Source organism: Chenopodium album, chromosome 23 (genome assembly GCF_948465745.1).
Source record: "Chenopodium album chromosome 23, dcCheAlbu1.1, whole genome shotgun sequence".
NCBI classification, from domain to species: domain Eukaryota; kingdom Viridiplantae; phylum Streptophyta; class Magnoliopsida; order Caryophyllales; family Amaranthaceae; genus Chenopodium; species Chenopodium album.
In genome coordinates, this window is record NC_137856.1 from 13331317 (window position 1) to 13403405 (window position 72089).

Genomic DNA, 72089 nt, shown 5'->3' on the forward strand with positions numbered 1-72089 from the left:
GTTTTCACAATCTTCATTGCTGAAAAAGCTCTCTCAGTTGTTGCGGTGGATGCAGGGAGAGTTAATACAAGGCGAATTAACCTATCAACAAGAGGATACAATTTATATTTCTCAGTAGTCACCAATCCTCTACACAAATCACCAAGAGTGGACAAGTTCTTCAACTCAAGATGAATAGGAATGTCAAGCTTGTAGTGCTGCAATTCATAACTTAAATGTTCTTTCTCTTGATCTGAGAATTCTCTCTCTTTTTTTGGGAGCAAAATAAGATGTAATAGTCCTCTTTGTTACCATTCTTCAAATCTAAATGAAAGAAAATTACAATAATTCAGTAAATAAGCAAAATCAAATTTCTTGCAATTTTTAATAAAAATTAAAACCTAGAATTTCAACTCTTAAAATTAACATAACCTCAATATATATGATTATAATTGTGCAATTAACATTAAATTCAACATCAGAAATAAGGGGAAAAAAAAGTTCACAATCAATTTACTTGAAATAGCTTGAATAATGTTGAAATCGAACAATTGAAGAGAAGAGGAAGAGTCGCCGCAAGTAGATGAACTGATGAAGGCCTAACTGAAACTTTTGGGTTTTTTTGTTTTACATTAGAAAAGCGATTTCTGTTTTCCACCCTTTGTTTTGTTTTTTTTTTTTAATTATTATTATGTTTAGCTTATACAAGAAGCTACTTGTAGTTGGATATCTCGTATAATGAGATTAGGAAAGGTAGTAGTCAACTTTCTTTATTTTTATTATTTTATTTTATTAATTTTATTAATAGGACAACAAAAGGCCCCACTACATTTCATATACAAGTAGTAGTACACGGTGTCTTTTAGGAAACTTTAGTTTAATTAATTTTTTTTTAAATTGTTGAGGGGGACCGCACATACATATCCTACTATAATATACTGTACTTTCTAATGTGTAGCATTATAGTTGAGGGGGACCAAGGCCCCCTTTGGCCCCCATGATGTTCCGCCATTGCCATTACCCTTGCCAACTCCAGATCCTTGTGTTTTCTTACTTCCTACAGGCCTTAAAATTTGCACAATGAAAGAGCTATTCCCTATATATGTAAACTTTAAACCATCACCAGCACTTATTCCATTGTCTTTAACAGAATCAATCCAGCCACCTTCTAAAACAGTCATCATCCAATCATCCTTGTCCTCTTCATGTGCCATAATAGCTTTTCAGATTCTGAAATGACCATGCACTTGCAGGCTAACACATTGGAAACCATCATATAAGAGGCCCTAGAATTCATTAGGAATGCACTACAAATGAATATGCATCAACTACATTTTTTACAAGCATAACAATAATAACAAATTAATAAATATGTATCTCATACCAGCTTATATTCCTGATGTTCCTCATAACGGATAGTAATCGTAGTTGCAAAATCCGCCATTCAAGTTCCTAAACAGATTACTAAGGTATATGCCTATACTTAGCTTCTAATCACAATTCAATGGCTAATATGTATTTGATAGTAATCAATGCTATATAGAACAAAACAATAGCAGAAACTTGTTCACATTAAATGCTGTTAAATATAACTTTGACAAGAAAAAACTTAAACAAGATTCTGTTTTCGGAAACTGAAACAGAAATCAAATTCGATATTCTTTCCCAATAGTCATACTAGCCATAATGACAAGTCAAATAAGTGCAAAAAAGGCATGATGATCTACACAAATACCACATTAACTTATATTCCTCTTCATACACTATAGTTACCTTCCAATATATCAACCATTTTTATTGAATATCTTTATTCATGACTATAATCCAACATATACACATGCCACAAGACAGCAAACTATGTCATTACTTACTATTAATCTCAAACATGCCATGCAAAACCATATGTGTAATGACCACTGACAATTGCTAGCTAATTTAGGTCAAATTATCTTTCTCAAAACTTTACTAGCTATCCAAACTACAAATTAATCAATCTCTGACAAATTTTTAAACAATGAACACTATCCATTCATGGTCATTAATAACATTCCACACATCATGCTTACATAGAATAAGCACTAATTATACTTCATTTTTAACCACTTTCATTTATTTACAAAAATATCATCCAAATGCTAAAGTAATACACTAAGGAGTAAGAATAATAAATCAAGTCAATACATATAAAACACGCAATATTTAAATTTTGTTACAATAACACAAACTTTCATGATACATCTAAGTAGGGGTGGCAATTCGGGTCAGTGGGTCGGGTTTGGGTCAGATTTCGGGTCGATTTCGAGTTATGCTTATAAACAATCAAAAATAGTGTAAAACTTAATTTTATTACAAAATATGAAATTTTGGTCAAATCGGGTCAAATTCGGGTTATTCGGGTTCGGATCAGGTCGAGTTCGGGTTTCTCTCAGTAACTTCGGGTCGGGTTTGTTCGGGTTATCGGGTCGGGTCAAGGATTGCCAGCCCTACATCTAAGTCAATGATACATATTGAAAACTATGCAATAATAGTTATCTAAATTGTTGACTTAATTAATTGAACACATAATAATATGTAATTAAAAACTATGGATACAAGAGAAAGCAATTTGAAACATATTTCAATATAAAATGACTTATCTTACATATGTATCTCACGAATTCAAGCACAAAATAATAATGGCTAATCCAAATTTATTTATTTAGTGCTTCACTAATAATAGCATCCTAATTTTTTATTAACAAAATAATGCGCACTTTGAATTTGTAACAATAATATGAACCTCCATAAAACAACTAAGGTCCTGTTTAGTTCACCTTATTGTTACTTTTTTGAAAAAATAAGTTCAGATCAGAAAAAATAAGTTTCAGATCAGACCAGAAAAAATAAGTTCAGATCAAATCATCGTTTTATGTGCAGTTTCTTATTGCTAAATTTCTTTAATTTCGTGATGAAAATACATATTAATAAAATACACATTATTACGATTCTAACAAGATCTCACTTGATATATTTTTTCTTTATAGACTATCGTACACTTAAAGTCAAGGTTTAGTCAAATCAGACAATCAGATCAGAGCAGACCAGACCAGATCAAATAAGTTCAGATAAGCAAATATAAAGCGAACTAAACAAGGCCTAAGTCAATAATACAAAATGAAAGATTTGCATTTAATGAATAGTTATCTGAACTATTGACCTAATTATATACATAATAATACATAACAAAAATGATGCCTGCAATACAAACAATTTGAAATATATTTCAATAAAAAAATGACTATATTTTACATGCTCATTCAAATAGTTTAAATTTCATTATACTACAAATTAAACAAGAAAATATTAATATCGAATTCAAATGTTTTTATTTGATCTTTCACTATTGACATCCTAATTTAAATTTACAAAGCGGTGCATGCGCGAGCGAAAAAAACTAGTAAGGTCAAAAAAGTTCAAATAAGTTCAGTACTGACTGATAAGAGTTACACAATACAAATTCAATTTGAATAAGGAGTAATAAGCTTAGATAAATCTATATCTATACTTATTATTTAAAACAAACCACAAATCTATATCTATATCTATATCTATATCTATATCTATATCTATATCTATATCTATCTATACTTAGTATTTAAAAACACAAACCATAATCTATACTAAGCCACATGTCACCATAATCACTCATATGCCATATTTTATCTCTCTTAATCATTTCTTTTTAAATTCCCATTTATAATAAACTAGATGAAGCCCGTGCGATGCACGATTTTTTTTTTTTTTTTTTTTTTTTTTGGTATTTATGAGATAAAATTTATTATATATTTAAATAAAATCCCTAAACTTAAAAATCTCATTCGCCAATTTTGCTTACGTGGCATTTAAATTATTTAATTCTAAAAGAAATTAATAATCTCTTATTTAATTGGCTACTACTAAGATTTATAATCCTACATGGCACGCTGAGAAAATTAGATCCTACGTGGCTCTCTAAAAACTAGGGAAAAAACTCCCCTTTATATATATATATTAGATTAAAGTTAAACTAATTAGTGTTCATTACATTAATAAAATAGTCTTTTCATCTCTTAAACTTAAATATAACTTAAACCAATGTGTCATTTCATTCCCTACAATATCTATGTATATATACCTTATTAAATTTCACAACAACACCGACACTTTTCAAGAAAAATAACTTAAGTAACAACCCGTGCATCGAACATGTCAAAAGGCTAGTTCAAATAAGTAAAAGGTAAGGTAAATCAAACACACCGACTCGGCCCAACATGACCCGACCCGACCCGACCCGACCCATGTCATGCCCGTCGTTTGCTCGCCTCTACCTCTGTTGGTGTACTTTGAATTGAAATGAACGAACAGATAAGGCAAACAAAGGGTCACTCTGCCTCTGTAGTTTCATCTCCACTCTCTTTTGTAGTTTCAACCGCAGAACGCCGGCGCACCTCAACAATCTCACAATTCAAAAATGTTAGCAAATTCATTATCTTCCTTAACTCATTCTTGCCCACATTCTTCTACACTTCCATCTTCACATTCTAAGAACTGCAAGCTTCTACTATCTACTTCTGCTTTGTCTCGCTTTAAAACTTTCAAGTCTTTTCCTTCTTTACACCATCTTCTTCCAAGAAATATCCATGGCAAAAACTTCAATTTTAGAGCTATGTCTGAAACCCATGATTCCCTTCAACCTTACTCTGTTAAAATCCCATTTGGAGATAGACATGTAAGTCTCTAACATTGAATTGTATTTGGGTTTTTTTAATTTTAGTTTTTTCGATTTTAACTTTATTAATTTTAAATTAATTTGGTTTTTAGTGTGTTTATGTGTAATTGGTTTGTGCTGTTTAATTGGGTTTGTGTTGTAAATTATTGGAATTGTTTGTGTGATTAATAAGGAGTGGGAGAGAAGCTTCTATGCAATTGCCGTGAAAATTTTGATTGTTACTTTGAATTCTAATTATTGCCCACATTTGCTTGTTTTATTTTGTGAAAATTAATGGAAGTTATCCACAATTGATTGTTTTAATGATGTTAATATACTCAAATGAGTAGAAAAATCATTTTTATAAACAAATTAATTTTAAGTATTGGATCAATTATTGCTGAGGACATTAGTTCTTAGTTCATGCAGTTGACCCAACCCAATCCTTTTGGTATTAAGTTCAGTCGTGGCATTTCCGTGCTGGATGTTGCTGTTGTTCACCAACGAAATGACCCATGGATCAATTCTTTGGAAAACCATTGCACCTGGCTTGATTGTGCTGTGCATGTCGGCGTACTTATGAGCGAGTATGCTCAGTAAGGATGCAGGTTTCCGAAATAGAACCATTATTATATGTGTCTAAATTACCTAAAGTGGGAATACATAAAATAGAATTCACCAAGGAATTCTACTAGCGTAGTCATTATTGAGGGATTGGCCTAATACGCATGTATTTTCCTTAGCAAATAGCTGGTGCTCTTTCATTATATCCAACATATCCTCAGCATGATAATGTCGTAAAGAAAAAAATAACAGAACATATTCTTGTGAGGGAAGCAATGTTGTAGTTCGTGAGCTACTGCACTGTTGTGGAACATTCATTAACCTAAGTGAGTAAATGGTGTTTCCCTAACTCATAGTGGCTAGCAAGTATACTTTAAAATATAATGGACTGATTAAAAATTAGCTCATTAATATTTCGGGGGGTGGGGGGTGGTGGGGGGGGGGGGGTGTGCTCTTTCTTATTTAAAGGAGCGGATTTGTTGCACATTGCATTAAGGGCCAATCCAATTTATACTCTTTGTTACCAGACTAGTGAAGCCCCGCATATCTAACCACTGTGCCCCACCTTATAAGAACTTCTTTAGAAAAATTGGGCTAATTTTGATGTTGATTAATGTGTTTTGCTATCCTTTTGCGGCCTAAGGCCTAACAAGTTTCTTTGAGTACAATGGTAGATTTCTACTATCCTTAAGTGCAAAACCAGCCTCTTTTGCTTCTATGGGACTATGAGTTATAAATTCGCGCACTATCAAGCAAAATCTTTAAGAAATTCATTCTTACTTGCTGATGTTAACTATAAAGCCACTACAGGCATACAGATAAACTTTTTCAGATTTAATATTTATTTTGGTGTAAGTTGGGCTGTTGTGCATCTTTCAGCTCTTCAGTATGCCTCCTCTTTTTCTAATTGAAATCACCTCGATTGGCCCAATTAAAGCTCTTGACCCTTTGGTTCCATGCAATCATTGAAATGGAACATTTTTAAGTTTGAGTGCAATATATGTGATGCAAATTAAATTCATTAAGCTCTTCTAGTTTTTAGAATTGTATCTCATTTTTTATACAACTTTTTCCATTGCTTGCCCTTTATATATCCCCTGCTATGAGCATATCTGTCTCCTCAGTCCTCAATACTATTAGGTTCAATAATCACATAACTTTGAGTCATATGTCTTCCTGATCACTTCAAAGACTTGGAAATTACTACTTCCTCTATTCTATTTTACTTGACTTGTTTCTTTTATAACGTTTGCCAATGCAAAACTTTAACGATCAATAACTTAATTTCTCCATAAGTAAAAATTATAAAAGTTACTCCCTCCGTCCCAAATTACTCGCAACGTTTTGACTTTTTGCACTATTCACACATCTCACTTTGACCATCTTTTTTAGCTATTATATAAAAGTCAATGTAATCATGTAAGATATTGTTGACTCTGTTTTAATGTATAGTTTCTTAATATAAACTTTTTATACCTTTTATAAATATATAATAAAAGATATCGACGGTCAAAGATATGTATCGACAAGCGTGTCCGATCAAAATGTTGCAAGTAAACTGGGACAGAGGGAGTATATATTATGATAGTACTTATTGAGACGAATCCAAAAAGATCATACATGAATATATTTTTCCTTGCATATTATTCACAAAAGACAATCAAAAGAGGGGTGGTGAATAGTGTAAAAGCCAAAGCGGGTCAAGTAATAAAGAACGGAGGAAGTATATTCTAATCAAGTTGATTGCCAGTTTCATTGAAGATACCCCCCCCCTTTCCAAACACTAAAGCTGAAGCATATAAGTGCCCTATTGTGGTGTGCGGGGAGTTTTAGGCAAAAAAGTAATATATAAGTGGTGTATGGTTAGTAATAAGAAATTTGGAAAAGTTTAAAGAGAAATATGAATGGGGGACCACTAGGTATAATGTCAGAGGGAGAAATATTATAAAATGATAGTGGGGTCAAAAGGAAGTGAGAGAAATAATATATAATGTGAGTGGGGTTTCTATATTTAGAAACGGGGCACTTAAAAAAACAGCTGCTTTTGGGAAATGGGGTACTTAAAAAAACGGAGGGAGTATTGAATTAACTGTCATTTAAGTATCTGGATTCTGGATTGACTTGATTTGATTTGTTGATCTTGAAATACCTTTTATGAACCCTCTAAGGTCTCTAAAGTTTTTCCAGATTGATCTTGTGCTGTAGGCTTACAGCCATGTAGTTCTACATCTGACTGTTGATTTTCTCTGAATAAATTTTGGTCTGTTGGGAAATTATAAGTTCAGGGGCTAGTGAACTGAGTAAGACTGGCTGCAGGATCTTTTCTTTGACACCAATAGTAATGCCCCCTGCTAAACTGTGGCAATAAACTGGAATCATGTTGGCATTAAGATAGGATCAGGATGGGGAAAGGAGAAAGGATATGGGAAGAGCGTGAGGGAAAAAAAAAATGATATTTGGCAAAATTAAGAGAAATTGCAACACAGTGTTTAGAGATAATGTATCAATGCCATGATAATCAACTGTTACAAACACAATCATATAAATTCCTCATTGCTGACTGTCCATTGTGGTGGAGGATTAAGCAATATATAAGTTATTTGGGCTGCTGGTTTCTTGTTATTGAGAATTCCCAGCTTTTCTTAACAACTGTATAGTCAAAATTTTATCATCCATACAGATTTATTCATCTATTTTGATGTGGAGCTTTTAGTAAGTATCAGATGGATACAACTGCTTCAGATGATGGTAAAAGATTGTGCATTGATGTATAAGCAAGATTTTGAAACACCTAGAAAACAGAAAAGTCCCTCAGCTACCAAACAATATGATTCTTTTAGAAGATTTAGTTATATGTTATAGACTAGCTAATTCAACGCCATTCAAGCACAATTAACACACTCAAATAAAGAGAAGGACTGCTTCTTCATTAACAGAACAAGAAGGATAAAAGTAGCAACTTGAGGCTGCCAATCTCCAAGCAACTTTAGGCTGCCACTCTCCAAGTGTTTCCTCACAATTTTTCTGAATACCCTCTCAATTACACATACTAAATTACTTATACAAATGGTCAAGGATGACCTTAAGGGTTACCATATTAAAACATAATGAAAGTTGCCTGCTTTCCTTCATTCTCTTCTTCTTAATTAAACTTGTCTTCTAGTTAATTGGAATCGCTCCCCTTTGCTGCCCCTGCTTGACCCTGCTGCCCCTGTTTGACCCTCCTAGTGTAGACTTGTATGGGTTGACCACCGGAGTCCATCACATTATACTGTAGAGGTTGTCTGTCCCATAGAAATCAATCTGAAAGTTTTGTTGGATGTTTAACAGATCTTGGTCGAAACAGGTCATATTGGGAGACAAGCTAGTGGTGCTGTTACAGTGACAGATGGCGAAACGGTAAGTTCAAAGCTTTACCATTGCTTGTTGTAGCCCGTTGATTATTAATGCTCATGCTTTCTGGATACTGAACTATTACTGATGTGTAGTCTTGTTTACTGTATATATCTGATTTCTTATCGGTTTAGGCTGATTTACTATTACCTTCTTTCTGTTTCTTCCTGCAGATTGTCTACACTACTGTTTGTATGGCTGATATACCTAGTGAGCCATCTGATTTTTTCCCCCTTTCTGTAAATTATCAAGAGCGGTTTTCAGCGGCTGGTCGTACAAGGTAATATCTATCCCTCAGTATAATAATCAAAGGTGACACGTATGAAAGTACTTTGGTTTCTACTAGGAATATAATTTTCCCCTGTCTCACATCATTGCTGGCTTGTCCCTTGGAAAAATTACAAAGAAACTCTATTTACAACCTTTTAATCTATGAAATTTCCTTAAAAAAAAAAGATAAAATTCTCTGATATTAATCGGTCCAGGATTGTATCCTGGTCCAGGTCCTGATTCTTTTGACAATTTCCTTGAAAAGGTCCTGATATTATTCATGTCAACTTAGTCGATTACTGCTTTATGTGTGTGCTAAAGTGGTATAATCCTTCTTGGAATGACATTTTAACTCTGTTCCGGGCCAAAATATTTAAAAGAAAATCTGACACACCTTGTCTCCTCTGGCATTAAAATTTCAAATGCAGTGGCGGTTTTTTCAAACGTGAAGGGAGACCGAAGGATCATGAGGTATTTAGCTCTGCTATTTGATTGATAAGAAACTTTTTGTGTTATATAAGTTCATTTTAGTCCACATCCATGGCCATCTTCATGCCATATAATGCTGATGAAGGTTCATCAGTGACTATTAAATGAATGACTTAGTTGATGAGTTAGCAGATGATTAGTTTTTGAATCAAAACCTATTGGAATTTATTCAGTTTTTTGTTTTTATTTATTATTATTATTATTATTATTATTTATTATTATTATTATTATTATTATTTATATATATATATATATATATTTACATATATATATTTTTTTTATGTTAACTGCTGGACACTTTTGATTGGTGATAAGATAGAGTTCGATTTACGTTGGTATTGAAATTTTGAGGTGTTTTTCCTCACATTACATGCTAAAACAAGGATACATATATGTTACTTTCTATAGACACCTAGTCCTCCTCCTGTATTGTCCCTTTTTGAGATGTCATAGAAATCTTGTAAGGAAAAGCTCTACTTGTATTAATCATTGCACCATTAATCATCTCTATTTATTAATATTTTTTCCTCAATTTTTATGTTACTGTGTTCTTTGTGCTAAGATTGGTGTTGCATACTTTGTGTACTTTCAGTTTGTATGTTCAAAATTCTCCATAACATGACTCAAAAGTATTAATTAGTGTTACGTTGATAGGATATTTCTAAATTAATCACGGTTCACACTTTCATTCCAGACTCTAGCATTAGTTGATGATGATAAGTGATTTGTTTTTGTTTTCTTCTATTATCTTTTCTTGTAAATTGCATTGCTTGATTTTGATTCTGTGATTGATTCTTGAATCTTTTTTTGTTTATTTATTTTTACTCGACATGTTTTAGAGCTATGCCTTTGTTATTATTACATTACTCCCCCCGTATTTTATTACTTGCTCCATTTTCCTTTTGCGGCCATAATTTGTTACTTGCTCCATTTTCTTTTTTGGAAACCTGTAATAATATTTTACTATTTTCCTCCCCATTAGTGGTCCCATAATATCATCTTTTAATATTTTTCATATTCTCTTTCCTCCCCACTTATACTCATTTTTGCTTTTTCAGATTTTTTTTTATCTTTCAACCAACCCCATTTCCATTGTAAAATACGGAAATGGAGCAAGTAATAATATATGGAGGGAGTATTTATTTATTTGGTGGGCTCTGTTAAATTCTTTCATTTAAAATAATTATATTTTTATTTTATTTTTGTCAAAAAACAGTTCTGCAGTCGGTAAGTTATTCAGTTTCTTTGCTATGAGTTGCATTGTTTTTTAGAATAAAGAGAAATTGTTTTGTAGAATGATATACAAAAAATGAGAAAGGCATACAAGGTCTTTTGATAGAAAAAATTGTATGTTGAGAAAATAAGTTTCCAACCATGCTGTGCATCTGACAGAGAAAACTTAAAATACGCATCACGGGTCCATTTATAGACAATACAAGGAGCGTAGATCTAAGATGCAAGTTTTAAAGGAAAAACGAACTCTGTATCTTGGATGATGCTGTGATAGCGGTATCCAGGATATGTCTTACAAGTAGATGTGTTACAATATTCTTCACTGGTAATGCAGGTTGTTTGCAGCAGTTGTGGCCTAATATTTTTGTCACGGTAAACACAAATCCATTAAAGTGCAGTCATGATGTAGTCATCCAGCCAAGATTTATTACCTAATACCGTACATGATAGCATAATACATTAATTCTAATGGCACCCTTAGGTTTTATGAATTTTCATGATGAGAATAACTCAATACTAAGGGCATCTATATGTTAATGTCGGGTACTTTTGCATCTTGGATATCTTAGAATTGAATGACTTTGCTTGCAGGTTCTAGTTTGTAGACTGATTGATAGGCCTTTGCGTCCTACTATGGTTAAGGGCTTCTACCATGAAACTCAGGTCTTATCTTGGGTAAGAATTCTTTGATAGTTCTGTCTGTGCTTCTATCTATGGTGTTTTTTTTTTTTTTTTTTTGGTACACTGCAATCATCATCTTTATCACATGCACATCTATTGAGACTCTTTATATCAATATTGCAAAACTTTGAGATAGAATATCACTGATATCAATATTGAAGTCCCTCCTTCCTTAAATAATCTATGCAAAATGATGCATCAAGGACAAAGATGAATTTATATATATTCCATATCAATATATCTCTTTTAGATTAAAGGCTTATGTTTCCGTCTATAGTAAGTAAATAGACTTGTGCTCTTCTTTTTGTGCTTATTTGCTCAATTTCTAATGAATCAAGAGAACCATTTTGTATTGTTGAATTCTTGTTGAATTTCTTCCATTACATATCGATAGAATGTTTTCTTATTGAGATGATATATCTTGTGCCAAGGTTTTGAGTTATGATGGGCTGCATCCTCCTGATGCTTTGGCGGTCACAGCAGCTGGAATAGCAGTGTATGTTTATAAGAACTTTGATACGTTAAGTGTTCATGGATTGTCTGATGGATGTAATGTACAGTATATAAACTGTTTCCGATCTTAAATATGCAGAGCTCTGTCAGAATTACCACATACAAAGACAATTGCTGGAGTACGTGTTGGTCTTGTTGGTGGGAAGTATATTGTAAACCCTACAACTAATGAGATAGAAGATTCGGAGTTGGATTTGGTAGTAGCAGGCACAGATAGTGCTATCCTTATGATAGAGGTTTGTATTCATCCCATCAGTTACTGTACAATTCGAATTACTGCTGTCTTTTGAAGAACCTTAAGCGGAATGAATCTTTTGCAGGGTTATTGCAATTTTCTCCCAGAAGAAAAGGTGCTGGAAGCTGTAGAAGTTGGACAGGTGATATATGCTATAATTTAGCTTTCTTAAGGTGTCTAGATTAATTTTCCTATGAAGTCTGGTTTTTTATCATTACTGGATATTGTTTTTCTTTTCACTCCTTATAGATCCTGCTATGATTTCAACAACTGTGTTCAATATCTTTAGATGGTCTTGCCATTCTCTTGCAACTGCATCGTGACATAATAAAATACTTGTTTTTTTCCTTAAGTTACGGATTCTTCTATTCCTGGTCAATGCAATAGTTTGTGCAAAGATTCTATGTCTTTTGGATACTATAGTATTTGGCCAAAAACATGGATACTATACCACAGAAGGAATGGAATTCAATACCCTTTATATGAATTTCAATATGAATCACTGCACTGGTCAAGCCGAAATTCATATATACATGCATACATACATACATACATGTATTGAATACTATCAGGCCTAGGTGTTCATATTATTCATATTGAAACACATATTGTCATTGTTCGTATTGAATACCAACATTATGCATATGAAATCCAAATAAAGGGTATTGAATTCCATTCCTTTTGTGGGATATTCATAATTTGCTGCCAGACTTTGGGTGGGGTAGTCTTAGCGCCACACTGTGTTAGGTTTCTATGTTTCACATAGTACCAACAATTCACTTGTACCAAAATTAATTTTTTTGCACCAAATTTTTGTACCAATATGTGGTATTTGTAACAAATATTTTGGTACCAAAATGTGATTTTTATACCAAAATATTTGATTTTGTACCAAAATGGTACTGTGTGAGAATTCAATTCTCACACAGTGCGACTTACTTAACTTTGGGTAGTCATTATGAAAAGATTTAGTTCTTCCCCAAATTTTATTTTATATTTATTGATCTTTACATTCTGTATTTTACATGCATGTTTTATTAGTCATCAACTTTATAAGTGAGAAAAATGTCATTTCAGGAAGCAGTGCGGGCTATATGCAAGGAAATAAATGCTCTGGTTGAAAGGTGTGGGAAACCTAAAATGCTTGATGCTATAAAATTGCCACCTCCAGAACTGTACAAGCATGTTGAGGTATATGAGTTGAAGTATTCATCCATGTTTTTTTTTTTATTTGTTTTTTTTTTTAATTTTTTTTTTTTTTTTGTTTATAAAAAAGTTTATTATGCATTTGATTTGAAAATGTATAGTGTTGCACTAAAGACAGTCACTAATGTGGCTAATGCACTTCACGGAGGAAGGTTTTAGACAAGTTTATGGAGGAGCAACACAAGAATTCTTTTGATGTATGAAGGCTTTAATTGTTATTTTCATCCCATAGTTATATTCTTTACCCCATAATACCATTTGCAATTTCCTTTCTAATCCATCCAAAATGCTGTTAAGAGTTACTTCCTCTCTTCTTTTTTAGTTGACTAGGGTAGCTAACGCATGTTATTCACGCTCCATAGCTAGCCATATCGGGGGAGATCTTTCGATTTCGCCTTATATCACAAATTTAGTTGTTGGCAACATTAGTGAGGGAAATTTTGTAAACAAATAATTCCAAGGGTATAAGTATCTGCACACTATTCTCATTAGTTCAAAAAAGAGGCATCTAACATTAACCAGGGCAAATAAGTAAATAAGCATTTGTAGGGGTTGACTAACTTTAGCGATATATAAACTCTTATGAATAGTTTTAGAATCATTCGTGAGATGATATTCATAAGAGTTTGCTTAAAGTTATCACCTCCGTTGCCAACAATCAAGTTCAACAATTACTATGTGTAATTATCAATAAGTAAATATAGTCAACAGTTGTTATTATGAAAATACACATTGAGATGATTCTATCAATATCTCACATGAACAATATATCACTAAAGTTAGTCATGTAGTTAGCTGTATATTACTCTTTTACCGCTTTTGGTAGTTTGACATTGTGGGGATTGGGAGGGATGCATATACATATATGTATACTCTCTTTAATAACTAAGTTGAAATTGATGTTGATAAAAAATAAAAAAATGAGATTATCTTTGTTATAAGTTGAAGACAATATTACGAGTAGTTTCACTATGGTATCCACGTTCCCGGGTCCACATTTAGGATGATGTCCCCTTGAAAGTAAATTTTTGATTACCATGCCTGATATCTGCAACCATAGAAAATACTTGCACATGTGTCCATATATCGTAGTTATAACCAAACATCTTACTTCCTCTGTTCTTTTTTACTTGACCTGTTTCATTTATCACACTTGCCAATGCAAAACTTTAACTGTCAACAACTCTAATTTCCATAAATTAAATAGTATAAAGTTATGTATTATGATAATACTTAATTAGACGATTCTAAAAAGATATAATAATGAATATGTTTTTCAATAAATATAATTCACAAAAGACGGTCAAAGGAAGGTTGATGAACAGTGTAAAAGTCAAAGCGGGTCAAGAAAAAAAGAACGGAGGAAGTATATCGTAAAACTATGAGCCCTGATAGGTGTCAATATTATTTTGGGACAAATGGATTATTATAACTAGGATTAATTTTCTTCTGTTGCTCTATCAACTTGGGTAGTGGGGTAGTCTGATGTGAATACTTTGTCCATTTAATTATTAAATATATATGTGTCAATCATTCCTTTGTCTTTGTCTTTGTCTTTATGTTTATTCATATTAAGTTGATGTTAAAAGGACATCTGTTTTGCTTGTATTAGTTTTTGACTAATTTTATTTATGCGCAAGAAATAAATAAGCACAATGCATAACTGGGCTTTCCTCTATTTTGTCTTTTATATCCCCTTGGAAGGAAATTGCTGGAGATGAATTGGTACATGCACTGCAAATAAAGAAAAAATTACCCAGAAGGAAGGCCCTTGTGTCGTTGGAAGAGAAAGTTGTAGATATTCTTACTCAGAGGGGCTATGTTGGAAAGATTGGGGCTTCTGTAACTGCTGAAACTCTGCCAGATTTGTACGTGGATGAGGAGGAAGATGAGGAAGTGGTTGTTGATGGTGAAGTTGATGAAGGTGATGTTCATATAAAGCCATCTCCAAGAATTTCCACTCCCTTGGTAAAGACTTCACTCTTTTCATTGTTTGAGTCATTGACGTTCTGTTTGGTTTATGAATCTCAAAGCATCTTGATGTCTAGTTGTTTGCTCATTCTCTGCTGACATCGATGCATCTGTGGGTCCTGAATTTGAGGGTTTTCTTGATAATGGTTATAGTAATATGAATCAACCATTAAAGCTTAGGTTGAAATTTTCAATGATCATTTTCTGCTTTTAGTTCTGATATTGTAGATATAGAAAACATGACAGACTGCATTATGGCAGCACAAATTGGCATGTTTCTATCGCCGTCAAGTTATGTTTCTCTCTTTTCAATTCTCAGCAATACTATTCAATTATAGCTGGAAATCTGCTCATGGTTATCTGAGTTAGCTGGTGTCATTTTTGGACCTCTATAGATGGAAAAGTATATGCCAGTCAAATCTATGACTTCTTTGTTATTAATTACAAGTTATGTTATAAGCCACTTTGTATTGCTATATGCCATGTAGATCTAGCTTTCTCACTTAAAACTGTCTTAGGTTTGAAAGCCTGTTTACTATGTTTGATGTAAGCCTTTTTTCCATACAAATGCGAGGTTGCTCTTGATGTCTACAGGGTGGAATACTGCATGCATATAGTTTCTATTCCTGGGGGTAGGGCCAGCAGGGTGGAGAAGGGTTTATGGGACCATTATCTATGTTTGTAATTACTAGTTGTAACTTTGGATCTGTCTTTAAAAATCCTGTAAAGATGCAAGTTCTTAGGATTACAGTTGCTGTTGCAAAAATTTTATGGTTGCTGTAATGGTTTTTGGATTGTATAAATATGTTGTTAGTGTTACTGAATGATGTCAGATGTCACAATCTGGATTGTCAATATTTATTAAATTGATTTTGATGCCTTTGTTTCACATATTATCTGGAATTTATACACTTTGAACGTTCCTACTTCCTTTGTTACAATTTTTGTGTTATCTATTCTGTATGAGGAGATGTGAGGTCCTATAAATCATAAGCGCCTATAATGAGTCAGTAATTTTCTGTTAAGTGATTTTAATACCATTACATGTAATGCTTTGATAACGGATTGTGATGGCTCATGCAGTAACTTTACTGCCTATAGCTTGTTGTGACGTGATTTAAATACAAAAATTAGATGAATATCTACTAAACAGCAATTTAATCATCATAATACAATTGTGTTACATAATAGAGCAGCTTTCACTGAATTTTATAACTTCATTTCTCAAAAGGTCATTGTAAATGAAACAATGCATGGTGCATGATTCTGATTGAAGCTGTTTTAAATTCTCTTGCAATCTGTCCCTTGTGATACCAAAGTTTGTTGGTAATCAGTTATCAAGCCTTTTAGATTGCAAAACCAGCACATGGATATTGTTTTCCATTTTCAATTAGGTAGCCAAAAATATCATATAAAAGGAGATCAAGGGAGAATTCATCAACAGGATTATATAAAGATGCGTGTCCAGTGTGGGCATTATTGCCAAAATTTATTCAGTATTGGCTGTGCCAAATTTCATATATTTGCTTATGATTTTCTAGATTGTATTGCATTGGAGATATATCAATCATTTACAAATTGTTAGAACTTCAGCATCAATTTGCTATAAAATATGTAAAAATATTCCAAACTGCTAAAAAAAAGGCTAAACATTTAACCTCAAGGTCTGAGGAGAGAGGACAGGATAGGAAGCATCGCTTTATGATTGATGAAATACCCGAATCTGGGTTTTTTTTAATTCGCAATGAACTGTGACAATTTTCATAATTCCATATAGGTATACTGAGTCTGTTAGTGCTTTTTACTTGATGCAATTCACTCTATATATATGTGTCACATAAAGTATGTATCATAATAGAAAATGTTATTTTTAGTACGTATGCTGAGTCGCTTCATGCTTTTTGCTTGGTGCAACTCACTCTATTTTTATGTCTCATAAAGTATGGAGCATAATTAATAATAGTATTTTTTGGCAGTTGTTCTCTGAGGTAGATGTGAAGCTGGTTTTTAAAGAAACTACATCAAAATACCTGCGAAAACGTATTGTTGAGGTAAACCTCTATGGATTTAGCATTCTTTGTTTTGTCACTGTTAACGATAGGTTGTTCATGTTTGTCCTAATTCTGCTTGATTTGATGGTAATTTTGGTGACAGTGCTGAGATTTTGAGCAATTTGTTACTGCATAATTGAAGCTCTCGTGAAAGAAGTTATAGTTCTTGTACACATGTTCTTGTTTTTGCATTGGTTAGATAACTTTAAGCTATCATAATTTCATAGAATGAAAAAGTTTAATGCGTGGATCCCACCGTCACATTTCTCAATAGTGAGCAATCTATTAGGAAAATTTATTTCCTTACTTATGCATTGGCAAATGGAAGTAGTTTTGTATTTAGAAATTTAGGAAATAAAGGAGGTGCTGGGAGGTAGGGGGTTTTATTCCCTTTCCTGTTTTTCTTTCTTGATAACTTTCCTTAGTCTTGAGCAAAACAACCCCAAAATTTTGTGTACTGGGTTCTTCTATCTCTATATACTCCAATCTAGCTATTGATGCACACTTATCCTACTCAATATGAGATGCACCAATTTAGCTTATATGGTTCATGTTTATTTTTTTTCCTCTTCAAGTAGAGCAATGAACTGTGTTAATTTGTTTAGCCTGTCTGAATGAGATGGATGTCAGTTGTTTAATACTCTTTATTATACAGGGAGGACGAAGAAGTGATGGGAGAACTTCTGAAGAGATACGTCCTATCAATTCTAGATGTGGGTTGCTTCCTAGAGCTCATGGAAGTGCTCTTTTCACACGAGGAGAGACACAGGTTTGCTTGATTGTTCAAATGCATCATTCATTTTGATTGGGTGTTACATTTCACTAGTTTCCCTGTAATGTATGTCACTCTGAACACATTAGTGTGGCAAATACAAATATGAGGTTTGTTAATTTGTATGAAAAACTTCATTTCCGTAATATTGGATAAGACATCAACTTGCTTCTAAGTATGTTCATTTATTTGTTCTTTAGACGAAGTTAACTACTACTATATGTTGGCCATAAGTTTCGAGTAGAAACCTCCATACTTATTGATATGTCAGCAACAATTACATCTCAATATGGATTTTGGTCCTTGGTTTTGATCCAGCATGTTAATATGCTGACAGATATTACAACCTTAACTAGAGTAGTTCGAAGGGGGCTATACAGATGCTTTTTTATGAGGCTTGTTAAAAAAGCATTTTTCAAGCAGAAACTAATGCTATGTATTGTAATCCCAGATTGCTATAGTTAACAGTAACATAAATAGTTTTCTGTTAAAATGCATGTGAAGAAATTCCATTTTCAATGAAAAAGCTACTCCTTCTGTCCCTAAATGTTCGTCACTTTTGCCATTTTGGGTGCCCCTACACGTTTGTCACATTTCATATTTTCATATTTATTAAGATACATAAAAAATACTTTTAGTACCCTCATTTTTTTTGGTCTTATTAAGTTCTCTTCCTATTTTACCCTAACATTTGCCATAAAAATTGGAAAAAATTGCAATAATCCCATCTTTGGGGCGTCTGCTAAAAATAATCCCACCTTTGAGTTATTTTTAAATTATCCGACCTTTGTACCCAATCCACTCAAAATGGTCTCATCCGGTCATATTACTTGTTGTAACATGTTACCAGCACGTGGCGGCTTGTAATTGGTTAAAAAAATGAAATAAATTTCTTTTAATAAAGGCTAATATAATTTAAGGAAAAAATAAAAATAAAAAATTTAAAATTTAGAGACCACCCATGAAGTGCTGCCCCTGTTGCCTAAGTCCGATCCCATGCCCTGCGGCTCCGGCTACCCAACCCCCAACAATGGCACCGGCGACAACGCCGGACCCCCCCTCCCCTAAACCACCAACCCTCTGTCTCACGAGAACCCAGGTTGTGTTTCGTAAAGCCTCGACGAGCTATAAAACCATCACCACCCTCGAAAAACTCTTTCCGTCCCGATCCTAGCCCTCCCCATCCCCCGTCCCTTTTCCGGACGCACCAACCTTCCCTGTATTCCGATCGTGTCGTCCTCCCTCGATGAGGCCGTGCCGACCTCCCAAACCCAATTACTAGGGTTTGGTGGGTTTTTGAATTTTCGAAGGGGTGTTTGGGATTGGCTTGGCTATGGTGGGATCTTGATTGGCGTGGTCATTTTCTGGGTGGCGGTTGTTTCGGGTCTGGGTTTGGGTGGTAGTGGCTGAAGTGGTGTGGCTTAAGTGCTGGTGTTTTTTTTTTTTTTTTTTTTTATTTTGGACAAATCAACTTGTGACACGTGTAACTTAAACTTAATAATAAAAAAAAAATTCCTCTTCAACCGAATACTGGTCACTCGGGACCATTATGAGCAGATTGAGTATAAAGGTCAAATTATTTAAAAATAACCCAAAAGTGGGATTGTTTTGGGCGGACGCCTTAAAGGTAAGATTATTTCCGAAATTTTTTCCACATATGCCATCTTTTGATTAATTTAATATTTTACACTCTTGAATCTCTCATTTCTCTTTCCCATGTACTTTAATTACTTTTTTTTAGAAATTTCTCTTTCCCATGCACTTTTGTTACTTTATTGGTTGAGAATTTCTCTTTCCCATATACTTTCATTATTTCACATTCTCCACCTTAATTCCCGTGAATTTTCATCAAAAGTGACAAACATTTGGGGACGGAGGGAGTATTGGCTATTCATTTCAGGTTCTTAGTTATTTTTGAAAGTTAATGTGCTTTCAAATTCTATCGCTGCATGTTGATAAATTTTGACATCCCATTAAATACTTGAATGTGCGTTCTTTTACTACAGCTAGCAAAGACAAGTGTAATGGAAAGGTTTTGTGCATGTTGTGGTTTTTACTCACTTGATAGATTTTGATAGTTTCATGTGGACCATATACATTGATGCAATCCTAACCCCTACTTTAGTGAAATATTTAGAAATCCACAAATCTTTGGGAAATAGTTATATATAATATATTCTTGAAGTGTAGCTTTAATTACCGATATTTTAATGCACAAAGTCACTCTTGATTTTCACTTTGAATCTTGAATAAGTCTTGAACTAATACACATTGATCATGTTTATGAAGGCAATAGGTGTAATTGCAAGGATTTTAAGGTACTCTTGAATGAGTGTTTTACTTTGTCCCTTTGTTATAGGTGTGATATCTTAGGGTTAATGAAAAAGAGAGTTGTCATAAGTTTATAGTAATAAAATGGTGGACCTTAAAAGATGACAAGGTGATGCCATTCCAATTCCACGCCAAGGTGATGAGTATGCTGACAATTAGATTATTGGGAGGAGGCTGTGTAAACCAGATAAGGGAAACAGTTAGTAGAGCTTTACTATGTAAGTATTATGCTGAAATTCAAGATCAAAGGAAAGCCAAAGTCATTGCTTATAAAGACTTAGGGGCCGTTTGATGGAAATGAGTAAGGGAAAGGAGTTAAGAATGGAATAGGTAACGAAAGAGATTTGAATACCCCTTAATATAAACCACCAACTCTCACTTCTACATCTTCTTCCATCATCTCCAGGATATGCACCACTGCCATTACAAAAAAACCGCCATAACTACACCACCATTGCTCGCATGCTGGAAATGTTGCTATCCTTCACCACCATCTGGCAAAATCATTGATTTTATGGTTATATTCGACCATGAAAATTACAGAATTAATGTTTTTGTTATTAAATTCAGTTGTCAAAAATCCTAATAGATATGAAAGATTTCTCTCTCTCTCTCTCTCTCTCTCTCTCTCTCTCTCTCTCTCTCTCTCTCTCTCTTTCTCTCTCTCTCTCTCTCTCTCTCTCTTGGTGGTTGTGGTTGATGTTTGATGGGTTTAGGTTTTGCTTGCATGATGGTATTTAGGGGTTTTATCGAGAAAGAAGAGGAAAAAATGGAGTTGGTTGGTGGGTAGTAGTGGAGAGGGCAGGTGGTGAATGGACGCGGTTTTGGGTGGTTGGTGGAGATGAGAGGGATGTGATAGGATATATGGCGGTGCTGGTGGTAGAGGTCAAGCAATGGGGTAGTGTGGTTGGTGATTGAAGTTGATCGTCGTGTAGAGGAGTTTGGGGGTTTATGTTGAAACTGTTAGGAGGAGGGGAAAGTATATGCTTTTGACTTGGGCAAAGGAATAAAAATTATGGCAAAGAAGCTGTATGGGGCCTTTTTCAAACAGTTGGATACAAAAGGAGTGAGCAATGTATTTAAGTTAGCCAGAATTAGGGGGTGTAAGGCACGAGAATTTGATCAGGTTTTGTGTATTGATGCAGAGGAAAGAGTGCTTGTTAAGGAAGTAAAATTCTTGAGAATATGGCAAATGTTCTAGAATTTCCTTTCAGTGCGATCAGTATGATGAACATTAGTCTTCGGAAACTCTGTATAACTAAGCGTAGCACTCTGCTGTCATAGTATGAAGGAAAAATTGAAAAGGATATTTAGTAAGTTGACTAGCAGAAGGGCAATAAGACATTATAAGTTTCAGATAGAATTATATATCTGTGGATGTGTCTTAAAAACGGAAGGCTTTCTTTGGTCAACTAGGTTCCTTACTGATATTCAACAGACTGTTAAGATGCCAATTGTTGGAGACTTTGCATCCTTTTTTATTATAACAAAGGAGATATCCAAAGCTGTAACAAAAAAGTACCTAATTGCTTAGCCATATTTTATAAAATGGGAGACAGTGTCATTTGAGTATGAACACTATGAAAATGAGTATCTTTGTTTGAAGTACTACTGCCAACTTCAAGTTACTACTATCATTTCTATATGGTTTTGCATACAACTATTACTATGACAAAGGAAATTGACCACCCTAATATCATATCTAGTATTTTAATGCCTTAGTAAATATTTGTGTCTTTCTTGGGAAAAGTCTTCCTCTAGGTTCAACTAGTAGGCTTTAGTGTTGTGCACTTCTGATTTGCAGGACCTTTTAGGATTGTTACTGTTGTCTTTCCTAGCAAGTAAGCGTTTTTGTTTGAGTGTGAAAGTTTGATTTCCTAAACATAAGACATTAGATCTTTGAATCTTGCTGCTGCAGCTGCATGATCTTTCTTACTTTGTACTTTGTTTAGTAGGTTTTGTGTCTTCTTTAGATGTACTTCGTATAATTTTATAAAGCTCTCATTTATCAGAATACTTCTGTCACATTCATCGCTTCTGTAGTCTAGAACATATACCAATCATTTCATTGTCTGAGACGATAATCTGAATTTTAAAGGTGGTGTATTCGTTCTGCTGCTTATCTTTCATCATGTATTACCACATGTATTCAGTAGAATTTGTACTTTAATCCCTGTCCATATTATCAGAATTTTGTAATTATACCTCAACAAAATGATCTGTTGTGCAGGCTCTGGCAGTTGTGACCCTTGGTGACAAACAAATGGCACAAAGAATAGACAGTCTAGAGGGTGATGATGAATCAAAGAGATTTTACCTTCAGGTAAATATTATATATCCCTTATTACTTCTGGTAGTTTTATTAGAACTTTTTAGATGCATGAGCTAGTATTTCAAGGGAAGTTGTGGGGAACAACGCAGTTTTTAATGCTGCTGTCTGTAGTGCATAGGTGTCTAAATAACAGTATTAAGCTCGAACAAATTTAGTGTTATTGAACAATGTATTAGGAGAGAGAATTTTTTTGTTGTTGGAAGGCATGTTGAAAATGAAGCAATAAATGAACAGTGTTGAAGCTGAAATCTATTATAGTCTATATGCAAACTCTTCTTGGCATTAACTCAATAAATCTCCATTCTAATTCATCTACTAGGTTTCTCCATTCTATTATGGGAAAGATGCTTGGTTATTTGTTCTTATGGTCTGGATTAATGAAGTATATATGGATTTTGGTCCTATGCTCTTCACCTTAAAAAAAATAAGTTTCAATAAGTTAAAGGTAAGTTACAGTTCTGGATAATTTTCAATAAGTTATAATAAGTTTATTAAGGTTTCATAAGTTCCAATAAGTTTAATTAGTTCAAATAAGTTCAATAAGGTTTAATAAGTTCAAATAAGTTTGATCAGGTCCTATAAGTTTCAATAAATTTAATCTCAATGTATTAAATTAATATTTTTTAATAAATAAATGTTATATATCATATTAATGTACCATTATAGTATTTTAGTATGACATTTTAAAAATAATTCCTTTATAGAAAATATGTATTTTACCCTATTCATCATTGATATTAATTTTAATTTATTAATTTAACAGATTAAAATAGATTAGTTGGCGATATTTCAGTAGATAAAGAAATGTGTCAAGCAGAGAGACTTGTTTTTCTCATACACATTACTCTACCTTATCGCCAACTTAGTATTAGGAAAGCAATCCTAATTTTAGCTTATGTATTTAAATTCTTGTATACTACCAATAGATATATACATTTACCATACAAACAAAATACATATAATTTTCTAATAAGAGATTAGTAGTTATTAATAGCAATATTCAAAATATTTTGTAACTCTTCCTTAATAAATGTAGAAAACTCCTATAACAAATTTTCTTTCCATATAACAATGACAGATTACATGCATCTTATAATTTGATTTTCTAATTCGTCATAGAAGTATCTTTCTTCATCATCCTTATCATCGTCTTCAAACATCACGTTTCTTGTACATACATCATGCCATATTTCATTGGCAATTTTCGCATGTACAATTGTGATTGCATCTGTTCGCATTTTGTCAATCAAATTCAAAACAGCGCTGGTTTAATTTTTTTTAAATTTTTTTTATTTTATTTTATTTTTTTTGACGAGAACAACTTGCAATATTGGAATCCCTAAATCATGTAAGTGAATAAAATTATGTGATGTGCATGTTACCACTATGATAGCAAAATGGTATACATCATCCATCTTTTGCATAATGTTTCCATCTATTTTTCAACACACCAAAAATTCTTATAACAATACCACGTAATGAGGAGTGTCAATAATAAAAATGTTCCAACTTCGTGTTTGTTGGTTGATTAGGATTATGAACTCTCAAACCTTTACCTTTATATGGACTCAACTACTCTATAGTATTTGGATATCCGGAGTCAACCAAATAATATTTTCCTTTTCATGCAACGGAGAAACTCAAGTTATGTTCTAATTATGAACTTTGAATACAAAATGAACATAACTAACATTCGATATCCGGAGGTGGGTGGTGGAATCCCATTTTAGATTTACCTAAAAAATGCATTAAAACTATCGTGTCATGTGCACTTCCTCCGAATCCAACAAACATATGTGAAAATCATATCAAAAGAGCAAGAAGTTAACACATTCCGTGTTTTGAATCCACTACTCCCTTTATATGCTTGTCCAGCTTTGTTTCCCACAACTGCCTTTATATGGGTGCCATCTAAAGAACCAACATAGTCCTATGTGCACAATAAATTTTTCAACTTTTAACATTATTCAACATACTATGAAAGAGATTATAACCTTGGAAAAAGGCCAATACATTGTCAGAAATTTTTGGTGGAATTTCATTTAGACTTAGATATGGTCGAACGATATCTTTGACAATGTGACCAATACTTGCTATACCCTTCTATTATACTTACAAGGATTTTTTGTCCAAAACTATCTTTATTTGACAACTTTTTGTCCAAAACTGCCTTATAAAATTTTTTTAGTCCACAACTACCTTTAAAATGAGATTTCATTGTCGTCCACTACCTATTTTATTTTTTCAGGCGTTGACCTTAATATTCAGGTCATTTAAAGACATGTGCAGGGCACATGTTTTATTTTTATAATGATTTTGTTTAATTTTCCCCCATTTTCATCCATTCTTTCTCTTCTTATTTTACCCATATCATCTCTTTCAATTTTTTTTTTAATTTTTTTTAATTTTTTTTATGTATTATCATACCCTAAAAATTTAGATATTGCAAGCACCATGAAATTATGTCTCCTCCACCATGGTTGCGGTACGTTGTGAGCGCCTCCACTACTCTCGAACACTTCGTCCATCATCTTTAATTGGGGTTTTATGGGGTATTGATGTTTTCATGTGATTAACAAAAAATAAATAAATTCAAACAAAATTAATTGAAGTGGTGTGGGTTTTTAGGGGGATGGAGTATTGAGATTTGAGAGGGATAAAGTTTTTGATTTGTGGAAGAGAGAGAAAAGGAAAAAAACATGGTGAAAATATTAACACAAACATAAATAGATGAAACATGTGCCCTGCACATATCTTTAAGTATATGAAACTTAAGGTCAACGCCTGAAAAAAAAAAAATAGGTAGTGGTCAACAATGAAAACTCATTTTAAAGGTAGTTGTGGACAAAAAAAAATTCATAAGGCAGTTTGGGACAAAAAGTTGTCAAATAAAGGTAGTTTTGGACAAAAAATCGTACTTACAAATAGTTGATATTTAGTGTTGATGTTGATCGGCTGCATCATGATATAATAGGATGTATAAACATATGTCAGCCGCTCTGCACCGAGCACAAACCTCCCATATGAGAATAGTTGTTTTTCCATGAGCTTTTACAAGACTGATGATTATGTGCTTATCAACCCTTAATTGCTCTTGCACAAATGTTGGTAACCATTCAATAACCTATGTACCAATGAGAATCAGGTTCACCTCCAACATGCAATGGTATTCGATCCATGCTTGTAAACAACCTTCTTAGCTCATGCATGGCTATTTACTTCACGCAATTTTTGACCAACGATTCGTCCATTCTACAAGCCAAATATTGAAAAAATAGGGACAAGGAACCTAGTGTCAACATTTGTCAAGAAGTTAAGTTTTCAAAGTAGTTTCTAACATCCATAGTCATGAGTCTCATGACAATCTTGAAAAAAAAAAATTTATTGAACATAAGCAGTCTCTAACATCCATTAAAAGAAGCCTTAAGCATAAGTAGTCTTTAACAATCAAACATCGTTGCCATCATCAAATTGAACACTAATCAGTAATAGTGATAGTAATAGTAATAGTAATAGTAATAGTTATAGTTATAGTTATCAGGTATAATAACTCCATAGTAATAGCAGTAATAGTAATCACTAATCATTAATAGTGATAGTAATAGTAACAGTAATAGTTATTAGGTTTAATAACTCCATAGTAATAGCAATAGTAATAGTAATACTATATTAATAAGTCCCAATAGGTTGAATAAAGTCTAATAAGTTCCAATAATTTGAGTAAGGTTTAATGAGTTCTAAAAAGTTCAATCGGGTTTAATAAGTTTCAATAAGTTCTGATAAGTTCGGGTCGAATAAGGAAAATAGAACAGACTTAAATTTAGTTGTACACTGGTAAAGGCAACCATTAGAAATTTCCAAGCAATATTATGGCGTGGAAATGTTATGTGCATTGTTAATTATTACCACTTAATTGTAACATGTATTGCAGCTAGTCAAATTTCAACTGTCATTTGTCTTCACTTCCTTTGGAGTTTGATATAGGGATGCAGTATTGGAGTGTCACTGATCTTGTGCTGTATGGTATTCTTTGTAGTACTCTTTTCCCCCATCATGTGTTGGAGAAGCTGGACGAGTAGGAGCTCCTAGTAGGAGAGAAATTGGTCATGGAACACTTGCAGAGAGAGCTCTCGAACCTATCCTACCCTCAGATGGTGAATTTCCATATACAATACGTGTTGAGAGTAATATCACTGAGAGCAATGGTTCTTCAAGGTAAATATTCTTTTCAAGGTTATGGTTGTATGTTATAGTAAAGAGTGCATTCATGAGCATATAAACAATAATTTAATCAGTATTCCTTTATATGTCCCAGCGGGTTTGGTTTCTGTTCAACTAGATACCTGTATTGAGTGTATTTGTAAATTTTATGTTGCTTTTTGAAGCATGGCGTCTGTTTGTGGTGGATCTTTGGCACTACAAGATGCTGGGGTTCCAGTAAAGTGTCCAATCGCAGGGATTGCTATGGGCATGGTTTTAGATACCAAAGAATTTGGAGGTGACGGAACTCCCCTCATTTTATCAGACATAACAGGATCTGAAGATGCCTCTGGAGATATGGACTTCAAGGTGAAGTCAGAAAGTAATCTTTTTTTACAAGAATTTGTAACACTATGATGCATGCATCATGTGTGCTATTTTGGAACTAATTTCGTTGCTGTAGGTTGCAGGAAATGATGATTGCATTACAGCATTCCAAATGGACATCAAGGTTAACATTTATTCATTCCGTCTATACAGCGAAAAAATATTCATTCTATCTATGCAGAGCAAATAATTGTCATGTTTGTTTCCTCGATTGAAAGTTTGTCAGATACTGTGCCAAACATTTCCTAAGGATGAGCTTTTGTTCTGCTAATTTCAGGTTGGAGGCATAACATTACCTGTTATGAAACAGGCACTTCTGCAGGCTAGAGATGGGCGGAAGGTTATTCTAGGTATACATTTGTTTAGAATGCTGAGATGTAATGTTGTTTATGAGACTTCTGTTGCTGTGCTTTGTATTTTTCATTTATTGGGAAATTATCTACAGACCTGTAAACCAATGAGCTGATGTGTTGGTTAAAAGATAAAGAATTTAATCTTAAAGAAGATGAGATCAAATCTAAGCCGCATTGCAAAGCATCAAATGCAATTAATTTTTTTTCATGTCAAATTAGATATACTGTAAATTGTTCTTAATGTTTCAATGGGATGCAGAGAAATTTGACCGTTTTCAGATGCTATGATTGTTTATTAGAACTCCAGTATATTTTGTGTTACCTTTTTTGTTATATAATGCTTCTTTGCTATGATTGTGATCTAGTTTGTCTTTTTCTTCAGCTGAGATGTCAAAATGCTTGCCACCTCCATCAAAACAGCTTTCTAGATATGCTCCACTAATCCATGTCATGAAAGTAAGCAGTCCCTTACATTCTACATTGGTTTTGTCAGTTACGTTACATAATTGTCATAATCTTGTTTTTGATATAATATAGGTGAGGCCAGAGAAGGTTAATCTTATCATTGGTAGTGGAGGTAAAACTGTGAGGAACATTATTGAAGAAACTGGAGTTGAAACAATTGACACACAAGATGATGGAACAGTAAGCGCATGTTTATATTTCCATTTATGTCTGTCTGTCTGCCCAAAAAGGCTGAATCCAATTAATATTGCCTTGACTGATGGTTGCAGGTAAAAATTACTGCAAAGGACTTGGAGAGCCTTGAGAAATCTAAGGTCATGATCGGTAATTTGACAATGGTTCCCACCATTGGGGATATTTACAGGTTTGTTGTGTTCAGAGGAAACCTTGTTAATATTGATTGATTATCATGTCAATTTTGAACCCATGGAAATCAATGTATTGGTCTTTGTTACATCCTTAGACACAGCAAAGAATTCTTATTCAATGTACTGCATGATCCAATCATAGTCATAAAAGAGTTAGGTGATATTACGTTTGGAGATTTCTGTAGAAAAGGGAATTTATTATATTTGGCTGACAAGTTTTGTCCTTTTTGAAGTAATTTAGTAGCAAATTCTACCATGTGACTGAAACTTTTACTCCATTTTATTACTTCAGACATCCCATTTGGCTTTATACATTCCCTTCTTAATTTCTTATATGTCCAGTTTAGTTTTTAAAATTCTAAGCTGAGAAAGGTGCCATTATAAATTTAATGCATCTCTTTTTCAAACTATAAATTTAATTATATAATTTGAGAAATGGTGCCATTATAAATTTAATTAGGTTTTACACTCTCTCACATTCAATTAAATTATTGCCTAAAGACTGCATCATGATAAAGTAACAAAAGTGCTATGAGACTGCACAAGTTAAGGTCACTTTAATACTTTGTAGAAAGTCATTTCTGTCTTAATATTTTGTAGTATTTTTTTGTTTTTTCTTCACTTGAATTTCACTTATTTTATTTTTTTTAACCTTATTAGTCTTGGACTTAACCTTGAACTTAACCATGAATGTATATGAATTTATTAGATCTGAGATAAGTGAAAAAAAAGGTGAGGAGAATAGTGTCTATCTAAGTTATAAGGAAAGTAGCCAATTGTTTTGTGACAGCATAAGGTTATAGTAAAACAGTTATTGATGGAGGGGGAACTCCTGCTGTTTGCAATTGGTGGAGAAAAATAATTAATTAGGCTTTAGCTCTCAAAATATAGAATCAAAGAAAAGAAGGAAGTTGTTATAGGTAATCATATATCATAAAATTCTCCCCGTCATTATCTCTTACAATATTTAAAAATTTATATTAAACATGGCTAGAGTTTTATTAAAAATTTTTGTTATTATTATATATTTGACAGTATCTAGACTCTAGAAGACAACTGACTACTGGCTGTTATCCTCCTTGCCAGGAATCGGGAAATCAAATCAATTGCTCCTTATGGTGTTTTTGTTGAGATCGCTCCTGGACGTGAGGTGATTTGCTTTGGTGCATTATGTTTTGTTCATTTGATTTGGTTTCTTTTGTCTGGTGTCTGCTGTTAATGTTCCTGCTCGTGCAAATTCATCATATTTACAAGGAAAATTCAGGCAGACCTTTTCAATATCATCTTTTGCGAGAAACAACCTTTTAAAAGTTTTCTAGCAACTTCAAACCTTGAACCAATTTATTTTTGTATTTATTTTTTTGCGAAAACAACCTTACCTTCTTTCCGATGTTGACCAACAAATTACATGCACTGAGTTGCATGTGCCGGTCACATAATTCTAATTTCCTCTAGTCACACCCATTTCTCTCCCATGCTTCCATTTCTCTCTCTTTAATGGAACTTTGAAGGTTCAAAATCCAAATTCACTTAATTCTTGCATTTACCTTGCATTTTATATGTTCCCATCTTTATTCAACCCATTTCAGTAAAGGCAATGCACTTTTTCATCTCCAACTTCTCTAATTTTTGCAATTGATACTTGTATCAAAATTTAGGTTTTTGTCCCCAATTTTTGAATGAAGTAAAAGAAAGGAAAGCAATGAGTTGATGGGAAGCAACTTCCATTTCCCGTGATTACCTTGGCTTTAATTCCAGCATCTTCGAATATCTTGACTTGAAACATGATTGTCCTATTTTCCACAAAATGGGATACCAAGTGCCTCCCCTAGTTATTTTATCCTCCTGTATATTAATGGTTGCAATTTGCTATATGTGTTTGCTGATTAAAACAATTTACCCCCCTAGTTGGGAATCAAAGAGTATAAGATGCAGAGCTTGATAATTTGGGAAGGGGGTTTAAAAAAATTATTTTTGGTAACTTTGAGAGGAGATTGAGAATTAGATTGAAGTTTATACTTGAATTGAAGAATTTCCATTATGTAGTGAGCAATTAAAATATAAGTGCTTAAATTATTAAAGATTTGGTGTGTTGGCAAAATGGAGAAATGGGTGAAGAAGATGAAATAGTGGAAGATAGGGTGGAAAATAGTGGTTATAAAGGTCATGTGTTAAGCACGTGTGGGCCAACGCAGAAAAGTAGCCGGTCAATTCTGGAAAGCAAGGTAAGGTTTGGTTTAAGGTCTGAAGTTGAAGGTTGTTTCTCCCAAAAAGTGGTATTGAAAAGGTCTTTGACAAATTTTCCTATTTTTAAAGTCATTTTGACCTTTTTATTTGCGTCAAATGAACCTTTCTTTTTCCCCTACTCGTATTAATTATCTTTGTTGACATTTCTGAAATATTTAAAAAAAAAAAAAATATTCTATTTTGACATATAATTGGCTGATTATCAATACTATTTTTATCATGGTAATACTCTGACAAGTTGATTAATCTTATTGCATAACCTGCGTGAACAAGTCCCCAATATAGAACAGGGAGAGTATTTTCTGAGTCAGCAACATAGTCTAAAATTTTGACATTAATGCTGATGAGCTTACTTTCTCTTCAGGGGCTTTGCCACATAAGTGAATTGAGTCCCAGTTATCTCGCTAAAGCTGAAGATGTAAGTGCTGAGTGAATTTCATAATGAAGTTGTGTTTTCAAGGTCTTACATGCTAGTGGTCATTTGCAGGCATTTAAAGTTGGAGATCGGGTTGATGTCAAACTTATTGAGGTTTGCCCTCCCTTATAACCTTCCAAATCTCAGATCTCTCATCAATGTTGTTAGATACTCTTACTGATAGTTTTGCGTACTGATTGTTCTTTTTTGCTAATATTTGATAAGCGGAAAAAGATTAAATAAGCAGTTAACACTGAAGTATGAGCATGAATAAAATGTGTTTCGTATGTTGGTTTTAATTGTTATTATTATTTATTTATTTTTTTTTTTGGCTGGTGGCCTGGTGCTGAAGTAACCTGCTTTATGTCTGCCCAGCAGCATTGAAAGTTAAAGGTTAATATATTAGGGTAATACCACATGCATAGATATTGTCCTTTAATACTGAGTATATGTAATGTGTAGTACATGTTTTGCAAGGGAAAAAAAATGAATGGAGATTTCTCAACAGTAACCCTAATTTTGAAGTTTTTTATTTCTAACTAAACTAAATTTTAATCCTGTTTTTTTTGTTATTCTTGAGAATGTGGCAATATGACCATTTTTCGTTATAAACAATTGTAAAAATGACTTTTCAAACTGGTGAAGGTTCTTTTAGTCTCAAATGACATAAGGTCCCTTTGAAAACTGTTTTCCTTTTGTTTCACATCAATATCCTAGTTCATTTCAGTTTTTATTTTTATTTATTTATTTTTATTTATTTATTTATTTTTGTAAAAAAATTTTATTTAAATGAGAGGCAATGTAATTTTTTTTATTACTTTATTTATTTTTTTGAATTTTTTATTTTTTAGAAACTATGTCGTTGTAGGCACTGAAAACCTTGATTAGTTGAAAATAACCCATTTAATAATTATTTATATAGGAAAATGGTTATTAGTGCGTCATTTTCAAGTAGAGCGAAAAATGTAGGGTTATCGCTGACATTCAGATTTAAGTTTGGCTACCAACTAGTGTAGATCCCGTGCATGCACGGATAATACTAAGATTTTTATTTAACTTATTAATTCAAAGATTATCATAATTAAACTTTAATGAAAAATATGTCTCACCTTTGAATTTATAGTACTAACATTAAATGTATCAGAAATTATTATTATGTATAATATTTTTTTAAAATTTTTTATTATAGTTTATACATTTTCCTTATTTGTTGATTAGCAGAAATTTTAAAAATTATTGATTTAATTGAATAATGTTTTTCCAACTTTAGATTTGTTGTAATATAAAAAGAAAATTTATTGTTATTAATAGTTAATGAAATAGGCAATGAAATATCGTGTATGTACTTTCTTTGAAAATGATAATTTAAGTTATGGTAAGATTTAGTAACAACTGCACTAAAAAGAAAATTTTGGAAAGTAAAATTAGGCGGGAAAATATTTTATCACAAAATGACATGTGTCATTTGAGATTTGTCTTTAGTATAGGTTTATTGATTGAAGGAAAAAGCCCAAAATATAGTGATACCATTGTTAATTTCCCAAATATATATTTTGCTCTTTGGGAAATTAACCATTTAGAAATTGCAACTTCTACTAGGAATATTTATAAGGAATACAAAACAGATGTACTAATGTCGTCAACTATTAAACCTGTTGGAAACATGAACCAGAGACAAGCGAATAACTTGTCTGTAAAATGACTGACCTTAGAACACTAGTAAATGGAATGATACTAGAGTGTACCCGTGCAGAATGCACGGGATATATAAGAAAAAATATATTTAAAATATGGGAAGTTGATTTTGATGTTGTAATTTAGACTTGAGCTGTAATGGTCGATTTTGGATTCATCGGTTTTGTTGAACCCTAATTAGCTCTGTTGTATTGAGTATTAATAATCTTATTAATAATGTGCTGACACCTGTTGTGCTATGCTGAAATATGATATTCTATGCTTTGCTTAGAAGCTCCAAAAACATTTTTTTTTTTTTTTTTTTTTTTTTGTCGGTGGCAATGCAATGCTATTATGGGGTTTACTTTTTCAAAGTTATAGAGGATACCCGTTCAGTGTTATAGGGGTTACTCGTGTTACTCGGTTAGTGTCATATGAGTTAGTGTCTTGCTCTAGAAGCTGCATACATTGTTCTGTTGCAACTTGCAAGTAGTTATTTGCTGAGACCAGTTGCACAAAAACGTGTTGTACTTTTTTTTTTTTAATGATTAAAGATGTGGAAAATGTTTGGAGGGTAGTCCCTAAAAAAATGCATAATTGAAGGGTTGGGGATTTAGAGTACTATAGTGAATTGTTGATAAAAGAAATGTATACGCGTGCTAATGTATGACATATATTATACTATGTACCAAAAAAAGTACTCATAAAACAAAGTGAAATGTTAATACGTAGTGTTTAAATAAAATGAAATGTTGGGAATTTTGAATGCTATAGTGAATTGTTTATAAAGGAATTGTATACTCGTGCTAATGCATGTCATATGTTATACTTAATACCAAAAAAAAAAAAAAAACAAAGTGAAATGTTAGTAGTAGTCCTTTGAAAAAAAAAAACCAAAACAAAACAAAAAAGAAATAGTGAATGGGTAGTTATTGATTTAAAAAAAAAAAATTTTAAAAAAGGAGTGGGATGGGGATTGGTAGTTATTTTATGTTTTTTTTCATCAAAAAAAAAAAAAATTAAATAAAATAAAAAAAAATCTAAATGCATGAGAGTTGAGGGATGAGGTTTTGGAGGCTCATCATTCACTGACTCTGCAATTATATATTAGATACCTAATTTTTACTTTATGTATTAAATATTAAATGCTCGGCTATCTTCAATGTATACTCTGCGTAATCTTCTGTTCTCACTTGTATTTGGTCTACATTACAATTCCATTGAAATGTCAATGTACCTGTTTCTTATGAGAGAGCTTAATAATTAATGACTACCCAAGAGAAATTTCCATCAAAATAATTATCAGATGTGGAAAGAATGATTTTATTGTCCGAGTGCTTTTAATGATAGTAATCAGTCTCAAAATTGGGTAAATAGCTAGCTGATGGTTCCGTAACAGATGGCAGAACTATGAATCGGTCTGCCATACTGAGGCAATCCCCAACATACGATAGAATGCACGGCAAGATTGCTTAAAATATACTGTCTTCAGGTGACAGATTCAGGTAAAGCTACAATGGACTGAATGAAAATTTCTCTACATTCTGTAGGTGAATGAGAAGGGGCAGCTTCGCCTTAGTCGCCGCGCTTTAATTCCTGATACGGATCCATTGGTACCAAGCACAAAGGTGCGACCTACTACTGTGCCCAAAGAAAGTTCTGGCTCTCAAGATTCTGCTGCCAAGAGTGCTCCTAAGAATGTTGAACTGACAAAAGTCAAAGTAAATGCTTCAAAGCCCACGTCAAAGGAAAAAACACAGGATGTTTACCCTCCTGGGAAGGTTGTCAAAGATGTTCCATACATCAACAAAGATAGGCTTAAGAAGGCCAACAAAGCTACGAGCAATGATAGTGATAGCACTGTGGTAAATAATGAGGCTAAAATTGGATAGTTGAATAATACGGCAGTCTACATTCATCTTCAAACAATCCTTTGCTCATAACACAAATCAAAACTCAAGCATCTTTGTGCTAACCAGAGTTAAGGTATGTGATAGTTTTCTTCATTAACTTATTGATATTTATTTATAGTATGCTGGAAAAGAGGGTTGTTAACTAAGGTTTACGTGAATACGTGAGGGGCGACTTTGCTACTTTACACAAATTTAATCAATGAACTTATATGTCTTTCATATCAAAGTGAGAAAAAAATCATGTTGTATATGATCATGGAAGCATATCTATTTTATCTGAAGTAAATTTATATAACATTGTCAAGTGCTGCATAATGCTTGCAAAGCTACTCGTTCAAGAAAACATTTTCTATCTCCATAATCTGTGAATAGTTTGTTATTTTCTTTGCAGCAGGAATCACCGAATCATTTACGAAATACATTATTTTCTTCCCATAAATTTTTGGCAGTACCTCTTTGCAATGGACTCTGCAGCTTAAACAAGCTGGATTTCTTACCTCCAAAGCCACAACTTATGGATGGGACGAGGAACTCGGTTGTGGCAAAAAGAACAGTGGATGCAACTTACTGCATCAGCAAGACTGAGATCTGAGGTTGAGCACAAATTCTTGCACCTGCATACCAGCTTTTAAGTTGGTAATTGACTAAAATGATTGTCTAATAGATTTTCTTTTTCTCTGTAGCCCTTACCGTATCAATTTTCCGCTATTTTTATTTCACTTCAGCAATTTGCAATTTTTTTTTTCTTTATTTTATATTTTTATTATTAAAGTTTTTTTATAAAAAAAATTTCAGCCATTTGCAAAAGTGGCTTGAACTTTTATCGATCTATTTGTGGAATACTGTATATAAATTCAGATTTAATCACCATTAGTTAATTAATTATATTAATAAGTCTTTTGTACAACGGGTATATATTAATTTTATTATTAAACGGTCCGTTTGAGCATAACTTTTACTATTTTTATGGTAACTTTAACCACTTAAAAAGTAATTTTTAATTTGTCGTTGGTTTGTATTTTATTTAAATGAGTAAGATAATACATTATAAGTTTTTTGTAAAATAAAATTTATTAATAGAAGAATAATAACTTTTGCAGTGTAAAAGGCACCTTTAAGTACTTTTAACATAATTTTAACCCATTCTTCAGAGCTTTTTCAGTGCGGCAGGCCACATGGTGCGGCAGAATTTACTTGTATTCTGGGTTACTTGTAGGATGTTACTTGTATTCTGGATTACTTGTATGAGTTATTTGTATGGATTACTTGTAGGGGTTGAGTAACACCTACAAGTAACCCCAGGCCAAAACCTCGTACCAAATCAGTAACACCTTACAGGTAATCCCTGACCAAAACCAGTAACATCCATATAAGTAATCCCAGAATACAAGTAACAACTACAAGTAACCCCTGACCAAAACCAGTATTACTCTTACAAGCCCTGAATACAAGTATCACCTACAAGTAACCCCTGACAAAATCAGTAACACCCATACAAGTAACCTAGAATACAAGTAACCTCGGACAAAACCAGTAACACCATACAAGTAACCCCTGCCGTACCATGTGGTCAGCTGCATACAAAAATCTGTGCTCTTTAATAAATTAATGTACACCTAGCTTTGTAGAGAATTTGTGTTATATTTCGAAAGTTGGTGATGCTTCTTTCCCCTTCTATTTGCATCCACACAAATAAATACGGAGTAGTAGTCAACAAAAGGCTGAAAAAGGTTTTATTGAAGAAATTGCCAAAACATGTGATTTAAATTTAGGGCAAACTACACATTACCATGTTCAATTGGTCAATTATGTAGCACATCTTTAAAAAAGAAGCAATGGTATGGTAGATATCGGGCCATACCATACCATGAAAGTTAAAATGAAATACTAACTCCGTTAAGTATTATGTTTAACTTTGAGGTATTATTTGTGAGATATAAAATACTTCCTCCATTAACTATTATTTGCAACAATGTGGGTGTTTGCGGACTCCTAGGCAAAATTTGTTTGTGAGTGTAAAATGGAGAGAGAAAAAATTGGGTGCATATGATGAGGAGAGAGATAGAGAGAAATGATAACCTAAAAAGGAAAGAAAACATTTGTTGCACATAATAGTTAGCATTCATTTATAGTATATGTTGCAAATAATAGTTAACGGAGGAAGTATTCCAAAGTTATACATTATAATAAATGGAAGTAGTAATTTGTCTTTTGTTGCTCGAATAAACTTAATTTTTATTTTATTTATTTATTTATTTTATTAAGTAGTAAAACAATCATTATATCAACATTTTTTTTATGAAATATGGATCTCATTTTTTTTATATAATTATGAAATTGCCATGCTGATTAGACATTTTTGTTGATTTATTTACGATTATGTCACTTGTTAAACAAAATTTGTTTATCAAGATGATAAATTGGGGCTCCCTTCCCTCGGTAGTAAAATATAGAATTAAATTTTTTAGTAGGTGGTAAATTATTATTATTATTTTTTGTGGTAAAAAAAACAAATTGGGCAATTTTTAGAGATAATAATAAAAATAAAATCTTTTTATTTAACACAGTGGGGCATTTTGTTAATACTTTTTTTTTATTATTTCATGAACATACATACAGCTCCAAAACCATATAAGCATATTTAATTTAAAATTTAATGCACAATTAAAAAAAAAAAGTTGTATGTCTACCCTTCTTATACACACTAAGGGCCTGTTTTCTTCTGCTTAATTTCAGTTCAGTTTATTTCAGCTCCAATCAGTTTTCTTATGTTATGTTTTTGTTCAGTTTATTTCAGCTCTTAATTTTTCTCTCTCATAAACATTTCATTTCAGCTCAGCTCAGTCAGTTCATCTCCAATCAATTCAGTTTAATTCAGCTCAGCTCAGCTCCAATCAGAACAGGCCATAACACAGATAAAATAACAAATACAAATTACTTTATAACATTTATTAGAGTTTGGTTTGTCATATATGTTAATATTGTATATTTGGAAAGTTTATCTTGTTTAGGAGTTTTAGGCAAGTTAGGTATTCTATTGTATATTGGTATATATTTGTGATTAATAGAATACAGAAGGCTAAGCCGTTTTCTCCACATCTTTCTCCACTTTAACATGGTATCACAACCTCTCTAATTTTTAGAGAATTTTTCGATCCTTGGTTTGTTTGTTTGAATTACTTCCGCAAAATCATTTGTTTGTGAGATTAGGCTTCAATTTTTCGTTACAACTTCACAAAGATTACATTTTTTTTTTTTTTTTTTTTTCGGAATTAGGGTTTATTTTCCCCAATTCTGATCAGTTCTGTGGTGCATTCCTTCGAGTGTACTGCTGGGCGTTTTTGGTGCTGCGATCTGCTTCGTGGTGCTGCTGTGTGGTGTGTTTGGTGTGCGTGCTGCTGCTGGGTGGTGCGTGTGCCGTTGTTGTTGTGCGTGCTGCTGTAGTGTGGTGCGTGGGGTGCTGCGTGTGTGTGGTGCCACGGTGTGTGTGGTGCTACGGTGTTGGTGCTTTGTGTTAATTAGTTTGGTTTTGGTTTGGCTTTGTGCTGTGAGGTGCGTCTGTGGTGGTGGTGTGTTGATATTTATTTTATATTTTTTGGTGAGTTGGTGGTTTGGTTAGTCGTGGTGTAGTGCGATGTCGGGTAATGGTGACACACCTCCTCCTCCTCCTAATCCTCCTTCTAAGTACGAGCCGTTCACCGATTACTACCTTCATCCTAGTGAGGGCTCTCAATTGGTGATTTGTCCAGTGTTGCTTACCGTCGACAACTATGAAGAGTGGTCGAGGTCAATTCGCAACAATCTTCGGTCCAAGAGCAAGCTCGGGTTCGTGGATGGTTCTATTGTTCAACCCGATCCCAAGCATCCAGATTTTCGTCAGTGGGGTATTGTTAATTCTACTGTTGTTGCTTGGATTTATAATACTCTTGATGTTTCAATTCGTTCTACTGTTATTATTCCTGATGATGCTAAAACTTTATGGGATGATTTGCGTGATCGTTATTCTCTTGGTAACGGTCCTCGTATTTTTGATTGAAACATGATATTGCTGATTGTAAGCAAAGATGTCGTTCTGTTGCAGTTTATTATGGTGAATTGAATAAATTGCAGAATTTATTGTCTAGTTATGTGAAATTGCCTACTTGTACTTGTTCCGCTGCGAAAGAATATGCTAAGTTGCATGAGAATGAGTTGTTGCATCAGTTTTGTCTTGGTTTGGATCCTAAGAAGTTTGGTTCTGTTGTGTCTACTTTGTTGATGAGTGATCCTTTGCCTTCTATGAATGCTGCTTATGCTAAAGTTGTTGCTGATGAGCGTAAGCAATCTGTGTCTGAGGCACATGAGACCTCTTCCTCTACGACTGTTGGTTTTAATGCAACAGGTACGGCTTCCGGTCGAACTACCGAACGGATTGAGTGTACTTATTGTAAAAGGTCTGGTCATGATAAGGACCATTGTTATCAGCTTCATGGCTTCCCGGGTGGGGGGCGTGGAGGTCGTGGTGGTCGTGGTGGTCGAGGAGGTAGTGGTGGCCGGTCGTCTGGCAAGGGCAAGGGTGAGTTTGCTGGTGCTGCTGGAAATTCTCGTGGTAACAATGAGCCGGTTTCTGATTCTGATCGTGGGAGTGTTCCAACGATTTCTGATGCTCAATGGAAGGAACTCATGTCTGCGGTAAAGGGTGCCAAGTCTGGTTCTTCGACAGATGGCAACAAACTTGGTACGTATAATTCCATTGATTGGCTCATTGACACTGGAGCTTCGAATCATATGTCTGGTAATATTGATCTTTTCACTGATTTACATGACATCTCTTCGCCTGTTGGTTTGCCCAATGGGAAGAGCACGACAGCAACGAAGGAAGGAAGAGTTATTTTGTCTAATAATTTAACTCTTGACAATGTTTTATATGTTCCTGCTCTTAAATGCAACTTGTTATCTGTGTCTCAATTGTTAGAAAAACAATGCTATTTTATTATGTTCACTGACAAGCTATGCATTATTCAGGACCGCAGTTTGAGGAACCTGATTGGAGCGGGGGTCCAATGTGATGGGGTCTATATTTTTCGTCCAGTTCGTGCTCGGAATCTGCAGGCGAACAAAGTGGTTATTTCAGATGCAAGTTTGTTATGGCATAGGCGTCTCGGGCATCCGTCAATGCAAGTTGTGAGCTCTCTTCCGGGAGTTTCTAGTAGTCGTAGTACTCATAGTAGTAACTCAGTTTGTTCTTTTGATTGTGACATTTGTTTTATGGGGAAGTAACCCCGAAACTCTTTTCCATTAAGTATGAATAAAGCATCTGAAATTTTTGATTTAGTTCATTGTGATATTTGGGGTCCGAACAAGATTGTTTCTAGTTGTGATGCTCGTTATTTCCTAACCATTGTTGATGATTTTTCTCGTGCTACTTGGGTGTTTTTGATGGCCGGTAAATATCAGGCTTCTCAGTTGGTTCGTGAGTTTTGTGCTATGGCAAAGACTCAGTTTGGCAAGAAGGTGAAGGTGGTTCGTAGTGATAATGGCCAAGAATTTTTGAGTTTGGGGTCGTTCTTTGCACAAAAGGGTATTCTGCATCAGACATCGTGTGTTGACACGGCTCAACAAAATGGTAGGGTTGAGCGTAAACACCGTCACATTTTAAATGTGGCCCGTGCTCTTCGATTTCAGGCTAAATTGCCCAAGTATTTTTGGGGTGAGTGTGTTATGACTGCGGTGCATCTCATTAATCGTACTCCTACTCCGGTTTTGAAAGGTAAAACCCCTCATGAGCTTTTATTTGGTCAGTTGCCTTCTCTTGATAGTTTACGAGTTTTTGGTTGCCTTGCCTATGCTGCGAATCGTCCTCGTGTCAAAGATAAGTTTGATTCGCGTTCTCGAAAATGTATTTTTGTTGGTTATCCCCATGGGAAGAAAGGTTGGCGTCTTTATGATTTGGAGACGAATGATTTTTTTGTGAGTCGGGATGTGCAATTTTTCGAAGATAAATTCCCGTTTCTTGAGTCTCTTCCGGATGAGAGGAGAATGTTGTGGGAGAAATATTTTGCACAACCTATTTTATGGGATGACGAAGAGGATGCTTTACGGGATAATTGTGTTGACGAAGGGGGTGCGAATCCCGGGACATCAAGGTCCGCAACCCAGCCGCGGCAGCAGCCCCCTCACCACGACCAGGCCGCGGACAGCTCTGCCCAGCAGAGTTCGCAATCCCACCAGGCAGAAAACTCCGCAGCTAGGCCGCGGGGAACAGCTCCCAGCCGCAGCCAGGCTGCGGAGCTCACTACCCAGCAGGCTACGCCCCCTGCTGGCAGTGCTGGTGGGCAGCAGCACCCCTGCATGCATCAGCAGGGTGCTGCCCAGCCTACGCAGGCAGCTGCCAGGCAGCAGGTGGCGTCGGTGAGCTCCGGTCAGTCCACCGGTGGTGGTCCGGGCTCCGGCGAATTTTTTGGCGGTGTCTCTAATGTTTTCGGTGGTGTTTCTAACGATGTTTCTCGCTCCAGTGTGGTTGATGAACAAGAATTAGATGGTTCTAATATTTTTATTAACCCGGAATTTTTGAGGGGGAGTTCGTCGGAAAATTTAGGTCGTGGTCATCGTGAAAAGCGGGCTCCTTCTTGGCATCGGAATTACGTCACACATACAATCATCACTGAAAATATAGACCCCTCTACGCCAAATATCGACCCTCCTCAATCACATTCCTCAGGTACACCTTTCCCTATAGCTTGTCATGTTGAATATAATCGTTTTTCTAACAGACACAGGTGTTTCCTGGCGACGATCACTAAGGGAAAGGAACCGTCTTCATTCAAAGAGGCGGTTAAGGACGTCGGTTGGCGTAAGGCTATGCAAGATGAGATTGATGCTCTAGAACGCAATGGCACATGGACCATTGTGGATCTTCCTCCAGGCAAGAGGGCCATTGGTTGTGGTTGGGTGTACAAAATCAAGTACACCGACAAGTCAAAGGTGGAACGTCTCAAGGCTCGTTTGGTTGTTCGTGGCAACCGTCAGGTCGAAGGTGTTGATTATAATGAGACGTTTGCTCCAGTTGCAAAGATGACTACGGTACGTGTCTTATTGTCTGTTGCAGTTTCTTTGAATTGGGAGTTACATCAGATGGATGTTCATAATGCTTTTCTTCATGGTGATTTGGAAGAAGAAGTATATATGCAATTGCCTCCAAGGTACAGTACTTCGACACCTGGCAAGGTTTGCAGGTTGGATAAATCTTTATACGGCTTGAAACAAGCCCCAAGACAGTGGTTTGCAAAACTGTCCAGTGCTCTGCGAGGCTTTGGCTTTAAAAACTCTTATGCTTATTACTCTCTATTCAGCTATGTACAGGGTAGTGTCTCTTTGCATGTTCTTGTTTATGTCGATGATTTGATAATTGCAGGCAACTCTCATGATGCCATCGTTCGTTTTAAAGCCTATTTGAGCAAATGCTTCTATATGAAGGATTTGGGTTTGCTTAAGTATTTCCTAGGCATTGAGGTTGCTCGGAGTCCCGAGGGCATCTTTCTCTCACAACGAAAGTATGCTCTTGATATTTTGACAGAGGCAGGCATGTTGGGTTGTAAACCCATTGATACTCCGATGGAGCAGAATCATCGTCTTGCACTTGCCTCCGGTGAGCCGTTTGCTCATCCGGAGCAGTATCGTCGTTTAGTTGGTCGTTTGGTTTACTTGTCGGTCACTCGACCGGAATTGAGTTATTCAGTGCATGTTTTGGCACAGTTTTTGAGTGTTCCTCGGTTTCTCATTGGGAGGCGGCCATTCGTGTCTTGCGCTATCTTAAGGGTAGTCCGGGACAAGGTATTTTGTTGCGACCTACGAAGGATTTGCAATTGACAGCTTTTTGCGATAGTGATTGGGCAGCATGCCCCTTGAGTCGGCGTTCTTTGTCAGGTTATTTTGTTTTCCTAGGTCGCTCCCCTGTTTCATGGAAGACTAAGAAACAGCCTACTGTGGCCACTTCCTCTTCTGAGGCTGAATACAGGTCTATGGCTTTTACTTCTCGTGAGTTGAAATGGTTGAAAATGTTGTTGTTTGTTCTTGGTATTAAGCATTCAAAGCCTATGTAGTTGTTTTGTGATAATCAGTCGGCTTTGCATATTGCTAAGAATCCAGTGTTTCATGAACGTACGAAACATATAGAGGTAGATTGTCATTTTGTTCGTGATGAGTTGATCAACGGTAATATTTCTACCTCATATGTTTCGACGGGTAATCAGTTGGCAGATATTCTCACCAAGGCTCTTGGACGGCAACAATTTGGTTTTCTCTTACGCAAGTTGGGCATTCGGTGATTTACATGCTCCAACTTGAGGGGGAGTATTAGAGTTTGGTTTGTCATATATGTTAATATTGTATATTTGGAAAGTTTATCTTGTTTAGGAGTTTTAGGCAAGGTAGGTATTCTATTGTATATTGGTATATATTTGTGATTAATAGAATACAGAAGGCTAAGCCGTTTTCTCCACATCTTTCTCCACTTTAACGACATTTGAATTTTATACATAAGTAAGAAAATGTGGTTGATGTTAATACACCAATAGTATAAAATTAAACTATTTCAAGTGAATAGAAATAGGGTAGCGCTTAGCCCATCTACGTGCTGGATCAGCATAGGGGTAATTCAGTCAATTCGTATGGTTATTATTGTATTTGAATACACCATACGTATACAAATACATATATAAATTGTTCTTAAAATTTTCAAATATAGCATGGCAAACATTGATCGAGTTGAGAATGAAAAGGGTAACAACCAATTCTTGTGTTGGGATAAAGTAATCCTATTCTTGATGGTTAAGGCCATGTTCTCTTCACCTTAAAAAAATAATATTAAGTACATAATTTCACTTCAGTAAAAATAAGTTCAGTTCAGTAAAAATAATTTCAATTCAGTAAAAATAAGTTCAGTTCAGTAAAATTCAGTTTTCTTAAAGAAAAATTATAATAGAAAATCAGTAAAAATAATTTCATTTCAGCAAAAATAATTTCAGTTCAGTATAATTAATTTAGATTCAGTAAAAATAATTTAAGTTCAGCAATATAATTTTGTTTCTGTAAAAATAATTTCAGTTCAGTGAAAATAAAGTGAAGAAAACGGAGCCTTAGACTTAAGTGACAAAATACATATCAAAAACTTTAATTTTCTTGATGAAACATTACACAATTTCTATCTTATATTCGAAAATATTTTTATAAACACTCGATTGTAAGATGACACCATGCACTAAGCACATCAACATAGAGAACCACAAGTCTTCTAGTGGCGCCCCATGAACAAGGTTAGCTTTGGTTTCATAGTCTTGAGTCGTAAAAGCCATCATTCTGCGTAGAGTAGTTCCATCATATTGATCTTCTAATTTCAAAAAAAATTTCCACTACCAAGTCCATGTTTGAATCCTTCATAATTGTCTATTTATATTTTTCGTAAAGATTTAATAAAACGGAGAGTCCTCAGGCTATAATATATTTGATTAATAAATATTAACATACTAGTAATACTTATGAAAAAATTCAAAAAAATTATACAAGTTCGTTCCTTCATCCGACGCCTATAATAATACTTTAGAAATTTATATTATATTATTATACCACCAAGATTGCTACTTCGTATTTGATAAGAGATGTAATAGATGAAACAGACAAAGTAATGGAAGAAGAAGCCAAGAATATTGGCACTCTTGACATCGAAATTATTGGTACATAAGCAAATTTTCTATAACTAGAGTACATAAAATCATAAAATAAAAATTAAACAACGATAGTACAAAAGGAAGTAAGGTTACCGACAGTAGAAAACAACTCTAGCTTGTCATCACTAAATGATTTCTCTATGTTAAATAAATGAGTCCTGTCCGTAAATAATGCTACCAAAAGATCTAATTCCACAAATGCTGTTACTTTTTTTTTTTTTATTTTTATTTTTTTAAATTCCCACTTTTCCGACCACGTCACCGGTTCAAACTTTTTTTTTTTTATTATTATTATTATTATTTTTTTTTTTATTTTTTACGGTTTTCATAGAAAACCGCTACTTGAAGTGGCGATTTACTAAGATATTAAAAGTGGCGGTTTTAGGTATTTACAAAATATTTTTAAAAAAACTTTCATACTCTTTTATTCACTCTCACCTCACTAAAGAAAATCCCAAAAAAAATCTTCTTGTTCTCAATTCTCACATTGCTCAAACACACATGAAGAAAAACGTTCAAGTCCCCCACCCACCTGATTCCGCTGCTGCTTGGAGCCACGCTTGACACCGGAGAGCTTCTACCGTCGCCAGCGTCATCAATATTTCACTGTTTATGTAGTAAATTAGTGATGGGGGTTTACTATTTTGTATCTAATTTCAATTCAAATGAATTGTTAATATAAGCCCTAATTTCGTTATTATTTTTTCAATTCACTTGTTAATTTTCAACTTTTGTAATTATGTAATTCAGATCTAACAAATGAAGTTAATAATTTTTTTTTTTTTTTTTTTTTTTTTTTTTTTTTTTTTTTTTTGGTTTAATTGGAGTATTATCAATCTAAAATGACCCTTAGTTTTCTTCTACTCCGTAAGTATTACGAGTATCAATTTTTAAGTAGTATAGTTAGGTGAAATTTATTTTTTGTTTTTTTGATTATTTGGTTGCTGAAAGAATCATATTGCTAGCTCTATATTTAAAAAAAGAAAAAAAAAAGCAGAAACAGCTACTTTGTTTGGCATCATTTTTCGTCTTCAGTTTCCTGTTTTTTTTTGAAAACTAAAAACCAAAAACAGGAAATAAGAAAAGGTGTTTCCACTTTTCAGTTGTTAGTTTTCAAAATTATCATGATTTTAATAAGTCTAAATAATTTTTGATTCATTATGTGACATATATAATGTACTTTTAAAAAAACAGAAAACCACAGCAATGCCAAACGAACCCTGAAGTAGTGGTTTTCAATTCTAAAAACCGGTCTTCAGTTTTTGAAAACCGCCACTTCAAGTAGCGGTTTCTCACCGAACCGATAACAAAAAATCGGTTTTTTTTTTTTTTTTTTTTTTTTTTTTTTTTTTTTGCTTACGTGGACAGATTTTAGGGAATTTATGAAAAAATACTGTAATTTAGGAATTGAGGCTTTTGGCAACATTATTTACTCTATAATACAAGGTTGAATAAAGTATCTGACCAAATGAAAAATTTACACTATAATGTTGAAAACTAAACTTGCACAAAAATAGGTAAACTTAGTAAGAATGATATAAAGTTGAGATAAAAATCAAAAACCTTGAGCAAAAGGACATCTGGTCTGGTAATAAGAATGAGAATGGGATAACGACACATGGGAATCAATGCTACAATACATTAAATAATGCAGCATTATCTGAAATTGTGGAATGGCTAAAAAAATGGTTTGCAAGGCAAAAATGGATAAAAAGGGCAACCTAAAAGCCTACAGAAGTTGTATAAATTCCTCCTTATAGACAAGCATGTTAAGTGATTTATTATATGGCACTTTTATAATATGTGATATTATGTTGCTATATATAGACTAGTGTGGCCCATAGATTCTTAAATACGATCTGCGCATCGTGATATCTTTTTGTAATCTAAATACGGTCTGCGTAGCATTAAGTATTTTGTAACTTTTATTTAAAGTAAATAGAATAGTTATTTAAATACTGTTAGTTCAAAGAAGCCCATGAAGTGAAGGCCCAAAGGAGCAAGGTGGATGGAGATCCATGATGATTCAAGCGGGAGCTTTTCTATTTCTAGTTTTCTTAGGACTAAGGGGTCATACTACGTCATGTTTATTTTATTGCATTAGTTGATTATGCATGTTAGATTTTATTTATGTTAAATGATGATGCGCTAGAGTTCACTAAATAATCAGAACATAATAAATCTAGGTCCCGGTAATATTGAGGCAGCTTTTCCAATTAAAAACCCGATGAAACCTTTGACATTTATGATGGGTCATGCCAAAGCTGGGTGTAAAGTTACCAAATGAATGCGTTTTGTGGTACTTTAATTTATCAAACATAATTATTAAATTTTGCCTTATTTTGACATAGATGGGTAGCCGTAATAACAATAACAACAACGTTTACAATCTTCGACCATTCCTTGAGAAGGATAGGTTGACAGGGGAAAACTTTTCCAACTGGGAAAAAATGCTAAAGCTTAAACTGAAATCTGAAGGTAGGGAGGATGTCATTGATACCCTATTTCCAGGACCTCTGCCAGAAAATCCTACTGCGGCAAAGATCAAGAAGCACAAGGAAGCTCATGATAGAGCTATGCCTATTACTTGCTTAATGATTGCTACCATGGAACCTAGTCTTCAAAAGCGTTTTGAGGACCAGGATGCCTACTCAATCATGGAAGAACTCAAAGCTTTGTTTAAGAAACAAGCTAGAGTTGAAAGGTATGAGCTCCATCGTGAGATTTCGGATTGTAGAATGGAGAAGGGTACCACAGTTCATGATCATGTTTTCAAAATGATCGGCCTTATTTTAAAGTATGGAGAAACTGGGGTACCCATATAGTGATGATTTGGCAACAGACATCATTTTCCACTCACTTCCAGAAAGTTTCAACCAGTTTATCATGAATTTTAACATGACTGCTACTGCAAAGACTATAAATCAATTGCATGCAATGCTGATTAGTGTTGAGAAACAAATCCCGAAGGAACCTAAGAAGGAAGTTCTTATGATCCAAAAGGGAAAGGGGTTCAAGAAGAAAGGGCAAAAGGCTAATACCAAGAGCAAGGGCAAGCATGTTGCCAAGGCTGCAGCACCTGAAAAGCCTAAGGCGACTCCAAAGCCCAGGGTTGCAAGTGAAAGTGAATGCTTTTACTGCAAGAAGAAGGGGCATTGGAAGCGCAATTGCCCCCCAAAGTACCCGACTACATCAAGAGGAATGGAGTGTCAACCTCAGGTATTATGTTATAAACATTTTAACTTTCACTAAGGTATATGATACCAAGATGCAGTGCTTAACATTGTGATGTTGCGCAGGAACTGCAAACAAGTGAAGCTAGCATGGAGATGGAGCTTGAAGGTGCACTAGAAGTTTTGAGTGGCCAGAGATAGCTTCATAGTTTTATTTTCTGATTAGTTTATCATGACATTTAACATAATTTCCGGTTTTTGATGAGACAATATTTCGGTTTTCTTGTTTTGAATATTGATTTGGTTTACTTGGCTTGCACAAGTGTTGATCAATGACCAAGGTAATAAATTGTTTTCATTTTGCCAGATTTGAGTTAATTTTGTTTTATGACATTGATGTAAGTAGATCACAAAAGTAAATTTAGATGATTCAAAGTAAACTTACTTATAAATAAAGTAGGATTAGGTCACATAAACCATTTGCACATCCAAAGTTGTGGAAGGACTCTTACTCTTATATGATTATGAATCACTTAAGAATTAGAAGTCATGCTTGATAAGGTAAAATGACCAAGTCACCTTTTAGTTGAAAGGGTAAAAGAGCTAAAATGACCTTTTAGAACACAAACATATGATGTGTGTGTACCATAAGTTCAAGATTTAGCAAAAGGATTTAACTATTTCATTGCTCTTATTAACGATTTAAGTTAATATGTTGATAATTACTTAATGAAATAAAAGCCGGAATCATTGAAATGTTCAAAATTCCAAAATAAAATGTAAAATCAGTTTGAGATAAACAATAAAGCACCACAATATGATTGTTGTGATAAATATTTAACTCAAAACAAATGATCATCTAAAGGAATTGTTGAATTAGCTCACAATAATCCAGGGACATTATAATTAAAAATGTATGTTAAAGCAGGAATCAAAATTTGCTTGCCATGGTTCGATCCAAGTTTGAATAATTTACAAATATCGTTTTGAGGATATGCATTAGAACAACAACAATTGCGAATATACTAAACAGAAACTTAACCAAATCAATAGAAACTACACGAGGATTAAGGGTTATGAAATCGACGTAAAATATTTACAAAGATGACATAATAAACTCTAAAATAAATCAGAGGTATTATTCCTACGATCGCGTAGAAACAAAATGTTTGTTGCTCACAATAGTGTCTTTATAGAAGGAAATATCTTCCTACAAAGCCAAGTGGGAGTAAAGTTAGATCTCGATGAGATTCGAGACGAGTAACAAATGAATGTGGATAACACTACATCAGAGACGAAGGCGCATGAAATCAGCTAATTTGATAAAACATGTGTCGAAGCAAGCTAATTCAACTAGCGAGACTTCTATTGTCCCACTTTAATGAAAGGCTTCAAAGAGTTAAAGAGAATAATTCTACTGTCGCTCATACCTATCGTAGGTTACTTAGGATCAAAACAAACAGCTTGTTGGAATTCTAGTAAAAGGTGGATTCTAAAATTTTCCTATTGAAATGGTTGGAAGCTATACCTACAAGCAAGCTTTGGACAAGTGCCAACTCAGAAAATGGCTTAAAGCCAAGAAATCCAGAGTGGACTCCATGTTTGTAAAGATGTGCTAGTCCATGATAATCTTACAAATGGGGTCAAACCTATTAGTTGTGTAAGCCTATTCGGATTATTCTAGTTATTGAAATCAAAATCACCTTCATGAAATGTTCTTGAAGGGTGGCATGTATATGATACAACCTAAGTGTTTTGAAATCCAGGAATTCCTAGAAAGTTTTGCAAACTTCAGAAATTCACTTATGGATTGAAGTAAACATTAGGGAGTTGGAAGATTCATTTTGATTAGGCAATCAAACAGTTTGATTACCTTGAAAGAATGAAAGAAATCTTGTAGAGACAAGAAGTTTAGTGGGAGCAATTGGTCTTCTTAGTCTAGTATGTAGTTGACATATAGTTCCTATAAAATGACACATCGATGCTTGAATCAGTCAAGCAATGGTTAAGAAGTTGTTTCTATATGAAAGACTTAGGAGATGTTGAGTACATATTGAGAATAAAAAATCCACGAAGTGAATCTTGAAGAATGATTGGATTTAATCAAGAGACTTATGTTGATAAGATGCTTGATAAGTTCAAGATTCAAGACTATAAGAGATGATCTCTTCCCATGTCTCATGGTATCACACTCAGTAAAACTCAGTGCCTTCAAAAGCTAATAGAGTTGAGTTATAAAGGTAGTGTACCTTATGCTTCTGCAAAAGGTCCATTACATGTGCATGAATGTAAAAAGCAAGTTTCAAGCAAATACATAATAAGCATATGGAGAGTTACCAAGAACAAATCCTTAAGTACTTGAGAAGCACTAAAAGGAGTTGTTCTAGCTGTTTAAAGGTAATTTGAGCGAGTGGTCAAAAGATTACACGAATGCAAACAGGCAAGATGATTCTAGATGTTGATCTAAATGCATATTTGTGTCTGGACAGTGAGCTTGAAGAGTTCAAAGTAGAACACTGTTGCATACTCAATGTCAGAATATGTGTATTAAGCTATAGTCGGATAGTTAGAGAGGAAGTTCGGATTAGAATGTCATGTGACTAAAGGGTCACCTTTGCCCAAAAACAAAGGAGCCAGGGTCACATCACAAATCCAAACAAATGGATATGAGATATCGCCTCAGTTATGAGATCATTGATCAGCGGGAGGTCATGTTCTGCAAAGTTTCATTATGAGTGAAAAATCACTAAACCCCTTCCATAAAAAAAAGTATGAGAGTCATATTAAAGCATTGGATTGAAGCAAATTATGTAATTTAAGTTGTATGTGTTTTGAAAAAACATATTACATGAGAAATACATCAATTTGCAGAATTATATTTAAAACCGAAATTATTATTTCTCTTATTTAATTATGGTTTTGGAAATTAAATAAAATGTCCAAAATAATTATGAATTGATGGGCTCATCAGGTTAATGACCTGGTGAATTTAAACCCCACAGGTGAATAAAATTCATATATTATTTAAGTTCCTAGTTCGTGATCATTAAAGTGGACATAAATGATTTCAACAAATGGACTAGCATGTAAGATTGATTGGATAGCGCAGTTTCATGGGCTACAGGGGCATAGTGATGCTCGGTCAATCACTTGGATATGCATGAATGATGCATGATTGAACTTTTAACCTACTTTGAAGTTAAAGTATAGAGCTTCCGTATATATTAGTGGATTCCTTTGACATGAGTGGAACATGATTTCATTCAATGGATGTTGTAGTTGGGGTATACTCAAACGTCTATCCGTAATTGGAGATTATAAAGGGTGTTTTCTGGTTATTTCAGAAGTTGAGTGGGAGGCTTGTTGCAACAAGACTGGATAAAGTCTACCTATTAAATTAGGAAATGTGTTATGGCCGCTTGAAGAGAGAGAATTCAGAAAATACGTGGCTGCGTTCAAATGCATTACTAAGTAATCATTTGGCTTTGTAATTCTAACTCAGTTTTCAAGGAACCATTTGTAGATTAATGTGTTCTCGACATGAGATGCAATCATATTATCAAATTGACACATACATTGACTCAAGGAATTTAAATATTGCACCCTTGTCTCAGACAAGTGGGAGATTGAAGGAGTTATGTCTTCGTCGTGTGCAATTGCTAGATATATAATTGGATCAAATTATGGAGATAATTAAGTCCGGACATTTGGGTCGTCGTTTTGCCATAGCTAGAGGTACTTACGATCTTTGAGCAAGTAAAATAGTCCAAAGCCCAATTGAACGGATCCTATAAGGTAACACAAAGGGGCTAGATCGAGCATTAGAGGACGAGGGCCATCATGGGCCTCATCACTCTAGGTGGGCGGCTATATGGATTGGATTAGAGGGTTTTGGCTTCGTGCCCTAGTCTAATTATAATGACATTATAAATAGACTAGGTGCCTAGGTTTTCAAGCAAGTAGTTTACTGATCTTTTGATCAAACTCGAATTAGCAAACACGAAACCCAACCCCTCTCAAAGTCTTTTCTCACACGGCTCTCTCCTCCTCCTCGGCGCACGGTGGTCTCGTGGTGGTGGTGATTCGTGTGGTGGTCGGTTGTCTGTAAAGATGGTGATCGCGGTTTTCCTCAATCACTTGACCAGTCTAGTATTGGTGGACGGCTCGTTCGAATCTCGTGGACTAAGTAGAGGAGCAACACTTGGGGCTCTATTCTCTCCCTGATTTTCCTGTCGAATAGCTACGTGGAATTCACGCTTCAAAGGTATGATTATGTGTCTTGTGTGTTATACATGTGATTCTTGGGATTAGGTCCTTAATTGAATATGATTCATATTATTTCCACTGCGTAGTACCTATAAATTCCTACAACTCCAATTACTAGGTCAGGATTATTTAAGGAGTTCGGACAGGGGTTAGATACTCAAGTAATTCGATCAAGGGTTATTTATGGAGTTAGGGGTTACTTGATCAAGGGGTTACTCAGTCAGAGGTTACTTGGAGGAATACTCAAGGGGTTTAGTCATGGATTACTCGAGGGGTTACTCAGTCATGGGTTACTTAAGAAGTTACTCGGTCAGGAGTAACTCAAGTAACCCCTGACCGAGTAACTTGAGTAGCCTCGACAACTCGAGTAACCCCTATCGGACGGTACAGCAGGCCGCATACAAAAAAAATTGATAAACATATCAAATGTCTATAAAAAGATGTGACTATATTCATGCTATATGTGAATATAAAAATTCCTATTTTTAGAAGTTACATGTTAAATTTCAAGTGTTTTTTTGGCCATAGAAATAAAAAGATATGACATTATTTGTGATATATGAAATACAACATTAATACAATGATCATGTTGTTTTATAATAGAAATTATTTTTCCAATTATATTAAGTTCACAAAGTTTCATATGTGGCTGGCTACACCGTGTGGCCGAGATTACTTGGTCAGAGGTTACTCGGTCGGTTAGGGCTTACTTGGTCAAGGGTAATTCAATCGGTAGTCCCTCATTTAGTCTGGGGTTACTCGGTTAGGGGTTACTCATGTTTTGACGTGTGTCAACCGTGCCAGCCACATAGAAAAAGCGTAGTATTTATTGATTTAGTGGACAGAGTTTAATCATTTGTAAAATGAGGTGGCCAGTGACTCAAGTAGAAATGAGAAAAAAAATGACTTAATGTAAGGATTGATTATCAGTTCATTGATTAAGTTGAGTTATATTTAAAAACTTTACATTCAATTTAAGAATAAAAAAGTTGTCTTTAAAGTAGTGTATCACTACTTTAAGAGGTTAAAAATGCATGATTAAGACATCGTGTAAGTAAATCATTATTACTCATTAAATCGTTTTATCTTAAAATTTTGTGAAATGAATATAAGTAAGATTTGTAAGCCGTGCATCGCATGGGTGCTATGCTAGTTTAAAACTATAGGGGTAAAAATTTTCATCCATAAAATTTAAGTTATTATACGATTTGTTTATAATGTACATTGTACTCTAATGTCCAACATTGTTTCGATGGTGAGTTTCATCTTAGATTGTTAACAATACAATGTAAACAATACAATGTAATAAATGCTTGCTTTTATCAAATACCAATATATGCTCCTTATTCATAACGGTCACAGTCTTAATAATTAATGTTTAAACATATTGGACGAATTAATACGAAAAAAGATATATATAGACTGTTTGATTGGATCACCCTTTTATTAAAAGCACATCACAACTCCAGCACATCTTAAATTATATTTATTATGTCCACATATTTTTTTTTTCTTTTACTAAAATCCATAAATACATCAACCATGTCGATTATGAACTTATTTAATGGGCAACTAATTATGCCGAATTGGATCACCTTTTTATCAAAGCATGTGACAACTCTACCATATCTAAATTTTTGTCTATTACATCTACAAAACCTTTATTAAAATCCAAAGAACATCAACCATATATATCAACCATATCATCAACATAGATGCACAACTAATTGGGCCTAATGGACTACCCTTTAATCAAAAAACTTGACAACTCTGTCAGATTCAAAATTTTGTTTAATACATCCCCATAACCTTCATTAAAATCCTTTGGAAGTAATTTATCCGGCCTTTATATCCCAAGCTTTATTCAAATCATAAGATTAAAAGTATAGGTAGATTATAATTAATTCTAATTGTAGCCCTTTACGATGTTTAATAGATTACTTCTTAATTTTACTATGATGAAACAAAATTTAATATTTTTTGAATTAATATTTTTGCAAGTATGACATCAATTTATACGAAAATTGAAAGTAAACAATCATAGCTTTACAATTTACAACAAAGGTAAGGTGTTCTTCAACTTCCATTATCTTCAACCTCCTTATAGAATCCTCACAATTTTAACAATTAGAATAAACCTAGCCATCAAAAAGCCCTCAATAACATTTCTCCCTCACAATTTTCATTTCCTTCTCAGGTCACAGTTTTCGTTTCCCCCAAGTCGGGTAACGAAGGACACATTTGGGTACTTGTGTGAAATATTAATAGACGATTAGCAGGATGGAATTCAAAGTATCTCTCCTTAGTGGGAATAATAACCTTGGCTAAATCTACTATTATTATGATGGCATCATATGTTTTTGCAAACCACTAGAATCTCAAGATCAATTTGTTATGATATTGATAAAAGAATAAGGAGATTCATTTGGGGTGGAGACGAAGAGAAAAGAAAAATACACATTTTTTCTTAGGAAAATTTACAAAATCTGAGAGAGTTGGGGGAATAAGTATTAAAACGTCAAGGCCAAGCAAGCTAATTCGGCCTTCTTGAACAAATTGGGGTGGAGAGTCCTTACCAAAGCTAACGCTTTATGGTCTAGAGTAAGTATTGCAAGGGGATCGGAGGTAGGTGTGATGTTGACATGTTTGAATCAAAGTCAAATATGTCTAATGTTTGGAGAATTGAAGGATTACAAAGAATGCTCATGTATTTAGTAAAGGGGAGAGAGTGGCAGTAAGTGATAGCGCAAATGCTCTATTTAGGGATCATTTTGAATTGCTCTAAACCTTTGAGAAAACTTGCAATAACTCACATTCTTCTTGACATTGACTCTTTGTTTGGATAGCAAAGAAGGAAGGAAAAGAAGGGGAGGGGAATGGAGGAATGGAAGGGAAAAGAAAGGGAGGGGGAGGTGTGCTCCATTTTCCTCCAAATCTCTCCAATTTTGGAGAGATTATGCTTATTAAAGAGAGAGGGAAAATGGATCCCTCCCTCTCCTTCCCCTTCCTTCCCCCAATCCTTTACCCAATCCTTTACCCAAACAAGAGAATTTATCCCCTTCCATTTCTCTTCTCTTCTCTTCTTTTCCTTCCATTTCTTCTTATTCAAACAAAGTGTGAAGGTGCCACCGTAGCTGCGAATGAAATAGAGGCTAGAAATGGGCAGTGTTCGCTGACCTATTACCACAAGAAACATTGCATGAAATTGAAGCTCATGCATGCCTTGATTAAATATCCTGACAGAGGGGATCTACTCTGCTAGAATTTACTATTAAGTCAAATACAAAAATTATAAGGCAATAAGAGAGGCAACAAGATGATTGTTTATGGAGTTTGATTTGGAGGCTCAGAGTTGAGCGAAGAGTAAGAGTTTTCTTATGCATTATGTTACACGATAAAATTATGTGAAACACTAATAGGAAAAAAAGATCTCTTACTAATGAACCTTACTGTAAGCTATGCCCTAAGGTTGAAGATAACATGCTTCATGTTCTAAGAGACTGCAAGGTCGCAAGGGGGGTTTGGCGTCAAGTTAAAGGTCTAACTAATGCATCAGATTTTTGCACTGGTTAGTTCTTTGAAGCAATGACTAAGAAGGAACAAAAAGTGCAAAAGCATAATGGCATGTCCCCGAAAAATTTGGCCTATGTATTTTGCTATAGTTGTTTAGTAAATATGGAGATGGAGAAAGAAGTGGTCTTCAATAGATCAATGAGATTCCTATTAATGTTCGACAATTCTTGTTAGAAAGGTTTGAAGAAGTGTGGAGGGTAACAGGGATGGTATTACAAGTTCAACACAACTACCTACTGTTAGGAGGGAGTAATTTATTAAGTGGGAAGCACCACTGTTTTGGGTGTTTTTAGTCCCTCGGGAGTTACAGCTCGAAGACTGGTCCAGTGCGGCCTGTACCCGAAAAACAATGGAGACTCCGAGTGGTTGGAGCTCCGCCTCCGATGATCAAGTTAGAACGCGTAGGAGAATGTAAAAGGATACTAAAAAGTAGAGTAAGGTCTTCTCGGATTTCGAGATCAGGTGTTTTCTCTGATGAGAGAGAATGTAGGGTACTGTAATAAATGAACCTGTCCCTAAAAATGGAGGAAATCTCCTTATTTATAGGGTCATGGGAACCGTGCTCATTAGGTTAGTCTAACCTAGACCTGGCAATTCTGACCCAGACCCGATGACTCGACCTGAATGACTCGACTCATGACCCGGAATCGACCCGAAACCAGTGACCCAAAATTGACCCAAAACCCAAATCAACCCGACCCGACCCATACCCGACCCGAAGTGGAACTGACCCGACCTTGACCTGAAACCCGAAATGACCCGACCCGAAACAACCCGATCCGAGACCTGAAACGACCCGATCCAAAGTTGACCAGACTTGTAGTTGACCCAGCCTTTAACTTGAATTAATTGACCCAAATAGACTTGAAACCAAAAGTGACCCGAACGAAAATTATCTTATTATTCATGAAATGACCAGAATCTATTTAAGCTAAAGACTTGACCTTAGCAAACCGATATAGAAAAAAACAGCAATCAAATTACCTTATTACAATAGTGAAAATGATAATAAGAGTATTAAAAGTTTAAAACTAAGATCAATTAGAGATTGAGGTATAACTCAATCAGTTAGAGCATCCCTCTCTAATTTCAGGAGATCCTGAAATTGATTCACAAAAAAAAAAAAATAAAAAAAAATAAAGTCAGACAATTACTATATTCCATGAAAAAAGTAGCCTTAATAAATATAGTGAGTTTTTCGTAAATAAATAAATATATATATACAGAGTTGAATTTAACCCAATGCATCGAGCCGAAAATTGACCCGACCCGAAAATTAACCCGACCCGAACTGACCCGACCCAAACTTGATCCGACCCGGACTCGATCTGAAATGTTGACCCGATACCCGACCCGACCAGATTATCAATCGACCCGAAATCAACCCAAAACTCGAAATGACCCGACCCAACCCGAACTTGACCCGATAACCTTTTGACCCAAACTTGACCTGACCCGAAATGACCCGACCCATACCCGACCCGAATGACCCATTTTCCAAGTCTAATCTAACCTAATGGGTTGCGCCGTTTTACGGCTTTTGCTGGAATTGGGCCCTAAAGGCCGCAATTCTAGCTGATATCTGAGGCTGACACGTGTCAGCTAGCGAGTGGCCCATGTTAGATCTGTCCAGGCTTGGCACGTGTCCCTCTCTGATTGGGCCACGTGTCTAGGGTATTTTTACCCTAAACATTTGCCCCTCCCAGGGGTGACGTGAAAGGCCACGTAGCACCTATGGCACGTGTCTCCTTGTGAGTGGTGAACAGTAAAAAAGACTGTTCACCTTCTGAGGTATGACGCGGATGCCCCCATTTTACCCCTCTATGAATAGGTTTTACCCCCCCTTCTCCCCCATCTTTGACGTTTTTTAAAGTCTAGAGAGAGGAAGTGAGAACTTTTAGAGAGAGACTCTGATACCGCCTGTAGTAATTTTCATGCTTCCGTCTACTTTTTCAGCACACTCAACCGGTCACCGTCTGAGGCTATTTTCAGAGTTTTTAGAGCTAAGTTAAAAGTAACCGCCTATAGTCTCTTCAAGCTTTTTATGATTTTTTCGTTTGTGTTCATACGTTTTCAAATAATAATGGACTCTCCATCGACACACACTACACTGCTAAGGTCATTTAGCCAGTCTCCTGGTATGCAGGACACAATGACTAGAACAAAATAGACGGCTACAAAGCCAAGGAGGCGGCGTGCTCAGGAAATGCCGGCTAGTGAAGTTACTCCGGATGAGGAGTACGAGGGGTCGGAAGAGCAAGCAGGTTCGTTTCGGGTGGCGCCCCATCCACCCCTAGTGATATAATATTAAGAGAGTTAGATGGCGAGGGATCTGCCTCTGCTCAAAGTTCAGATGAAGACTCAGACGGCGAAGAGGCCGTTGAACAATCCAGCTCAGAGGTGTCAAGCTCCGATCAGAAACATGTTGCTGTTGATTATCAGCAGCCGCCAAAGGGCCCTCTATGTCAAACCCTACAGAGACGGGGATATCCCCTAAGGATATTGCTACTTTGGAAGGTAGCTTCTAGGTTAGGGATGTCAGTGGGGCGAGTCAAGTAGGAGACCCACCACATCCCCCCTGATGGGTCTAGGTTTGGCGGGTGGCGGGGCCGGGATGGGGATAAAAATCATACCCACCACGGGTGGTGTGGCGAGGGTGGATCTTAAGCCATACACACCTCATACCCGCCCCGCCTGACCCGCCCCATACCCGCCCCGCTCTACCTTATATCCACCCATACCTATTTAAAAATTAAATTATAATACAACAATAAAAAAAATTACTATACAGTATAATACCGAAGTTTTTAGAGAATGAAACTAAATTAGTTAGATGAAGATATTTCCACTCATTCACTTCTCTCTCAAATAAACCCTAAATCATACACTACTCTAGCCGACACAAAACACAAGCAGCCACTCCTCAATCAATTCCTCTCCGATGAGAAGATGAAGATATGTTCTAAAATCTGAAGTTGCTCCTCCAATTTGTTCTTCTTACTCTTCGGTATGTACTTACTCTCTATCTTTTGAAAAATTAACCAAATTATACATTGTTTGAAACTATATTGTACATGAATACATGTATCTTAGTTGCTACAAAAGTACGAAGTAGTTGTATGTTAGCTTGAATGTTCTGAACATCCAATTAACTTACTGCATAAATGCCTAAATAATTACTTGTATATGTTGACTATTTGATTAGAGCTATTATTTCTTGAATTTGCAGAATTTGGAGAATTCAAAGAGAATAAAGAATTGGAGGAAGAATATGAATCTTGGGATGTCAAAGCTAGAACAAGCTTAAGGATGTACTAACTAATTCATAGCTTCATAAATTTCTATTATGTAATTTAATATTTAATTTGTTTTAGTTTTTTTTTTAATATAAATTAAATTTTGATATTTAGGCTGCACTTTACAGATTCATAGCAAAATTATATAATTTGTGGTGGGTTTGTGGCGGGGAATAGGTGGGGCTGAGGCGGGGATGGATATCCACGTAGGGGTGGGGCGGCGATGGTTTTAGGGTCGGATGCGCTGCGGCGAGGTTGGGGATAAATATCAGACCCGACGTGGGGATGGGGATGAAATTATGTGGCGGGGATGGGGATGGGAATGCGAATACCCGCCCTGCCCTGCCCTGCCCTGTTGACATCCCTATTCCAGGCCTTCAACGACAAACATCCCATAGGAGACGGATGGCATATAGAAGTGCCGCCTATTAAGGCAACGGTTTCCTGGGAAGATGTCATAGAGAACGCCGACAATTGCTTCGGCTGCTACGAGGCTGTTATTAGAGCCAGCCTTCGCTTCCCCCTACATAGGGGAATGAAAAGAATTTTGAAGGGGTATGAGTTAGGCATCTGGCAACTCACCCCTAACTCACGGATAAATGTACTAAGTTATATTGCCTCCTATGTGTTCCAAGGCATTGAGCCAAGCTTCGAGGCTTTTGCTCATATGCACTACATGAGCCGGGCTCCAGGCGGATAGGGAGCTTGGTATACTTTAACAACGCATTGTAGTACATGATAACGTTGGACAAGCCGTTTAAGTGGACCGGTTGGAAAGAGAAGTTCTACTTGATCTGCTCACCAACATTGGGCCACAACCGGTTTCTGCATTGATATAATAAGGATCCGGCACTGCTCGTAAAGAAATGCGCCCTTCCCCGCATTGCGTCTAAGGCTTAAGGGGAAATGAGCCCAAAAATTTTGAGACCACCCCTGAGCCCTTGGATGATGGGACTCAGATAATTGTACCCACAAACTAGGTACCCCATCCGGACTTTTTGAAGGATGAGGCGTTTCTTTCTGTATGCGGTCAGCACCATGTTTACAAAGGGTAAATTTACTATACATCTGGCAACATGCCGTCTCTTTTGATGCACTGTCCATTTTATTATTCTATTGAACTAACCGTTCACTTGTTTTTTGCAGAAGAAGCGCTAAAGATGGTAGATGTCAACAAGACGCCTACCAAGTCGGCTGCTCAGCTGAGGAAGGAGCAGCTTCAGAAGAAGAAGGCGGCCTTAGAGGCCAAAAATGACGGGGTAAGGACCGCCTGCCATGCTTTTGGCTTTTTAACAGTAACTTAATTATTTTCCAGTTCTAATATTTCTTCTTCACTTGCAGAGTGATAGTAGGGCCATTCCGCGCTCCATCTCTAAAATGATCAAGTGGCTGGGGGATGAACTGAGCAAAACCCCGGCTAAAACAGCAAAGAAAATCCTTTCCTAAACTGTTTCCTCTGCCAAGGCGGACCCAAAATGCTCTACAACCGATGGTAAAGGACAGGTTGTGCTGAAGGCTCTGAGCAAAAGCTCAGAGCGCCTTGGCTAATTGTTGGACGCCTCCACGGCGTCGAAGGGTGACGAGCCACTCACCATTGCAGTCGGCAAAGCAACGACTGAGGGAGGAGAGACCTCTGAGCCTAAAGCCCAAGGAAAGACTAATCTCATTGAAATTCCTTAGCCGCTTCACTTTATGCGAGTCAAAACTCGAGTCAGCCCTTCTGGAGATTCGCTTAGCAGCCGGAAAAAACGGAAGCCGCCTGTGCTGCTTTCTCACCAAGTACTTCTTGTGGTACAGATGCTTTCCCTGACCAACCTGACGCCCAGGCGTTTGCAAAGAGGATGTTGAGGAATCTAACTAGGTTAGAGAAAAGCACAGTGCCTGGTCTGCAGGTAGTGAACTTTAATTTGATTCTGGCACTGCTGGCTGAGGTAACTTAGAATTTATTTTATACTTCATTCTTTTTCCTTTCTTTATCACATTTTAAAATGATGCCTAAAACCTACAAGCGATGTTGAGGGTAGACGGACTCAAGGTTTTATTCAGGTGGAAGTAAGATGAGGTAAATGATGCTAAACAGAGGGCCTCTAAAGCTCTCAACTTTGCTGAATACTGAAGTATAATGAGTGATCTTGAAATTAAAGCTCAAGAGTTGAATCAGGAGTAGCTGATTAAGACCCTGACGGCTGCAGCAGACGCAACCAACGCCAAAGTCACCAACCTTGAGTTGGAGTTAAAAAAATGCTAAGTCTGATATGAAAGCGTTGGAGGAGGCGGAAAAAGAGAACACCCAGCTCAGGGAGGAGACCAGCCGGCTAAAGCTTGAGATTGTTCAGATGAGGAGCAATCACTAAGAAGAGCTCTCTAAGGAACAGAATCGGCTAGTGGCAGAGAATGAGAGGGACACTAAGGCCCGCCTGAAGCTTGCTTGGAACCTTGTCCACCCAGGCGTTGACTTTGAGTATCTCCGGTTGAGGTAAGAGTACGCCACTGTGGTGTACGATGCTGAGGTCTTGAAGGAGCAGGTATCGCCTCCATTCAAAGCATGGGCCTTGGAACAAGACATTGATGTTTCTGATGGGAAGAGGAGAAGGTGGAGGACCAAGTTGTACAGGTCCAAACTAATCAATGTAAGTTCCCCTGAGCAAACTGAAGCAAACCTCATTGCCGGCCAAGACCAGCCGGAGCTGACTCATCAGCCCTAGGCCTTTCTACGGTAGTATGCTAACCAAGTTTTCACCGGCCTGTGAGCTGTGTATGTTTGATTTTACCGACTAAGGAGTCGGGTAACTCAACAATTTTTCTTTGGCGAAATTGGCCTCAACACTCTGAACTATGGCTTAGGTGCACTCAACAGTCAACACCCTGAACTAAGCGGCATAGCCAAAACACCCTGAAGTATTAGCTTTGGTGCACTTAGCAAAATAAATAAAAATTTCCAGCCAACAGTGGCCAGATTCCGGTGAAATTTTTTTTTTTTAATAAAAAAATTGTTTTTTTTTTGTTTTATTTTCTCATTATTATTATTGTTATTGTTATTGTTACGGAAATACCTCGTTTTGCGTGTTGTTATTTTTTGTGACGAAAACTGCTCAGTTAAGGTTTTAGAGGTCAATTTATCCTTAATGGAACCAAATTAAGCTCAAAGTTTGCAAAAAAATAACAAAAGTACCTTGTTTTGCGTGTCGAGATATATCTCGATTTCTATGTTGTTATTTTTTGTGACGAGAATTTCTCAAGTATGATTTTGGGGTCATTATTACCCGTAATGGATCCAAATTAAGCTCATAATTCGCAAAAAAATAACAGAAATACCTCATTTAGTGTGTCGAGAAATATCTCGATTTGCGTGTTGTTATTTGTTGTGACGAAAATTGTTCGGGTAAGGTTTCGTGGGTCAATTTTTACCCTTACTGGGTCCAAATTCAACTCGGAATTTACAAAGAAAATACCTCATTTTACGTGTTCAGAAATATCTTGATTCGCGTGTCTTAGCTACCGAGATATTTCTCAAAACGCAAAACGAGGTACTTCCGTTATTTTTTTGCGAATTCTGAGCTTAATTTCAATCCATTAAGCCTAAAAATGACCCCTCAAAAGCTTACCCGAGCAATCTTCGTCATAAAAAATAACAACACAGAAATCGAGATATATATATCAACACGCAAAACGAGGTACTTTCGTCATTTTTTTGTGAATTCTGAGCTTATTTTGGAAACATTAAGGATAAAATGATTCCTAAAACCTTACGCGAGCAATTTTCGTGACAAAAAAATAACAACAAGCAAAACGAGGTACTTCCGTAATAATAATAATAATAATAATAATAATAATAATAATAATAATAATAATAATAATAATAATAATAATAATAATAATAATAATAATAATAATAATAATAATAATAATAATAATAATAATAATAATAATAATAATAATAATAATAATAATAATAATAATAATAATAATAATAATAATAATAATAATAATAATAATAATAATAATAATAATAATAATAATAATAATAATAATAATAATAATAATAATAATAATAATAATAATAATAATAATAATAATAATAATAATAATAATAATAATAATAATAATAATAATAATAATAATAATAATAATAATAATAATAATAATAATAATAATAATAATAATAATAATAATAATAATAATAATAATAATAATAATAATAATAATAATAATAATAATAATAATAATAATAATAATAATAATAATAATAATAATAATAATAATAATAATAATAATAATAATAATAATAATAATAATAATAATAATAATAATAATAATAATAATAATAATAATAATAATAATAATAATAACAACAACAATAACATTAACAATAACAATAAAAGTAACAGTAACAGTAACAATAAAAATAACAATAACAGTAACAATAATAATAATAATAATAATAATAATAATAATAATAATAAATAAATAAATAAATAAATAAATAAATAATAAAAATAGTAATTATAATAATAATAATAAGAAAATTATAAAAATTATAAAAAACAAAAATTTCGCTGAAATCCGGCCACTTTTGGCCGGAAATTTTCAGGGTGCTGAGTGCACCCAAGGCATAATTTAGAGTGTTGAGGCCAATTTTACCATTTTCTTTTCTCTTGCTTTTCGCCGGATGTCTATCCGTTAACAATATCATCCAGCCTTTTTGGTCGGTTTTGAATTAATGAATTTTGCCGACTAAGTCAGTTTTGTTCAATTTGTTTCAATTTTTGCACTTAAATTTTTGCACACATATATACTTGCATTTTTGCAATTTTTGCCTATCCCTTTAATAGCATGTGGCATTTGACAATCCGATTGTACTTGCGCTGTGAGGTTGTTTTTAAAGTTTGATTGATTGATTGACTTGGGAACTTTTGATACTATAAGGAGTATGAGATGTTCCTAAGTTAATCAATCACAATAGTTATTGCCCCAAACCAAGTACGCAACCGTCCAATACTACAAGCGGATCAGCCTTTTGCCCAGGCGGTGAAAACCTCCAGGGTAATTTGCAATCCAATTATGCTCAACGTCATCCTGTGGTCTTGGACATCCGGTTCCCGAAAACTTAGTCGTTCTTATAGATTATTCTGGTCAGACGGCTTTAAGTTGACTAATTAGGTCGTTCAATATTTACCGTCTATATTGATGTGTAGAGCAAAGTTTTACCCACTATGGGAGTAGCTCTCTGCAACAATTCCACCCAGATGGGCGTCGCCGGACGCCTTACTCATGTTGCAGCAGACGAATCATAAATAAAATACCATTTGGCCATTGGCCTCTCGTTTTTTAGACATCTGTTTAGCTACTAAGTTATTAACTTAGTTAAAATTTACTATGGAAAAGTTGTCCGCTTGTACATAACACAGGTGGTGCTTGAAGAAATAAACAACATTATTGAAAACAAAAGGCAATTTTTTCATTGATAGGCTTTTAATTTACAAAAATTTACAAGTCTCAAAAGTAGTACTTTTGTAAGTTGTCTATATTCCAAGTTTCAAGCAGCCGCCTGCCGTTTGGAGTTTCTAGGCGGTAAGTGCCGTCTTTTACTTCTTTATAAATCAGGTAGGGGCCTTCCCAATTAGGAGTTAGCTTTCCAAGCTCATTGGCCCTACTGGTTGCCTCCATTTTTCGCAATACAAAGTCCCCAACTTTTAAGGGCTGTTTGTGTACTTTTTTGTTGTAGGCTCTTGTTATTCTCAAATGGTAGATCTCACTGGTTGCCCCTTTTTCAATTGTCTGGATGGCCCAAAAGACATGTATCACTTCCTCTGCCTATAAGCAACCATCTCTTTTAATTATCTTTTTGATGCCGTCTGAGATGAGTTTGTTGAAGGCTTCAACTTGGTCGTTTGTTTGGGGTCGGCCGACTGATGCAAAACAATGTGAGATCCCTTGATTTCCCAACCAAGTTTTGAGCTGAGGCATCTCAAAATGAGGGCCATTATCAAACACCATTGATATAGGTTCCTCAAACCGGGTGATGATGTTCTTCCAAATGAAAGAGATAACATCCTTTGTCTTGATGTTCTTGACCGCTTCTGCCTCCACCCACTTAGTGAAGTAATCCACAGCCACCAGAATATAGCGCTTTCCACCTGGTGTAGAAGTAAAGGGACCCAGAATGTCCATGCCCCATTTAGCAAACAGGATCGGGCTGTGGATTGCCGTCAGGTCAGTATCCGGACAATGGATTAGCTTGCCATACTTTTCACACTTATCACATTTTTTTACCATCTTCATGGTATCTTACTCAAGAGTGGGCCAAAAGTAATCCTGCCGCCTGGCTCTGACGGCCAAAGATTGTCGCCTATATGGGAGGCAAAGTACTCGGCATGCAAATCTTCAAGAACTTCTTGCCCTTTCTGGGGTACACACTTCATTAGGGGTTTCAAGAAACCTGCTTTGAAGAGTTCTCCGTTTCTCATCTCGAAGTTTGCAGCACGTTTCGTCATTATGGCTGCCTCCTGGGGTGAATCAGGAAGCGTGCCATCTGTCAAGTATGCCCGGATGCCATCCATCCAGGTAGAGCTTCGGTCAAGTACTCCAATGGGTTCATGTATACTTTGTTTTTCCATAACTTCCCAAAAGACGGCCCGAGGCATATCACAGTAGGCGGAGGATACCAATTTGGACAAAGCATCCGCCTGATTGTTTTCAGATTTGGGCACTTGACTTAGATGAAATTCTTCAAGTGTCCCAACTTCATTTTTAACCGCCTGAAGGTACTTGATCATAGTCGGATGGGTGGCCTCATAGTCACTATGGTATTGGCTAAAGACCAACTGTGAATCAGAATAGGCGTCAATTTTTGATGCCCCTGCCGCCTTACACATGCGGATACCGGCTAGCAGGGCGTCATACTATGCCTCGTTGTTTGAGGCTTGGAACTTGAACCGTAGTGCATATTCAAATTTATCCCCTTCAAGAGACTCATATATAATGCGTGCACCATAGTCGTTCATAGTAGAGCTCTCGTCTACGTACACTTTCCAAACCTGATCAGGATAGTCCGGTGCAACCGGCCTTATCATTTCGACAATGAAGTCGGCAAACGCCCGACCCTTCACCGCCTATTTTTGTTCGAAAGTGATCTCAATACTTTACATTTCAATAGCCCATTTGAGCATCCTAACGGATAACTCTAAGGTTGACATTGGCCGCTCGAGAGGTTGATCTGTATAAATGACAATCGAATGTGCCAAGAAGTAAGGCTTCAACTTCTTTACAGCCATGTAAAGAGCAAGGCCAAAATTTTCAACTATGGGGTATCGTAGCTCAGCATTTTTAAGTACATGGCTAATGAAATAGACCAGGAGCTGTATGACGCCTCTCTCAGCAAGGAGAACAGCACGGAGGGCATGGTCTGAGATGGCTAAGTACATGAATAACGTCTCTTTGGGCAAAGTACTAACAAGCCTTGGCAAAGATTGCAAGTGTTCTTTCAATTTTAGAAAGGCCGCCTCAGCATCATCCCCCCATTCAAATCTAGTCTTCTTCTTGATTGCTTGGAAGAATTTAAGGCAATTATCACCTGGCCGGCTGAGGAATCTCCCCAATGCCACTAGACAACCGGTTAGTTTTCGAACTTCCTTGACTCTGCGGGGTGACTTCATGTCAATTACTGCCTGTATCTTCTCGGGGTTAGCCTCTATCCCCCTTTGATTAATCAAGAATCCGAGAAACTTTCCAAACTCAACACAAAAGACGCATTTTCTTAGGATTTAACATGACCTTATGCCGCTTGAGTGTGGTGAAAGTTTCTCGGAGATCAGCAAGGTGATCCGTTTGTAGCATAGATTTGACTATCATGTCATTAATGTACGCCTCTACATTCCTCCCGATTTGATTAATGAAGACAATATTAATCATCTGTTAGAAAGTAGAAGGCGCATACTTCAAGCTAGCCCGACAACATCACAACATAACAGAATAACCCCTGATCAGTGACGAACGCCGTCTTCTCTTGATCTTTTTTCCACAGGGGAATCTGATGAAATTTTGAATAGGTATCCATAAACTCATCAAGCCATGCTCGGCTATAGAGTCGACTAGCTTGTCGATATTTGGAAGCGGGTAACTGTCCTTTGGACATGCCTTGTTCAAGTCAGTGTTGTCAACACATATGCACCAGGTAACATTCGGCTATTTTACAGGCACAACGTTTGCAACCCAATCAGGGAAGTTACATGGCCGAATGAACCCGGCGTCTATCAGGTTTTTAACCTCGACAGCTGCCGCCCTAACTTCTCTCCTCGCCGTGATTTCTTTTCTTTTGTCGGATGGGCTTCTTTATGGGGTCAACGGCGAGTTTGTGGACATCGAGATCCGGGTTGATGCCTGTCTTCTCTATAACACCCCCAATTTACTAACTAATACTACCTCCGTTTCTTTTTAATTGACACGTATTCCTTTTTAGGAAGTTTCTTTTTAGTTGACACGTTTCCTTTTTGGGTAAATTTTTTACCTTGTATTTACAAGCTACCCCACTTGCTTTTCATTCTCTATCACTCTCTCTTCTCTCCTTAATATATGTGCCTAAATCAAACGTGTCAACTAAATAGAAACGAAGAAAGTAATACACAATAGATAAAGGAAAAATAGACAACCTTTAAATAAAATTGCGTAAGCATACACCTGAATCGGAGGTATTACCGTCACACTCAACAACCTGTCATATGCTAAGGCTTACAAAATCCCAACTATACAACCCTATAATCTAAGTGAGCTATTTATACAACTTTATAAACTCGTTATAACAAACTAATCGATCACTTGAACTTCTTTAGCTACGATCACTTGATCAACCTGCTTAAACAATCTTGTCTGCTCACCATTAAGGACAAATTCCGAAATAGATCGTCGCAGGGCCACCATAAGAAAAAGACATGGCAGCAAACACAAGTAGCACAACAAACAAACACACACACACGTCAGCAAAAAAGCTGAGTAATAACCACATATTAAAATACGAAGAATAACTGAATAATTTATATTACTAGCTCAATTAAACAATGTAGTTCGAAACTACATTACACATAGTACTCTGAAAATAACCTTTATCAACTCAACCTCGAATAATAATACGAACCTTTATTCAACCTTCTATCCCATAAGTGTGCCATGCTCATTGTTCTATACCTATCATTGGACATGGGTAATTCGAATAACAAACCAACAAGTATAAAAACTTAAATACTCTCAATGTTGGTGGGGCTGGTTGGAATCCTTGACATCGTTAAGGTCTATTGGCTCCTGTCCTTGGCCGGTTGAGGCCACGGTTAGCTTGACGTTTGAGAGGTAGCACTCTCGAGCCGTCTTCTGATCCCCGTTCAGGAAGCCAACAGAACCGTCATCCCTTTCATATTTCAGCAGCATGAAGGAAGATGTACGGGATAGCTCCTGCTGAGCTATTTCCTTTGCTTTCGGCCTCACTCAAGGGGTGAGGGACGACCAAGAGAGTTGGCATGAGTCACCTCATACCATCTCTAAGGGGCTAGTTGTATAGGGTAGTTCCTGCTGAACTATCTCCCGCTCTCAGCCCCTCTAGGGATGGGGCACCTCGAGTACCATTTTGAGCCCGTTGAGTCAGCTCCAGGCTCCCGGCTGCCAGCCCGACCAGGGTGAGTCAGCTTCAGGCTCTCAGCTCCCGGCTGCCAGCCCAACCAGGGTGAGTCAGCTCCAGGCTCCCAGCTCTCGGCTGCCAGGTCGACCAGGGTGAGTCGAATCCAGGCTTGCAACTGCCAGCCCGACAGAGTATATCGGCCACAGGATGACCACTGAAATTAGGGTTATCATACGCTATAAATACCCCCACATATGCCACATAAAGGGGTTTGATCAATCTCTCTCTCTCTCTCTCTCTCTCTCTCTCTCTCTCTCTCTCTCTCTATCTCTCTCTCTCTCTCTCTCTCTCTCTCTCTCTATCTCTCTCTTTGAGCATATTAAGCTTTATACTCTCCCAAAAGGCAAACACTTAGCCATCGGAGGGGGGTTCCTCGAAACCACCCCCGAGGCCAGTTTACGTTCTCTCTCTTGTAGGTTCTCAACTGGTGCTGATGGAGTATCCCGAGGTTCAGCCCGAGGTCCCAGCAGGCAGCCCAAGACCCCAGCAGGCAGCCCGAGACTCCTGTAGTGTAGTCAGTGCTTTGGATATTCCCATTGGAGTACACCCGAAACAATTGGCGCTAGAAAAACTACTTATTATTTTAACGTCTTCATAAGCTTACTTATGAAAGCATGACCGCATTCACTGGTACCGCAATTATCTAGCAACAAAAAACTTGTGATGTTGTGCACAGAGCTTGGAGTAAAAGGAGGATTATAAAGTGCTAAAGTGACATCTTCTTACCTCAACTACTCGTGAGTTTCATGGAAATCCCCCTAAGCACAAGTTCATATGATAACTGTTCTACAGCGAGTGATTATGAATACAATAAGATCACAATGCAAAGGGTCTAAAACTCAGATAATAATCTGCCAGAAAACCTTCTGATGGTATAATAATACAAGCTACTGAGTTATCCTGTCAGCAATATGAAGATAGGATAGCAACAGCAACTTCGGATCAAAAGGTTAAAATTTAAAGTACCTGGGGGAGCTGCATTATAGCATCTGTCAGCGAGCAGGCAAGTGCACAACAAGCACACTACAGCTTGTGGATAGACAGGTTCAACACGACTGATGCTTATAAGCGATCCAATCCATCTCTTCTGGTTACATTCCCCTTTAAAATGAATATTTTAAGAGCAATTTTGATGGAGAATGGACGGAACAACTTTTGGTGCCAAGAATAGCATTAGCTCGTCCTATGCCTCTGAAGTACCTAGAAAGTAGAGCAATTAAGCTGTAGATCAGAGTCTCCTGCGAGAACCTATAATCTTAAATCTGATGATCTGTGAGAATGCATTTATTCTGATAAGACTAAGCATTAATATACTGATTTGTTCCTGGTTTTATAAAGCACTAACACTGCAGTAAGGAAGGTCATAACTGAGAAACGCCAAGGATGTTGCTCAGATAGTTCATTTCCTTCTGATGGACTTTGGCAACCTTCAGATGCAGAAACTGCTCGTAATTTTTTAGCAGGGAATTAAAAAAATCCCTCGCCTAAGCAGGCAAGCACACTACCGCTGGTAGATAACCATCATTTTTAGGGGAGAATGGACAGATAGCAAAGAGTTGCTGTAAGAAAGAATATCAAGCTTGGAAATTCGGATCAGAAGACCTCCTGCAAAGGGAATTACTATAACAAGGGTCCTGAAGACCATAAAATGCCAGGAATATTATAGCTCAAATAATTTCCTTGATTTGGATGGTCTTCAATAATCTTCAAGTACAGAGTTCAATTAGCAGCGGTATATCTTTTTTTTTTTTTTTTTTTTTTTTTTTTTTGATAAGAAAAATACAAAAGTTAGGTAAGTCTTCTCTCAAGACTATACCCTAACTTATCTAAAGAAATAAAATAAGAAAAATTAACATCTACATTAGGGTCAATGTTTACATAGCCTAAAATTTGATGACCTATAGTTGCAACATAATCTGCTGCACGATTAGCTTCTCGATACACATGGCAAGAAGAAACAACCTCAAAGTGAGCCAACAACTTCTTAATGTCATTCATTAGCAATTGAATTTTCCAAGGACAGCGTGCTTTATTCTGCAAAATATTTATAATTAACAGGTTATCACCTTCAATAAAAAGTTTTTGTATATTATGTTCAATAGCTAAGAGAAGACTGTTACGCAGAGCTGTAGCTTCTGCAATAATAGGAGTCGAGGTACCAAGATTATAAGCACGACTAACAACATTATTTCCTGTATAATCTCTAATAACAACTCCGGCTGACCCAAAGTTATTACAAACAGAACCATCAAAATTAATTTTGAAAACACCAGGGGCAGGAGGGGACCAAGCTACTTGGATGGTTTTATGGTAAAGAGGAGAATGGGTCTTGGGAACAATGTCATTAAAAGAATCAAGATGAGAACGAATATTCCATTCTGTAAATATTTTGAAAGCTCTAGAATAAATACTCATTATAGTAGAGGGGATATGACTAAAAATAAGAGCATTACGACCTTTCCATATACTCCATAACGAAACAATAATCTTTTTTACAGGAAGGTTAACATTATGACGAATGTCCCGAAAAAGAGTAAGGAGATTCGGGAAATTAACTTGAGTTCCCATCCAATGACTAACGATATCTGCATCCCAATACTGTCTAATAAATGGACAATTTAGAAACAGATGATCCTGTGTTTCAGCATGTGAATTACAAAAGGGGCAAATATGAGGGACATTAATATTACGGTAAATCAAATTATTTCTAGTTGGAAGACCATTAAGTAGCAGTTGCCAAATAAATATCTTTAGTTTTGGAGCAATATCAAGTTTCCAAATCCAAGAAAATTCCCATTTTGCAGGAGAACTAAAGTTATGAGCTAACCAGGTTGCTGACTTTACCGTAAACTCTCCATTACCAGAAAAACCCCAACAGGGTTCATCAAAAGTATCATTAACTGGCAAAGGAATACCTTTAATGGTCTGAACTATGTGAGGAGGTACCACTAAAGATAGAGCTGCAATATCCCAAGAATGATCTTCAGTAATAAATTGATCAACTGTAAGGTCTAGATTTTGAATATCAGAAATATTTAAATCTAATAAAGTAATTAAATTCGTAGAAGAACAGCAATTATCTAGCCAAAAAAGAATATTAGAGCCCGAACCAACTTTCCATCTCAGCCCCTTAAGAAAAAGAGGGCGAACTTGTAAAATTTTTCTCCAAATCCAGGAGTCCTTAGCGTGGGGTTTACATTCAAAAAAAGAGCTATGTTTTAAATATTTAGCCCGAATACTACGAACCCATAAATTATTATGATCCGAGATTAATTTCCAACCTAATTTGGCAAGGAAAGCAGAGTTGATTGCTTCCGTTTTCCTTAAACCTAAACCTCCCTGACTTTTGGGTTGACAAATTTTGTCCCAATAAATCATGGGGAGGCCATTCTAGCAGCGGTATATCTTGCTGGACTATGCTAGAACATTATCCCAGATAATGAAGAGAAGCATACACAAGCAGCTGTAGTAGCAAAGAGTGATTAATGAAGCTTGCAGCTGCAACTCTTTGGAATTTATAATTGCTAAAATGTCAAAGCGATACTTGACCCCCTAGGATGTCATGATCGTGAAGACAAAGAAAACAAAGATACCCGCAACCTGCTCTATTCTGATCGACGGAAGTAGCCTGATCAAAGCATTTTC

The 72089-nt window shown here is 35.5% G+C and overlaps 1 protein-coding gene across 4 annotated transcripts; it reads left to right on the forward strand.

Annotated features, from left to right (window-relative positions):
• Positions 1-4351: 4351 nt before the first annotated feature.
• Positions 4352-35675, forward strand: LOC145606762 (putative polyribonucleotide nucleotidyltransferase 1, chloroplastic). Of its 4 annotated transcripts, none has more exons than XM_081662588.1 (25): positions 4352-4726; positions 8600-8668; positions 8836-8942; positions 9361-9403; positions 11246-11329; positions 11767-11831; positions 11928-12084; positions 12169-12225; positions 13161-13274; positions 14994-15257; positions 17237-17311; positions 17967-18080; positions 22645-22737; positions 26783-26961; positions 27132-27315; positions 27410-27457; positions 27611-27683; positions 28069-28142; positions 28224-28331; positions 28421-28515; positions 29606-29669; positions 31131-31184; positions 31254-31295; positions 34406-34841; positions 35141-35675. In XM_081662588.1, exons 1-24 carry the CDS (start codon positions 4469-4471, stop codon positions 34745-34747), a joined length of 2763 nt encoding a protein of 920 aa, XP_081518714.1. In that variant the 5' UTR covers positions 4352-4468; the 3' UTR covers positions 34748-34841; positions 35141-35675. The 4 variants fall into 4 exon arrangements, with proteins under 4 accessions (XP_081518714.1, XP_081518713.1, XP_081518715.1 ...); XM_081662587.1 differs by having other exon boundaries at positions 35160-35675; XM_081662589.1 differs by having other exon boundaries at positions 35163-35675.
• Positions 35676-72089: the final 36414 nt, after the last annotated feature.

Bases quoted from the DNA above. Each gene is read 5' to 3' on its own strand.
- LOC145606762 (XM_081662588.1), top strand. From the start codon at position 4,469: ATGTTAGCAAATTCATTATCTTCCTTAACTCATTCTTGCCCACATTCT. The intron at 8,943-9,360 runs GTAATATCTATC...TTTCAAATGCAG, and splicing joins TCAGCGGCTGGTCGTACAAG to TGGCGGTTTTTTCAAACGTG. The intron at 26,962-27,131 runs GTAAATATTCTT...TGCTTTTTGAAG, and splicing joins GAGAGCAATGGTTCTTCAAG to CATGGCGTCTGTTTGTGGTG.